Here is a 58,033-nt window from a genome sequence, read left to right as displayed (position 1 = left end):
GGCTACTTCAAGGCTGCGTACGTCAAGATTAATTCCGACGAACTGTTTTGGGATATTTTTTTTAGGCGTACAAGCATGCAATTCCATCAGGGGTTCGCGTCAAGCAGGTGAAAGATGATAATGACTGTGAACCATGCGGCAAGGGTGCCTTTGCTAGGAAGAGAGCCATCAAAATCCATTCGTATTACTTCATGTTGGGATTCACCTTTCCCATGTCGCGTCTTTTCCAGGAGGTGATCTGCTTCATGAAATGCACGCCTGCTCAGTGCTCCCCAAATTCAGTTCATCAGATTGTGGGGTTCTCAAACTTGAGCAAGTTCTTTGAGCTTGGCTTGACCATAAATGAGTTTTGGTACTTCTTTGAGATTGGCCACAAGGAAGGTGTGGGGCAGCTGAGGTCTCGACATAAGCTGTTTCATGCTTCCAGCAAAGGCGATTATAAGTGGGTGAGAGATACCTTAGAAGTGAGCAGAGAGTGGGAGTTTGACTCTTCGCCTGAGCTGTATGTTCCAACTACCTTTATCTGTTGTAAGTGAACTACTTTATTCTTGTCCTGCTTGAATTTTTTGTTGAGCTATTTCATGACTTCAATTTATTGATCGTCTTTCTTGCTTTTGCATAGATTCGGAGTTTGGCTCAACCCCCAGGACTTCGGCAGATATGAAGAAAGCACACGTTACCTTGGGCATTCCTGCAGAGTACCGTGAGTGGCGCTGGCTGCTCAACCCTCTTCGTCAGGAAAAACGTGGTTTGCCTCCGAAGGAAGAGATAAAACGGATAAAGAACGAGGTGTTGGCTCGCCCGATCGCTGCTGTAGAGCCTGCTGCCAATGGTGATGGAAAAAAAAGGTCTCATTCACCTGTTTGTGAGCCTTCGGTTGAGAATAAGCCAAAAACTTCTTCTGTTGCTCGTAGGAGCTCGTCCGCTGCCGAGAAGCTTGTCATTGATCTAACTTCCCCGAAGGGGGCGAAGATGACAGTTGAGCCTGAGCCTATGAAACCTGCTGATTAGAAGATGACCGCATCCATTGATGAGAGACTTATTCAGCGGAAGAGTTCGGTGGTGCCTCCGGTGTCTGGGTTTGTATGGAAGCGTCAGTCGGGAACTAAGTTTGGCTCTGCTTCTGAGAGGCTCGTCGCTATGAAGAGGATTCTGCTGCTAAGGTGGCATCAGGGCCTGCTCCTCCTTCTGCCGTGACTAACTCGTCTGCTGAGAAGGGGAAATCTACTCGCATAGGCAGTTGTGAGAGATCCACCAAGTCTAAGGATGGAGAGTTTGGCGAAGTTTATGTGCTGCTGAAGGCTGACCTACTTGAGGACATCGATGCAAGCACCAAGTTTGTTGACAGTGTTGGGAAAATTGCCATTCGCTTAGATTTCTTTACAAAACATCATGCCTACTCGATGAGGTCCTCCCTAATTGCTACAATGCATAAGACTTTAATCCTGGCAGTTGAGTCTATGCACGTTGATTAGGATATTGTCAAGTGTGCTAAGGAAGCCAAAGTGGCATTGGTGGCTTAACTTCGCTCGGCTGTTAAAAAGATCGAGAAGCTCGAATCTGAACTCACCATTTTGAAGGGGTCTAATATCTCTACCTCCACTTCTTTGCAGCTAAAGATGACTAATCAAGAGATCGCCCATTTGAATTCTAGGCTTCGTGTTACTCAAGCAATGTTGGAAGCTGGAAAAAAGGAAATCAGTCATGTTTCTTTGGTGGTTGAGGACCTTGAGCATATCAATTTGGAGCTACGATCTGCTTATTTTTCCAAGAACGATGAGCTTATCTTCATGCATGTTGAAGTGTCTCGTCTCAAGGAAGTTGCCAGTAAGCTTGAGTCCAATGAGATGGATCTATAAAGTGCGACATATGCTAGCGAGAACCTAAAAAAAGAACTAGATGGGCTGCAGGGTGCTCACACTGGGCTTGGTTAAAAGAATGTGCAGCTGAAGAATGAGAAAACAGGTCACAAAATGGTGTTTGTTTATTGTCAGGTCGATTTCTACAAGCTTAGCTATGTATACCATCTTCAGGGTAGGTCGTCGGAGAAGAACTTCAAGACTTTTTCTAGTTGTCTAGTTGATCTGCTTGATTTCTCGTTTAAGGCTGCAATTGGTGGAGCAGTTGAGGGTTAGGCAGTCCAAGCAGGGGCGGCTGAGGATGAGCTGATGAAAGCTTTGGCTGTTGGGAATGGCATGACTACTGAAGGCGTGGCAGTCGAGGAACTAGTGGTTGCGCAAGCTGCTATGGAGCAGTTTTTTTGCTTAGACTTAGGAGTTTTCTTATTTTCCTTTTTGTTCTGCTTTGCTTGAACGTTGTTGACCTTTGAGCCTGTTTATCAATTTGTTAGAAATTTAATAAACAATTTTCCTTGTTTTTGCTTCATCATTCCATTTTGCCATGTCTTTTGCGAAACTTTATCGTATGACAGGTGGCTGGGTGAGCTGCTTCAACGAAGCAATTGATCCCATGTTGTCACTTAGGTTTTAGTTTTGGCTTTGGGGCTTTGAGAGCCTTGCCTACTTGAGGCGTTTTGCAAAACTTTGTCGTAGGACTGGCAGTTGAATGGGTTACTCCGATGAAGCAGTTAACTCACGTGGTCACTTTAGGCTTCAGTTTTGGCTTTGGGTAGCTTCGTCAGCTTTAGCCCTCTCGGGGCATACTGCGAGATTTTTGACTTATAGAGCCGTCGGTCGGACTCGCACTTCTTGTAGGAAGCAGAGGAGGTCCGCCTAGATGTCATAGTTGTGACACTCGACTTTGTGGCTTCTTGAGCTTTGCGAGATTTTTGACTTATATAGCTGTCGACCAGACTCGTGCTTCTCGAATGAAGCAGAGGAAGTCCGCGTAATTACTATAGTCGTGACACTCGACTTCATGACTTCTTGAGCTTTAGCCCTTCCAGGGCATATTGTGAGATTTTTGACTTATAGAATCATCGACCGAACTCGTGCTTCTCGTAGGAGCAGAGAAGGTCCGCCTAATTGCTATAGTCATGACACTTGACTTTGTGGCTTCCTGAGCTTTGGCCCTTCTGGGGCAAGTTGAGAGATTTTTGACTTATAGAGCCGTCGGTTTGACTCGTGCTTCTTGTAGAAAGCAGAGGAAGTCTGCATAGCTGCTATAGTCGTGACACTTGACTTTGTCCCAGCAAAACTTAAACCATAGACCGTCGGCCGGAAGTTCTGCTTGTAAGTAAGCAGCCAAGTCTGCGTAGTCATAACAGGTGTAAGGCTCGGCTTACAGGCTACGTTAGGCTTGTCACCGTAAGGTCATCGGCCGAGCGTCTTACTTACAAAAGCAGACGACCCGCATGACCACTTCAGGCGTCATCCCTAGCTGTCCAAGGCATTTTTTGGCGTAAGGTATAGGTGAAGTCACTCCTTAGAAACCATATCCTTCCAAGTCACAGCTTTGATCTCGTAGGTCACTTAACTAGTATTGCAACACTTTGAAATTAAGCCACTTCATAAAGATTTGCACGTCGATGAATGATTATCTTGTTCATGTGACATCTTTCATGGGCAGGGGTTCTGAACTTAATTGACTCTTTCGGTTAGATACCTAGGTCCTACGGAATTAAATCATTCAGTTGGCTAAGTATATTCTCGTGGAATGACTATTTTGGCTAATCTGGGAGTTGTCCGGCTCAGGTAGTCGCTGACATTAGGGGAAACTGAGCAGTCGTACTACCCATCCACGTCTGGATATTTTGGATACGCCATGTCTGAACGTGTAACGGGCGTCTTCTGCTTGTCATAAGGGGTGGTTGTGCCATATCTGCCGGGCAGCGAGCATCTTGCACCATGTATGCCTAGCAGTGGGCGTCATAAACCATGTCTGCAGGGCAGCGGGTGTCTTGCACCATGTCTGTCAAACAACGGGTGTCTTATGCTTATTGCAGGGGTTGGTCAGTTTGTTTATACATTTGGCCCAAACTTGTGAATAATTCCTTCAATCTTCATTGAAAATAAAGGCGTTTATGAACTTTGCTCATAGGCAATAATGTCATAACAACTGATAATCTTCGGTGTGCGAGGGTCTCTATTCGTTGAGCTGCTTGAGTCTTTGAACTTTTTTGTCTTGAACAGGATCCAAGAAACGGTGGGAGGTCACATGTAGTACTTCCTCGGGTTGTAGGCACTCCACTGCTTGTTGATTTCTTTGTTGCTCATAGTGGTGAGGATGTAGCTACCATTTCCGCCTACTCGACTAATTTTGTACGGTCCTTCCCAGATGGTAGCCATTTAACGACAAAAATCTTGAACTCAACCTTAAAAAGTTAGGGGTAAAATCGACAAATCATAATTTATTATAGTTAGGCCATTTTTAGTTGGACTACTTTAATATGGGTCTTGTACTAATCATTAAACAAAACTTATAACATGGTTTTTTATTAAAACTAAAACTTTTCAAGCCATTTCATTCATTTTCCTTAAATTAAAGGGTCTATATATAATATTTGATATACCGTTGTACTATTAAAATTCCACAACAACAAAAGTTAACAATGTCTAACTGAATTAAAGGGAAACTCTAAACATGCATTACATTATTAGACCGAAAAGTCATGCATATAATGATGGTGAACCCATTCATAAATATTCGGCTCCAGGAGTTGTTATATTTTTCCTCATAATCCATCATATCACATGATAAGGATGAATACTATTTTTTAGAATATAGAAGATGAGAGACCTTTGCAAAGCCCTAGTGAATGACAATGAGTGTTAGTTGATATTACTTGGATAACTGCTAACTTGATTCTCAAGTTATTTGTGATACAAGTGGTATAGTTAATCTTTACTTCGACTATGGAGTCTTAATTCCATGCAGCTAACTTAAAGAAATCCTGATAAGGATCTTTTTGGAGCTTTCCCGTCGGGAGGTGATGAAGGCTTTTCTAAGGACTAAGTCTTCTGGCTGGAATTGTCAGATTTTTGCCCTTTTATTGTAGCTGGAGAGAAGATGTTGATAGGTCACAATACGGATGATAACCTTCTCGCATTCTTTCTCTGCCAGGTCTAAGTTGGTGGCCATTTCCTTTTTGTTCTGCTCGAGGTTCGACAGTACAACAATGATGCTTGGTACTACGACGTTGGGAGGAATGATTGCCTCAGAACCATATGCCAGGGAGAATGGAGTTTCACCGGTTACTCGCTTTTTAGTGGTGCGATATACACATAGAACACCGAGGAGCTCATCTGGTCACTTTTCCTTCTTGTCTAAAAGGGTCTTCTTGAAGCAGTCGAGGATGGCCTTGTTAGACACCTCGACCTACCCGTTACCCTATGGGTATCGGGGCGTAGACATGTGCTGGTTGATGCTATATTTTTCGAGGAACTTCGCCAAGTCTTTGCCCATGAACTGTGGACCATTGTTGGTGACAATGGAGTGTGGGATACCGAAACGGCAGATGATGTTCTTCTATATGAAGCGTTTTATGTCTGTCTGGGTTGTTGTGGTCATGGGTTCAGCTTCGACCCATTTTGTGAAGTAGTTGGTCTCTACGATCATCATGTCTCTGCCCCCAATAGCAGGCGACATTGGTCCTACCAGGTCAATCACCACTGCATGAATGACCAAGGGCTTGTCTACAAGTGAAGTTCGCTAGCAGGTAGTGCAGGCATAGGCTTGAAGTGTTGGCAGCTATCGCACATTTATACATAATCATTGGCATCTTGATGCATGGTCGGCCAATAATAGTCTGCGTTAAGAGTTTTTTGCTCCAAGAAACGTCCTCCAGAGTAGTTTCCACAGACGCCTTCGTGGATTGAGCTAAGAATCTTCAGGTCGTCGGGAGGTGATAGGCAGCGAAGATTTGGTCCTGAAAAGGATCTTCGAACGAGCATGTTGTTCCACATGTAGTAGCGTACCGCCTTCATTTAAAGCTTTTTGGACTCCAGTCGGTCTACGGGGAATGTTCCATTGACTATGTAGTCAATGATGGGATCTTACCAAGTCGAGATTATGCTGATCTGCGCCACCTTGATTGCTAGCTCTTCATCTATGATTGTCTTTTCTAAGTACACAACTAGAATGGAGTGCCTGAACTAATGGTCTAGCGTAGAGCCTAGGCTTGCTAGTGCATATGCGTGGGTATTTTCTGTTTGTGGAACCCTGGAACATTGCTAGCTGCTTTCGTACCTTCTCGAGGTATCGAGCCCTCCTTGGGTGCTTTGCTACGTACTCTCCTGAGGTTTGGTTGGTGATCAGCTGGGAATCAGAATAGATCATGAGCTTCTTCACTGTTAAGTCTTTTGCCAGTCGAAAACCTGCTAGTAGGGCTTCATACTCTGCTTTATTATTTGATGCTTTGAAGCTTAGAGTGGTCGCCTACTCGAGCATCGAGCCGTCTAGGGTAGTGAGAACTAGACTTGCCTTAGATCCTTGATGGTTGGATGATCCATCGACTTGCAAATGCCAAAAATCTCCATCAGGTGGGGCAGGTACGGCTATAGGGTGCTCGGCTGCCTCCGGTGAACTTTCAAGCCGTGTTGCTGCATCTTTCAAGCTTGGGGTGAATTCTGCTATGAAGTCCGCCAATGCCTAAGCTTTTATCGCCATGCGAGGTTGGTATGTTAGGCCGTATTGACCAAGTTCCAACGCTCACTTCATCACTCATTAAGAAGCGTCTGGACTGTGCAAAATTAATTGCAGTGGGTACTGGGTCATGACGATGACCAGATGCCCTTGAAAGTAGGGTCTGAGCTTCTGAGCTGCAACAACTAGCGCCAAAATTAGTTTTTCAATCTTCAGGTATTTAGTTTCCGCATCGATCAGAGTTTTGGATGTGTAGAATACAGGCAATTGGGCCCCCAACTCTTCGCATATGAGGGCAAAGCTTACTACTACTTCCGATACTGCCAAATAGATGTATAGGTTCTCCACTGGTTCCGTTTTGGATAGTCGTAGAGGTGATGTCAGGTACTGCTTCAGGTCCTGAAATGTTTTCTCACACTCATCGTCCCATTTGTCCTTCTGCATTTTTTTATTAACTCAATGAAAGGCTTGCATTGGTTAGTGGATCGCGAAAAGAAACGATTAAGTGCAGCTGCTCGTCCAGTCAAACTTTGGATCTCCTTCAGAGTTGTGGGCGATTTCATGTCCAGGATTGCTTTAATCTGCCTTGGATGAGCCTCGATTCCTCGTTGGGTTACAAGGTACCCTACGAATTGGCCTGAGGAGACACCGAATGTGCACTTGGCTGGGTTGAGCTTCAAGTTGTATTCTCAGAGAATGGGAAAAGTTTTTGCCAAGTTGCGAATGTGGTCTGACCACTGCTTGCCTTTCACCATGATGTCATCGACGTAGACTTCCATGGTGACTCCGATCTACTTCTTGAACATCGTATTTACAAGTTGTTGGTAGGTTGCTCCTACGTTCTTGAGGCCAAATAGCATAACCTTATAGCAGTTTGTGCCTTGCTCGATCACGAATATGGTATTTTCTTTGTCAAGCTTGTGCATGGCAATCTGATTATAGCTTGAGTACGCATCCAAGAAGCTGAGTAACTAGTTCCCGGATGTTGAATCAACGAGGAAATCGATTCGAGGAACCAAGTAATTATCTTTTAAGGCATGCCTTGTTGAGATCAGTGTAATCCACACACACTCTCCATTTGCCCTTCTCTTTTTTCATCACTAACACGACATTGGCCAGCCATGCTGAGTGTGCCACTTCCTCAATGAACCCAACCTCTAGTAACTTGTTGATTTCTGCCTCAATGATCGATACTCGCTCGGGTATGAAGTGTCGTCTCTTTTGGATCACAGGTTTGACAGCGGATCGACACGCATCTTGTGACTAGCTATCGCTGGGTCAATGTCGGGCATGTCAGAAGGTGGCCATGTAAAGACATTGCAATTTTCCCTAAAGAAAGTCGTGAGTTCTTCTTTCTCCGCTAAGCTCAGACGTAAGCAGATTCTAGCCGTCTTTTCTGGCTGATGGAGGTCAAGAATGATGTTGTTGGCATCCTCTTTGGGTTTCCATCTTGATTCATCATCCAAGGCATTGTCGACCCTGACGCTATCTTTTCGACCTACTTGCTGTAATTCTATTTGGCAGAGGTAGAGTCGTCTTTCTGCACTTCAGCTACTACTGTTGGGGCAAAAGATTTCTTCTTTGACTCCTTAAGAACTTGTACAGTGCATCGCCTAGACATGGCCTGGTCCCTTTGATCTCTTCGACTGCTCATCCCAGGATGCAAAATCAGATTTTCTGATACTCAATCGATGTCATAACTCCAATCTTCACTAGCCAGGAACGACCTAATATCTCACTGTGAGGAGATAGGTCACTAAAGATCATGAAGGTCTGTGATGAGACAATCAGCAGCCTGGTTACGTCGAGTGTGATAATGCCAATGGCAGTTGAGGTAAGTCCGTTGAATCCGGTCAAGATCTCTACTTTGTGTTGGATCGTGTTTTCTAGGCCCATCTTCTAGATGACTGACAGTTGTAGGAAGTTGACTGAACTGCTGTTGTCCACCATGACTTTGTCAACGATGGAGTGGAACAGTTGTACAGAAATCACCAGGGCGTCGTCGTGGGGAAAGTCTACTCCCTCAGCGTCCTGCTCGATGAAGTCGATGATTGGTCCAAGTACAGCATTTATGGCTTGAACCTGGTTGATCGATCTCGCCTGCTGGATCTTCCTCTTCTTAGAGTTATTGGTGGCCTGATAGGAGCATATTTATGCGATTTAGTTAGCTTGTTTTCTTGCATTTACATAGTTAATTTCTATTTATTATAGTGATTTAAGCTATTTTCATGTGTTTGTAGGTTTAAATGGCAAAAGAGGTAAGAAAGTGCATTTTGGAGCAATTTGGAGCAATTTTGGGCTTGGAATGGATAGCATATGCATGGAGCAAGGTGGATGGACAAATTTGAAGTTCAAGAGAGGCTAGGAATGTGCTTAACATCTGGAAGAATTAAATCAAAGACTTGGAAAATAAGGAATTAGCTATAAAGGAGGAAACCTTATCCAAATTGCCATATCTCATCCAAACCTTATCCAACCTTATCTTATCTTATCCTATCCTAATCGTTTCCTACCTTAATTCTAGTTGCAAAGATGACTCATTTTCACATTACATCACCTAAATATCAGGTTCTAGAAGCCCAATTTCATGCCTTCCCTTCACCCTATAAATACATGATGTCGCAGCACTCATTCACACCGATCATTCACAACAATTCACAATACACATCCATCATACACACAAATCCCCATTGTGCCGCAGCAAGGAAGGAAAGAGGAGCCACCTGAAGCTGTGCTTGCCATTCAAGATGTTAGATTGTTAGAGCATTTCTAGGTGTATTCTATTCTTTGTTTTCAATGTTTAAATTTAATTATCTTTGTTTTGCGAACATGAGGAACTAATTTCTTTTTAGTTAGAGGTGAATTCGAAGCCATGAACATATATGTGATATGAATTGATTTCCTCCAGTTATTGTTTCGTAAAACATTAATGCGATATACTTATCTATTTGATTGATAACTTATTCTTGTATGTTGATTAAGGGTGCACACTTAGTTTGCATGCATGAATTTGATGCTAAAATATAAGGGAATTTCACCTAATAGTTATGAACTTATATTTATAAATAGTGGAGGTTGCTAGTCACAATCGTGTTAAGTAAATCCATGGCAGGAGTATCATGTAATACATAGTTACGAATGTCCTGTCAATGCTTATGATTTTCACAAAGCTTAATGATCTTTGACTGTATCTCTATTATGTTGTTCATGTAGGGAATTTGATAAGAATAATTTGGTTGCCGATGCGTATTCCATCCAATTCAATGAATTTAGGAAAATCTTAAAGTTAATTTGTGCTTTTCACGATTAATTTGGGGCATTGTCATTCATGGTTTAAAGGAATAATAACTGGAAATCGATTTATATGCATATGTGTCATGTGTGGAGAAGGACCCTCTAGCTAGCCATTCACCCATTTAAACACCCAATTTCGTTCAAATTGTTTAGAGTCTTTAATTTACTTGTCTTTACTTTAAATTCATCAAAAACTCAATCCCCTTTACTTTGTTGTGTTCTGTTTAAATTGGTTTCTTTTTAGTGTTTTGAGTCAACATAAGTTAGAATTCGTCCAAATTACTCCTTAGGTCCTGTTTTGGGTCAATTTAACTTAGTTTGTGTGTTTTGAGTCTATTTAGCTTGTTTTGAGTTGTTAAAGTTTAGTTTTCTGTTTTTTAGTCTAGTTTAGTGTTTTAGAGTTTAAGTTGTGTAGATTAGCATCCCTTTTAATCCCCGGCCTAGAACGATCCCTACTTACACATACTACAATCATAGGGTTTTAATTTGAGTGTTAGAATATTTCACATCAAATTTTGGCGCCGTTGCTGGGGATTAGCAAAATTGCTAATCTCCCATTTGTTTCTGTTTTGCTTTTCTTAGTTTTTTTTATTTTGCTTTGTTTTCTTTGTTTTAGGTACTAGTGTATAACTCGACGTTCTCAACCTGTTCATGCACATATATTGGAGTTTGACGACGATTTTGAACGAACTTTGAGAAGAAAGAGGAAGCAACCAGAACCAAATCCACCTAGTTCTAGCTCTGAATCCGAATTTGAAGAAGAGGAAGAAGAAGAACAAGACATGGCTGTGGACAATCGAACAATCAAGGAACTTTCAGCCGCGAGGTTGGACAATGCCGTGCCTATTTGCATTCAATACCCTAGGGCAGCTCCGGACAAGACCGATGAGTTTGAATTGAAGTCTAGCTTGCTGCATTATATTCCCAAATACCATGGGTTGTCCATGAAAGATCCAAACAAGCATTTGAAGGAATTTGAAGTAGTATGCCCGAGTATGACACCCATTAATGTGGATGGGAATATTTTGAAGATGAAAGTCTTTCCATTCTCTCTTTTGGAAAAGGCTAAGGATTGGCTCTTTGAATTAGCACCTGGAACCGTCACTTCTTGGGAAAGCATGAAAAGAGCATTCTTAGAGAAATTCTCCCTAACTTCGAGAGTCATTCTTTTGAGGGAGAGGATTAGCGGAATTCAACAAAACCAAGGGGAGTCTTTCCTAGCATATTATGAGCGTTTCAAGACTCTAGTTGCATCATGCCCTCAACATCAAATGAAGGAAGAGCTTTCTTTTAATTCAATATTTCTACGAGGGACTCCTTCCCATTGAGAGACAGATATTAGATGCCTCGGCAAGAGGTGCTTTGGTTGACAAAACACCGGTGGCTGCCAAGATCTTAATTGCAAACCGAGCCTTGAATGCACAACAATACGAAGGTGTTAGACAAAGAGACATCCCACGACAGCAAGTTCATGAGGTAAGTTTAATAGCTGAAATTCAATCTCAATTAGCTAACCTCACTATGCTTGTATCTCAGGTTGCCGAATAATGGAAAGTGCAAAGAATTACACCAAATGTGTGTGGCGTGTGCTCTATGCAAGGGCACCTCAATGATCAATGTCCTTAATTGATAGAGAATAAAGGATGGGAAAACGCCAATGCCATAGGTTATCAAGGCCAAAATCAACAAAGGAATGATCCATACTCAAATATATACAATCTGGGATTGAGAGATCACCCAAATTTCAAATGGAGGGAGCCTCAACAACTTCAACAACAAGGAGGATTTTGACAGCCACCCCCTAGGATATATCAAAGGCCATTCGCACAATCTCAACCTCAACCACAAACTGCTCAACCAAACTCAGGTTCGTTATTTGATAATGATCAAGCTATTCAACTACTAACTTCTGTATCGCAGGGATTACAAAATCAAAATATTAGAATAACGAACCAAGACAAGGAGATGAGTGACATGAAGAAGCAGATAGGGCAGATCTCAGAGTTCCTTGGGCAGTTTCGAGAACAAGGCAAACTTCCTAATTCAACCGTTGTGAATCCAAATGGACCATTTGAAACCGCCAAGGCCATTACATTGAGAAGTGGCAAGGAGCTTGGAAATCACCCTAAACCATCCAAACAAGGTCTTAACGAGGATGAGAAGCTGCTACAAGGAGAAGAACAGGAAGCAAGGGCTATGACAAGGGAAGACCAATCATTGCCGCAGCCCCCTAATGCTCCTAAACCGTCCAATCCAAGTAAGGTAGGTTCAAATTCAATTGTTTCTAACGTTTGTCCACCCAATGTACCTTTCCCTCTCAGATTTATGCAATCTAGGAATGAAGATGATGAAAAAGACATTCTGGAGACGTTTAGGAAGGTGCACGTCAATATCCCACTTCTTAATGCAATAAAGCAAATTCCGAAGTATGCTAAGTTTTTGAAGAAGCTTTGTACAACAAGGAAACGGATTTGGGGGAAATAGGTGGTACATGTTAGTGAGAATGTCTCTGCAATGTTGCAAAGAAAGCTGCCACCTAAATGCAAAGATCCAAGTAGTTTCACTATCCCTTGTGTAATTGGTAATACTAAGTTTGAACATGCTATGCTTGACCTAGGTACATTAATTAATGTCATGCCATATTATGTTTATGCATCTATGAATCTAGGAGAGCTTAAAAATGATGGTGTTATTATCAATTAGCCGATCGATTTAATGCATACCCGAAAGGACTTTTGGAAGATGTTTTGGTGCAGATAGACCACTTGATTTTTCCTGCAGATTTCTATGTGCTTGACATGGAGGATTCAACCCACTCTCCACCATCGCCAATCTTACTTAGACGACCTTTCATGAAAACAGCCCACACCAAGATTGACGTGGCCAAGGGAGCCTTAACTATGGAGTTTGGTGGCGATATGATTACCTTTAAAGTTTTTGAATCTATTGAGAATCCTAATGATGTTCACTCTTGTTTTGCCATTGATGTAATTAAAAATATAGGGTAGGAACGTTTAGCACCAATTAAGAAGGATGCATTTCAGACCACTGACGAAGAGGGAATTGGAATAAAGCACAAGGGACACGCCCTTGCCATCAAGAAACCCAATCTAGCCGAAAGCACCCTTAGTGATTTTGTTGACAATCTTGCTACTTTTGAGCCTTCATCGCAATATATTGATGAGCCACCTATTCTAATTCCAATTCCCATTTCAACTAATAAGTTGTCTTTGGTGCAGGTTCCCAATCAAATCCAAGGTGGTGAGAGAGTTTACATGGACCTTAGGAAGCTCAACGCCACAATTAGGAAGGCCCACTTTCCTCTTCCATTCATTGAGCCTTATTATGAATATTTTGAGAAGCATGTCGTGGAGGATGTACCCCTCCATGCCGTGGGCACTAATGGAGCTTAAAAGGAGGTATCGTCCAGCTGGAAGACGTTAAAGCAAGCGCTTCTTGGGAGGTAACCCATGCATTCAAATAAAGAAGACCTAGGAATCGATGGCTCCTACAACCAGATTTGCTCTCTTTTACCCTTCTCTTTATTGCTTTTACTTTGCCATGATTTTCATGTTTGTTAGTTGTGTTGTTTGATTGTTTGCGTGTGAGTCTTTGTTTGAAACATTGAGGACAATGTTTGGTTTAAGTGTGGGGGGGGTAAACAAAGTGTTTTTCATGAAAATTCATTGGATTTTATCACCTATCACTTCTAAAGTTGTTACTCACTGTTTTAAGTGTTTTTAGTGTGTTTTGAGGTGTTTTAATGTGTCTTAAATAGAAAATCCAAAAATATTGAAAAAAATTGAAAAAAAAAAGTTTTGAAAAACCCAAAAAGAGTTGTTTGTAGAGTCGTTTTTGTTTGTTTGTTTGTGTCTTAGGATACCTTCCAACACAATTATGAGGATTTGGTTTTTAATTGCATGACTGTTAAGGAAAGTTACAAACATGGATGAAAGTTTGATATGCTCTTTGGTTTATGCTTAGTTGTAGTTGACGTTTATGAATTCACATATAATCACAAAAAGAAAAAAAAATCAGTTTTTGTAACATGCTTGAAGGAAGAAACTCAAACTAACGCTACAACCCTGAGAGACTTAAGCCTAAACTTTATTTGGAGAGTTATTAATCTGTGAGCTTTTGTTTTCTAAAGTCGTTGCATGATCTCATTATTTCTTTACTTGGTTGCTACTTAGAATGCATTTTCATCATCATTATTAATCTGTGAGCTTTTGATTTATATGCATATGTGTCATGTGTGGAGAATGACCCTCTAGCTAGCCATTCACCCATTAAACACCCAATTTCGTTCAAATTGTTTAGAGTCTTTAATTTACTTGTCTTTACTTTAAATTCATCAAAAACTCAATCCCCTTTACTTTGTTGTGTCAAATTAGTTAGAATCTGTTTAAATTGGTTTCTTTTTAGTGTTTTGAGTCAACATAAGTTAGAATTCGTCCAAATTACTCCTTACGTTCTGTTTTGAGTCAATTTAACTTAGTTTGTGTGTTTTGAGTCTATTTAGCTTGTTTTGAGTTGTTAGAGTCTAGTTTTCTGTTTTTTGAATCTAGTTTAGTGTTTTAGAGTTTAAATTGTGTAGATTAGCATCCCTTTTAATCCCCGACCTAGAACGATCCCTACTTACACATACTACAATCATAGGGTTTTAATTTGAGTGTTAGAATATTTCACATCATGGCCCCCATATGTTCGGATTCAGCAAAGATTCTGTTGATTCGGATTGTCTTGGTTGAGGGTTCGGCATCGACATCTACTTCTCACCTTGGCCGGGCAGTTGGTTTGTTAACATACTTGTCGCACTTGCCTTCCTTCATGAGCTGCTCAAGGTACCGTTTCCATGTGGTGCAATCATTGGTTATGTGCCCAGGACTTGTGTGGAACGCGCAATACTTGGTCTGGTCCATCTTAGAAGTGTTGCCCCTTAAAGGTGGCAACGGCGTGAACCATGGCCTATCCTTAAGGTTGCGAATGATTTGGCTGATCAGGACTGAGAACTTGGTGTATGCCTTAGGCGATGCGCCTTCTTTTGCTGGGGTCCGGTCCCTGCGTTTATTTCCTGGCTTGCTTTTGTTGTCGAGCGGTTTTTAGCTCACATTCTTTTGAGTCGGCTCCGCATCTTTGCGCAGCTGCTCAAGCGACTTCTGGGAGCTCTTTTCTTCATCCCAGATGGAATGCTTTTCTACCAAAGCATAAGAGTTTTCCAGGGACAGGTTCTCGCCCATAATCAATTCTCCAAAAATAAGTGATCTGCTAGGAGCCCCTTTCGAAAAGATAAGCATGCGATGTTGTCATCGCATCTGACAATCTTTGCCTTCTCCGCCTTGAATCTCTTGACATAAGTGCAGAATGACTCATTCTGGTCCTTCTTCATGCTGAAAAGGTGGTCAGACTTCTTCTTGATCAAGCGGTAGGACGAATATTCCTTAGTGAAAACCAAGGAAAGTTTGTTGAAGTTCTAGATTGAACGTGACAACATGGTGTAGAGCCAGTCTTGCGCCTCGCCTTAGAGCGTCGTGGTAAAGATCTTGCACATTAGAGCGTCATCGTTGGTGTAAAGTGTCATGGCACTTCGGTAGTGCATCAAGTGTCTGTCCAGATCTTCATCTCCCTTGAATAAGGTGAAATGTGGCAGGCTAAACTTCCGCGGTGGCTTCGACTGCTCAATCTCGTCTATAAAAGGTGACTTGTTCAGGTTAGCCACATCTCTACGAAGGTCATCGTCGGTAATGTCAATCTACGCAGCTGCTCTGCTACGAGTCTTTGTACCTCCTCCTAGATTTTCGCCTGGTGAGGCAGTGGAGCCTCCAGCTGCCCCCGGTGTTAACCTGTCTGTCTATGTTGCTCTTCAGCTTGTCCTACTCGTCTGTGCCGCAGTTATGGTGTACGTGGTTCGTCTTGCGCTACCCGCCGTGGCTCTAGGCAAGGGCTACTAGTGGAACTTGAGCTGGACCGCTCACGTGCTTTTCTCTGTGCATCATGCAGCTGCCTACTCCGTTGCCTCATAGGAGGATCTCCTTATGGGCCTAGCTTTGTGTGGACGCTTCTCTTAAAAGGTCTTGAGTGTTCATCGGATTGTGGACCCAACCTCAAATGCACACTAACTCATGAGCTGAGTTAGGAATGAACGCTTCTCTACACATCTAGGAAGGAGAAAACGTTTCCCAGAGGGCCCAAACAAGAGTGCACACTACCCGAACACTCAGTTCATAGCGGGCTGAGCAGCTCTATGTCGGGACATCACTGGAATGAGTCAAGTTATTCCGCTCTTGTCCTGCTTCGGGACACCTCATTTGGGGCGCGCTGTATCTCAATGCGCTTAAAGAGCTGGTTCACCAAGGTGGTCTGATGCGCATTCATCAAATTGGCGACCTACTAGGGCAGGTGGTGCTCACCATTTGGATTGGAAGAGCTTGGGTGATGGGCGTCTTCATGTGTGGTGGAAGTACAGTGGACTGTAGGTATAAAGCTTGAGCCCAGAGCAGGCAGTCCTGCTAAAAAGTAGGGTGTAAGTAACCCTGAATCAATCGTGAGACTTGTGGTTGGAATCTGGATCATTAGAGGTGGCCTTGGAATGGATTGGGTCGCGGGCCTGCTCGCCTTGGATCCACATGGCCGTGGGCCCTTCTAGCCATTGGGCTGCCACATCTTGGCCTGCTGGCTAAGTGGCTTGGGCTTGGGCCCGTTGAGCTGTCTGGCTAGCAACAGCTGCCGAATTCTGGGGCTTGGGTTCGGGCCTGCTGTGTAACAAGGCATACCGCTACATTGGGTTGGGTTTCCTGTCTAGGGCTTGCTGTGGCAACTGCCAAGTTCTGGGCTTCTTGCCCATAGGCTTAGAAGTGGACCTGGGCCTTCTGCCTATGGTTTGGTGTAAGTGGTGTCGTGGCCTAGTGGCCTTGCCCTGGTTGCTAGGTCACGGTGGTGATGGTGGTGGCGCGGCTCCGCGACAATGGGGCTGCTTCTACCGTCACGTTGAGCCTTGAGGATCTCTGTAGTGGGGTTATGTCCTCGTCTCCACTCTCCGGTCCAAATCCTTCCACGTATGGGGTTTCTTCGTCGTAGTTTCTGAATTTCTTACCATTGTATCCTTTCTCCAAAGATTGATCAAGAAACTTTTCTAGGAAAAATTAATTGATACGACGTGTTAGAAATTCAACGTAACAGAAAATTCAAGAAACTAATGTGAGAGGCTTCTTCGAGTATTTTGAATCAGCTCTCAATGAAAGCACTAATTTGTCGATGCAAATTTCCACCGTCTTCTGTCTTAATGAAAATGCACCTACAAAACAATCAGCATCTTTGATCAAAGACCTAAGCCTCACACGCCCACGAGGTTAGGGGGGGAGGGGCGGTTAGGTCAAAGGATCTCTAATGCCTAAGTTAGTTTCTCTGAGAGAGTAAAGTGTTTAAGGCTTTTTAGGGTTGCAAAAGCTCTCCAAAATTGGTAGAATATTGGGTATTTATAGGGATAGGGCCAGCCATATAGTGTTTAATGGAGAGATATTCTCTAAATATTCCCAAGATATTAAATAGGAAATAATATCTTGAGATACTAGTGGAATTATCCCTAATTTATTAAAATTAGGATCACTTACTTGATTGGAGTTATTCTTCAAGTAGGAATGTATTAAAGATAGGATTTGGGTACTTAATCCTTATCTTTAATTCATTGCCAAGGGCAGGTGAGTTGTGGGTAGTTGTGTTCAGCTGCTGAGTCCTTCAGGGATGTGAGCTGCACGTGGGAGCATCTAAGAAGCCTATCGATTGATTGAGGGCAATCTTGTCCTTCTTGAATAAAAGTCCACTTGTCCCCTCTAGAATTTTTGGGATTATTTTAGGCTCCACAAAAAGCAAAAAAAGGAACATGAGCATACGCAGAGAGAAGGGGACAAAATAATACTTTCCCCCAGTAACAAAGCCAAGCATACAATTGGAAGGTAGTGGTGTGTACACCCGAGCTGTTGCTCTAAACACCTTCCTATAAAGCCTCAAAATAAGTGTGGAGATATGGTTGCAGATCTTGAGATTTTTGAGAACAATGGAGGATGGAAGCGTACTTAGAAAATGGATGAATTAGAGTCATGGAGGTGGAAAAACTGGAGAGAGAAGAAGAAAAATGAAGGTTGGAATTGGGACTTTTCGATTGAGCCAATGAATGGTTAGATAGGAGGCAATAAGGGATCGGTTACATAGAAAAACGGGTCGAAAAACATGGAGAAAACCAGGCGTACAAAGGTGGGAAGAGAGGCAAAAAAAGACGAAAAAGGGATGCCACTGACTCTGGCCATTGCTAGGGCCAGCGACTAAGCAAGCCGACGAAATTGGAAGCACTCACACACCAATGAGAAAGCCTCTCACTCATAGAGAAGATCTCTCACGCAAAGAAAAAAAAAAATCTCTGTTTGGAAGGTCTTGGGTTGCAAGAAATCTCTAATGGTTGCTTTATTTTTCTCATGTCTTGCTTCCAAACCATACGACCAATCATGTCTCGTTTCCCTTGCTCAAAACATACAATATTTCAAATTAATAAAGCATCTACTAATTTCTCCATGGCCAAATAGCATAGCCCAGTGGTAGAGAATAAAGTTTGCTAACCTCAAAAATATGGTGGGCTTGGCCCTCGAAGTGTACAAAATTTTATCATTGCCACCTTGGCTAAATTAGGATGAAAACTTAATGTAAAATCGAGCGTAATTACGTCTAGAATTCATACAGCGGACTCTACTTAATGAAATAAAGTTTTATTGTTATTGTAAATAACTACGGGTACAATAAGTTATTAGGAAATATCTTCGTAATAAAAATTTCCTAAAAGTAAATGCTAAGCCTACAGATTCTATGGTCTGGAAAGGTATATCCTAAAATAAAAAGTCGTATGCAAGAGGAAGTCGCAGGAGCGGTAACCGCAGTTCAACATCATTAATGGAATGCACAATTTTCCTGGAGAATTAAGTCTACTGTTGAAGACATCATTCACCTCAAGAATAATTTTTTGCAAGTTTCATTCAATTCAAACATTTTCTGGGAAGACGGCAGATCTAGTGGCTGATCTTGGACATCAGTATATACTCATAACTATATACTACACCAAGAATTGTAGCAGAGCTAATAACTATGAAGGTGATGGATTGATTGCAAAAGGAATATGGGGAAGTGACATAGCTTTTAAGGGTTTTGTTGGGAGTTTTTAGTTGAGTTGAGTGTCATTTTTCACTGATTCTACCGCTCTTTTATAGAATCCTTATCCATGTAGATTACCCCTTCTTGTTCTAGCTTGAGCCCTTTCTCTGTCAAGTGGTTGATGTGACTATATTCAGCAAGGGATGAGTTAACACATGATTCTTCCTTATTTACGAGTTTTTACCATCAAAAAGCACTTTCCTCCTACAAAACCTTCTCTGCAAAATTCTCCCTAGCCTGATCATCGTAGGCTTGCCGCCCAATGGCTGCCACGTCATAATATTTAAAAACATTAGGCCCGCAGCTTTCCAAAATCAAATACCCAATAAGGGTTTAATGGTCTTAGAGATGTCTGGGCCTAATTATCCATTGAATTCGATTCAAATTGGGGACATAAATTTTTTTTTTTTTAATGAGACTATATGCATGCAAAAATCAACGCCAAATAATTATCAGTCCAAATAGGGTTAGTTATAGTTCAATTCAGGGTTTCGGTTGTTTTAAATTAGACTTAAATGTCAAAATGGTCTATGCATTAGCTAATTAAGGACATTTCATGCAGATCTATTATTACACGTATAAGAAATAAAAGTTTCAATCTAAAAAATGATTAAGGTTGTTACATAGAAAAAAGAAGGGGTAATGTTAGGAGGAAGTTAGAGAGTTGGGAGGAGAATCATTTTTGTTTAATTTTTAATTTATTTTATTTTAAATATTTTAAATCAAATAAATTATAATTTTTTTTTTTACATAAATTAGATGAAAATATCCTTAGTTGGATAACAGAGATAAACACATGGACCAAATTGGCGAAATTGTAAAACACATAAACTAAATTAACCCAATGACTAAAAACATTGACCATTTTGACATTTAAGCCTTTTATGAGGGTTTGTATTCTAGTTATGCAAGATTTTGATTACTAAATTTATTTTCCAAACCTGAAAACTTGTTTGGTAACTATTTTTAGTTTCACTTTTTAAAAATATAACTTTTTTGAGTTTATAAAATTTAGCTTCAGCTTTCATATTTTTGTTTTCGCTAGAAATAAAAACTGAAAGTAGTTACCAAATAAGTCTTCCGATGTTTGGACAAAAAATATATTTGAAGAACCTGGTCGACAAACACCCTACAAACACATTGTCAGTGTCACAAAGTGATGACTTCAAAATTTAAGAAAAACTAATCAACTGGGCTTCAAAAAAAGTTATTAAAAGAATATCAGTTCTTATCAAAGAAATCAGGTATAGCTAACAATTAGTCGTGCAAATATCACGCGTTTCACAAAACAAGTTATCACTTGCACTCTGGTCTGAACGGAGGCGGGCAGCTGCAGTCTTTGACGAGGGCAAAAGGAAAGAACTGCTTTAGAATCACGATAGCCTGGTGGCGACAGTATTTGTTGACACATCCGGAATCCACCCTCCCCGAAACCATAACCCTTCACGCTGAAAGCTTGCTGACACATCGCGCATTCAATCATAACAATAGTGAATTAGCTGAAAAGAAAACATATTGTTCAGCCGTAAAGAGACAGCAGCAAAACAATTGGATGGATTCAAAAGAAAAAATGACAGATGTACTATGGCAACTCACATAGGAATTTCGAATAAACCAATCAGCAAAAGCATGCTGTTCCAACTCAAATCCTGTGGACTGCCATTCACCGATGTGATTCTTATATTTCTTCTTCTCTCTTACCCTGCAAATAATATAAAGTATAGGGTAAATTAGTATGAAGGAACCTAAGAGCACTTGCTTTGTTGACGAAGTTCTAATAATGAGCATTAATTCTTGAATCAGTCAAACTTCAAAAAGTGTTTTGAGTACTACTATAGCAACGAGAAGCAGTTCAATCGACAAAGGCCAAACGCTCTGTCATGATCTGCTGTTCAGCAAACACATACAAATGCAAAAACTGATAAGCTGAAGTGATATTTAGAAAAAGAAATCTGTTAACACATCGCTGAAGTAACAAAACTGAGTCGAACAAACTTTCACATGCAGTATCTGTGGAGATTGACAGATATAAATGTAAGTTGACAAATGCAATATATCAATAGTATTTTCCTACAAAAACATCAGCTTCCATAAATAAAAAAGGGGATATAAAAACAATAGAAGAGAAGCATATCTTAAGTGTAATTCAACTACTTTTCAGCTTCTCCTTTTGCAACATCGTAGAGTGAAACAAAGGATGGACTGTAGGCAATTGCATGAAAAAAAATTTGGGTGCGATTAGTAACTATAGCGCCTGAAAGTTTTTGCTTCTAGATTGCAACAACCATCAAGCCGGCTGCCGCTACGGTTGTTTTGCTCTTCCACGTATGCTATTAGGATTTCTCCATTACTCAAAAACATAATTGGCATGTACCCGAAACATCTTGGGGACAAGTTCTCAATGACAAGAATTTGAGTCCAAGACTGTTGGACCCCATATTCCTTCATAACCCAGAACTCTAATTTGGTAGACGGTTTACCATGCACACATAGAAGGAGACAACCTCCTAACTGTCCCAACTGTAAATAATCCGAATACCACTCATGCATTGCTTCCACGAGCCCAGGTGAGAGTGTAGGTGCGGGTAGCGATCGAAATTGTTCGCTTTCAAAATTGAAAGCATATATAGAAAACTCTGACAAGTCATATGGAGCCCAATGTTGAGCTCCGTGCAGAAAAGCGTCAAACGGTAACTGAATTGCTTCGTCTCTGTTTCTCTTAAGTATAGTTTGAGGAACACTTCCAATGCTTCTCCAAACTCATGTGCCACGGGTGTATATCTCAGCCTCACGCTCACCATAGAATTCGTTGTTAGATGAGGTTGTTTGCAAGACCTTGTACTCATTGGTCCCAATGTTATATCCAAGTGCAATAAAACCGCATCGACGCCTACCATTATCATTAGATGGAATTGAGATCCACTCACCCAACACAGGGTTGCACACATACATACCATCAGTTTCCGCTCCATACAAACAAAGTAAACCATCACAAGAGTTTATCAACTCGAACTTGAAATTGGGCAGGCTATTTTTGGCAGTGAAAATCATTTTTTCGACCCCAAAATCAGAACCAGCAGCAGTCTCTACTATCTGGGCCAAATAAAGTTTTTTCACTGACGAATAAGATCGCCAAACCTTCATCAAGATCCCAATGGGTGAACTTGGAAGATGGAGACGAGCAAATTGAGGGTCAGAAATCATAGAAAGCCACTCTTTGCAAACGCACTTGCAGTTCAAGACGGTCTTGAAGCAGAATTACAATTCTAACAACGTCTAAACTGTGAAATTTCGCAAATAGATGTGTTCCATAAACAAACAATGAAAAGAGAAAAGCGTAGTAATTTTATGAATCGAAAAGACGAGCTCACCGGCGATTTCGATATGGTTTTTATAGCTTTCTGGTTTTAGAGAGAGACAGAGACAGAGAGGAAAGAGAAAAGACGTACCGAAACACGCAGGTCCCGTCGTGAGTCGGGGAAACCGGCTCAGGGAAGGGAGGGTCTTGAGTGACTTCTGGAACTCAAATCCTAAATGCAGTTACAATTTTAACGATCGTGCTAGAATTTATTGTATGAACCAACAACTAATAAATTTACAATTATAATCTTTAATATATAACTACAAAAATTGTGAGAAAAGAAAAAAAAAAAAAAAAAAAAAAAAAAGAGGAGAATTCGAGGGAGATGGCACGATGGTTCTTTCAGCCACTAACATGCTTGCTGATGATGATACGTTCTCAATGGGGCATATAATTAATGTCACAGGACATTTTCTCTGTCTAATCCCTAAGCAACGAGAGATTTTTCAGGATGACCGATACATAGGATGGTACACCACGTGTCATTATACAAATAGTGGGATATATGTGCTAAAAAGTTAATAACTTAAAAAATAAAATTTCCCACCACTCCTATTAAAACACGTGGTGTACCATTTGTATTCCCGTCACAACTAAAAATTTCTCCTAAACAAGAGTTCTCCATTTCTCCTTACCAGAAAAGGGGCCAATAAAGTGGCTCATCGATTTGCACGTTTGAGACTTTCAAGTGAGCAATGAAGAGTGTGGTTTGAAGAACTCGTGAGATCATTTGAGATCCCTTTATGGAAAATAGTTTATCTTTGTAACTAAATGTGTAACGCTCTTTTTTTCTTCGATTGGGTTGATATCCCAACAAGATTTTGTCGAGGCTCTTTATTTTGCACTATATCCTTCATGTACTGTACAAATTTCAAATTCCTTTACAAATGAATATCATACTTTGAACTAAAAAAAGAGGAACATTAAAGTAATTTTGAACAAACAATTTTTTACCTTCTTTTTTTTTAAACCTTACAGTCATGTCACGCCATTGCATTCTAAACTCATTCTCTCTCTCTCTCTCTCTCTCCATAACCACCAACACTTTTTTTTATGCTTGCATAACTCCTATTGAAAAAAAATAATTAAAAACTGTTGCAGTCCTATTAAATTAGGAATGTGATTGTGTATCTAGGGATATCTCTTAATATTCCCCTTGGTAGTTAATATCCTATTAAAGTTGTAATCCTATAAGGATAAAGATTTAATTTATCATATTACTATAAATAAAGACACAATTGAGTGATACAACAAACACCTCATAATTACATCTCTCTATTCTCTCTCTTAATGCTGGCCCTCTCCCTCTCTACTCCTAAATACAATTCAGTAAATCCTACAACAAAAACAATAATGTGTGATCTTTGCTAGTAATTAAATAAATAAATATTTTAAAAATTAAAAATAACAAAAAAAAAATTCCCTAATTAGTAGGAAAAAAGCTTATTATCGTATTAATTGTAAGCCTCATGCTAATATCCATCCATAGTGTAAACGCTAATTTGGATTAATAGTCTTGTGGTAATAAAGTAATCAGCAGATAGTCTCTGTAGTAAAAAAAAAACTTAGAAACTAAACCCTATGATGATGTTCATTAGGATTTAAGCTTGTAATTAATATTTTTGTCAACCATTCGTTAACTTATTTAACCATTACCAAAAGGTTGTTGATGAAATGCTTGAGCATGCTCCAAGCATTGGATTTTTTATTATACGGAATTTTTTTGTCAAATGTCATTTCAGCTTTCATTGATTTTTTTTTTTTTTTCCTCCTCAACCGCTGCCAACTTGTAAGTCTAGTCTACAGTAAAGAGGGCTAAAGAATAAAAAGCTAAAACATAGTCTAATTTGGACAAATTTCAACTCCAACCAAAGCCATTCTTTAGCCTGATAGCCGGTCCGTTTGTTGGGGCCAAGCTGTACATCCTAAGGGCTAAGGCTACTTTTGAAAGAATTCAAGGGCAACACAATGCCATTTTTGTATGTGATGAGTGCTTGCTTTCAGCATATGCTCCTTACGAAATAAATTATTCCTGCTAAAGTAATATAAATGTGAAAATTCATGTTTCGGGAATACTTATAAGACCATTATAAAAAATTGGTCTCTAATTATAATCATTAAATTAACAATTAATCTTTTTTTATTATTACTGTTAAATTGTTGAAATGCTTGTGAAAAATATTTTTAAATTGTCTTCTAGTGAAACAAGTTGTTTTCACGTGCACTTAACCAATAAATAAAGAATAAATTTAAAATTAATAAATTATTGAGGGGTTATATTTAGCTTTTTCGGTTGGAGACTGTATATGAATATAGTCTGATACTATTCAATAAAAATAATTTTCTGAAGGGTTATAATTCTTGATGGAGCTATATTTAGCCATTTCGATTGGAAATGGCTTAAGGTCCTGATCCTTTTAGCCAAATATGCAGCTACTCTTCAGCTTTTAGCTATTGTGAAAAATTGTGATAATATCATCTAAATTAGAAAATGAAGCCACTTTGTACAACGGTCTGATGATATTCTTCTTCACTTGTAAGTGAGAGGTTTTAGGTTCGAATATCGTCAATGGTTCGAATATCGTGAATGGAGAATTTGATACCAAATTAGGCTGTCCATTGTGTGGCTTAGCCGAACTTCCTTTATCCTTAATGTAAAATATATCGTTGTACTAAAAAAAATTAGAAAATGAAAAATTGAGAGAGTAAAGAAAAGGTTGCAATGGCTACACAAACTAGCCCTGAGCATGCCCGTACGGGCGATAGTTGCAAGGGGAGGGAGGTTTCTGACCCCGACTAATATGAAGGTCTTAATTACTAAGACAGTCAAACGCTTGCAAGCATTTCTCATTTTAGTTAAGTTACGGTAATCACCCACTAATGTGAAGACAATTAACCGAAAATTAAAAACATAAGACAGAAAAATACCATCCTAATTGGTCTCTCCTCTCGAATAAGCTCCAAATTCCAAATTGATCAATGGTATGTACTCACGTATGACATGCAATTCTATTAAGATTTTGTCGTTTATGGTTTATGGATTTTATATTGGTTTTGTTTTATTAAGTTGTTGGATATTTTAAGTTTTTGGATTTAAACTAGGGGCACTTTGATTCAGGTCCAAAAAATTCAGCTGTTTTTGAATTGGGTCCAATTTTATTTCATTTTCTATTACACCTATTTTGCCCCTGGAATTTTTTTTTTTAATTCTTTAAATTTGAATTTTTAAAATTTGAATCTTCAAATACCTTTATCTACCCGTTTTTTAATTAAAAAGACATTATTACAAATCTTATAAGTTTATCAAAAATTAAACGAAACATTGCTAGAGGTAGATAAAAAATTTGTGATGTAGGTAGAATCTATGATAGAGGTAGCCTATGAACAAAAACCTATTGTATAGATAGATAATACAAAATAATCTATGATACAGATAGACTATGAACAATACCTATTGTATAGGTAGATAACACAGTTAATTTGTGATATATAGGTAGATAACACAATTAATCTTATATAGATTATCAACAAAATATGTAATATATAGGTAGATAAATACAATTCATGATACAGGCACAGTATAATATAAAAAGATAAATAAATAAATAAAGGACAAGTGATATAGGTAGATAAAAACCAAAAAAAAATCGTGAAGAAAAATGATATTGAGGGAGGAAACACTAGAGAAAATGCTAATTCGATAGAACTTCAAAGTTAAAATATATATATATATATATATAAAGGAGAATGAAGCCCAAAATATATATATATATATATATATATATATATATATATATATGAGACGAAGAACCCAAAACACAAGATTGACTAATACAATTTTATTTTTATTTTTTTAAAAAGAAACCAATCAAATGTATATTGATCATCCTTATGAAAGGAGGAGCAAAAGAATAATATTATGGTAGAAGACTACTGGGAAAAATAACAGAGGAAGAGAAAGATATTGTGAGGGAGAAACAAGAAAAGAGAAATGAACGATTTGGGGAAGGAGAAGAAAAAAAAGGAGATTTATATCCCTAATCCTATAATTAAGGATACGATTAACATTAATCACAAACTTAAAAAAAACAGTAATTACTTAATTGGTCAATTTAAGGGTAAATTTGGCAAGAGAATACAAATAAGCTTATGTGGACAATGAATCACTGGACCTAACCTAAAAATTAAATAAAATTGGACTATAACTAATAATGGCTCATAAAATTGGACTCATATTAAGTTTCCCCTTTAAACTAATATAATCGTATAACTAATATACATTTGGTCATCAATTTCTGATGAGAACCTTAAGAGAGCATAATTGCTTACATATCTGCCACTCTCAATTTTATTAACTTTATGTTTTTTTTTCTTAAATCCTTTTGTAATTGGATTGATTTTTACAAGTATGACCTATAAATGGAGGATTTGAAATGATTACTACAACTAGTCAATTTTTTTACACCAGTATGAACTATTTAATATAAGTTTCAATATCATCTTGAAGTGATAATTTCTCTTTTAAACGTATATAACTCATATAATAGTACTTTTTTTTATGAGTGAACGACAAATTATTTATTTTAGGTTAAGTTATGGGCTTGTTTGGAAATGGTTTTAAAATAACTGAAAATGCATTTACAAAAATATTTTTGGGTACTAAAAGCATTTAAAGTTAGTGGCGGAGCCACTTGGGAGCTAGGAAATGATTGGGCTTATCCTGAAGTTTCTTCACCTTGTAGCTTCTATTTGTGTTCTTTGGTGGATATTCTGTATTTTTCGACTTATGTGTTTTTGCTCTCAGTTAGCTTTATTATGTTCTTCGAATTGGCCCAAAAAATATGTTTTACAATTGTATTGTTATGAAATCAAAGTCTTATATCAACTAGTCTTTCTTACTTAGTTCCCCATTTTGCATGACACAATGTTGTTTACAATGAAACCACGCATATATGGAATAAAGAAGAATTTATCTTGAATGAAAATTTTTATAGCTGCAGTTTGAGCCATGATTATTAATTTTTTTGTCGAACTTCAATTTAGAAATTTACAAAGAAGTTCAGTGCTTATGATATAACTATTCAATGTTAATTTTTTTTCGTGACTTAATTACTCTCTTTTGATTAATTTTTTTTTCATTCCAAAACAAAAAACGAACCCGCATTTTTCCCCCATTAGTATATTACTTTTGTTGCTCGTGTTTCTTATTTTTCTCGTTTTTTTACTCTACCACTGCTTGAAGTATATGCTTATTACAGTAAGCATTTCATCTGCTTTTTTTAGGATTTATTTGCATGTTTACTAAGAATTGATTACAAAAATATTTTTACCAAAAACTCTTTCAGACATTATGAAATCACTTCCAAAAGAGTCATGTTACCAAGTGTTTCTAATTTTTTTTTTTTTTTGACCAACGATATTATCTACACTAAGGGGATGAGGGAGTCAACTTAGTCTTACAATGAGCCTGCAATAATGTGGTTCAAATTCTCATTTGGTGAGAATTGAATCTAAGATCTCTCACTTACAAGTGAAGAGGAATATCACTCGACCGTAATACTAAGTGTCAAGTTTTTCTGACATAAAAATTGAGCAAAGATTATGTTACCAAAAGTAACTATTTTTTTTTTCAATAAAAGAAAAGATAAAATAGTTATTTTCTTTTATTTTCCTTTAAATTTTTTACTGAAAGAAAGCACATAAATGTCAAAAAAAAAAAAAAAATACCGGCATAAAAGGAAAATGAAAAAAAAAAAAAAAAAAAATGGAAAACTAATGGAAACATCCTAGAAAACTTTCATTTAACCTTAAGGACAAATAATTTCAAAAATGGCAATGTTGCCCTTGAAAACCTTCTAACAGAAAAAAAAACCAAAAGTATCCAATCTCCAACATCCATCAGAAGTCACATGCTCTTCATCAAAGCAAATATAAGAATTCCAGGAGAAAAAACTGTGCAGCAGGTTCACATGTAAAGCAAAATGAGACAAACAAGTTCACATGCAAACCAAAAGGAGACAAGCAAATTCACATGCATTTATCAAACAAAAGTCAGACATGTTTTCAGCAACACTCCTGATATTTTCAGCAATAGTAGAAGCAAAGTGACAAATATCAAGGAGATGTTCACACCAACCACTTGTAAAATTTTATACCATTATAGCCTCATTCAATATATATAAGTGTAGTTCTATTCATTGTAAATATACCTCAACATCTCAACACCTGAACACCTTATTCTTACCATATACTCACACCATCTTCATACTCTCAAGCATCTGTAGTTTTCATAGCATCCTTGTAAACACTTTCTTGTAAACAATTATCTTTGTAAACATTCTATATATCAATAAAAATGCAAATGTACATATTCAAGCAATCTCCAAGTCTTAAGTAAGTTTTCTTTTCTTTCTTACTTTTCTTTCTTTAGTGTGTTTGCTTAATTAGACTTCTAGTCCAAAACAAGGAAACACTATTGTAGTTATATTATTAACATGCTAAACTGACGATCATACTTTGTTCGAGCACTCTATTATAGCTGAATGCTTACCATACAAATATTGGACATTAACCAGGGTACCTCTGAGTTCTTCGTACCTCTGAGTTCAGCCGTTAAGGCCTTATACTTGTATTGTGAGTGGCCATCATGCTGAAACATGTCGAGTTCCATGTGTAAGGTTTTATGTCTAGTTGTTATAATGGTCATCCGACTATTTAATAGTATAATTATAATAGTAAATACATTGAGGACGGAAGTCATTGATACAACTGATATCATACTTGTTTATTTTGTATGAATAACATATATTATTGTCCTTGTAGACCTTGTCAACTACAACCACTAGGTATTTATTGTCCCAGACACCCCACTATAAATAGCATAAAGAGAAGATTAGCATATATATCCAAAGAATTAGCAGGACTTTGAAGAATCAAAAATTTTATCTTGGTTATCTTGAATATCCTTCATTTATTCATAAATATAATAACACAGAAGTGCAGCATAAAGTTTTAGAAGCAAAAAGAGCAACATATCAAACTTTAGAGACCCTAAGAGAAAAAAGAGAGTTTCTAAGAAGCTAGTTAGCCGTAACTTTAGAAAAAGGTAGACTGTAGTTTATAATATATTACTTTAGTTTAGAAATTAGTGAACCTTGAAAAAGAAAAATAATCTTAGATCAAAATAGTTTAGTTTGTTATTTTCCATTGAGAAACCATAATCATGTTTTGCATAGTAAAGAAAATCCACTAGCCAATAGTATAGTAGATCTTACTCTTAGTCAAGCAGAAATTATAAAATTAGAAAATAATAAGTATAATCATTTGTTAAACCAGTTATTAGAGTATTTTCAGAAAAATTTCATAAAAGCAATTAGACAAAATTTAAACTATATTACATTTCAGTTAGAAAATAATAATAAAAATATTCAAAAGTTTTCTATCAAAAGAGAGAAAAAAGAGCTTGTTGACCTCATAGATAGTAAGTCAAAGCAAGTAGTTGAGTAGTTAAAATTAGAAGTCCAAAAAATTCAATTAGTGCAAAAAGAGTTAAGTGAACAAGTAGATAAGTTGCATAATAAAATAGATAAATTATTAGTTTAATTATTAATTTAATGACCGATTCTAAAACTAGCAGAAAATATATCCAAGCTTTGAAAGAAATTAGTAAGTTAGACAAAGAACCAGTAGGTTTAATAGATTTTTCAATACAAGTAGCCAGTAGTAATATTCCCATTAGGCAAAACAATTTAATTATTCAATTAGTTTTAAGTTTGGCTAAAAAATTAGATCAAGTTAAAGAACAAATAGCAGAAATAAACCAAGTTTTTCATAACGCATCTTCATCACTTCCACCATCTTTGCTAGATAAATTAGAAAATTTAACTTTAAGTGCAAATAATAATATTAGAAGACCTAAGCTAAATCCTTTTGATAATAGAAAATGGAACTCTTTAGTAAAAAAAGGAAAAGAAGTAGTTAAAGCTGAAGATATTTATCCAAATGAAGAAGAAGCACAAGAATTTATTCGAAGAGGTTTTGAGAGAACACAGAAAAATAAATATATTTTGTATCAATTAGGTTTATTTGAAAACAGAAGTAAAATTGGAAGTAGCATCAGTCAACATGAAGTTAGCTGTATCAATAAAGAAGTTGCATTTAATTTAATTAGTAAGGAAGCAGTTATGCATTTGAGAAAATCACATTTCAGTCAGATTCATATAGGAACAATATTAATTGGAATAGTAGGATTAATCAGAGCACAAGTAGGCACAAAAGCATTAGTATACATATATGACGATAGATGAGATAGTCACCAACAAGCAGCAATAGCAACAACTGAAGTAGATTTAAACTCAAACTTAGCAGTCATAGGTTGTATTCCAAATTATGTTATGACAATTAATGAATTTAGTAAATATATTAAAGAAAGCATAAGAACAAAAAATTATAATATGAAAAGAGAAAATAAAAATTTATGTATTAGCTTAATGTATATTGGTAAACTGTCTGATAAATACAATCATAAGTTGAATTTAGAATTTCAAAATTAAGTTCAAACATTTGGTAGTAAACATGTAAATATGATAGAAGCAAAACTCGTAGATAATAGTTTTTTAGAAGGAACTCAGTGGACATTACCTAATTTACAAGTAGCAAGAAATAGACAACCAAATAAAGTACAAATATATGAAACTAGTATAGGTCAAGCAACAATTAGGTTTAGTAATTACAAACAACAAGAAAAAATAAAAGAGAATGAAAGTGAAATCGAAAATGAGAGTATACATATGGCTTTTGATAATTTAGATATTAATTTAGTTGAGAAATTCTTTGATCATATTGTAGATAAGCTTAGAGAAGATATTGATCATTTAAATGAAGAATAATACTTAGAAAAATATAGGACATATGATTTAGAACTACATAGAATTTCAGATGAAGAGATGAAAAAATTAATTTTAGAAATAGGAGTATAACATATTTTAGGATCAAAAAAATATAATAATTTATTAGAATTGAAAGAAGAATGTAATCCAGCAGAAGAAAGTAGTACATTAGCAGTAGAAAACCCAGGATGCGCAAGTAGAACTGATCAACAATTTTTTAGACCAACAAATGAACAATATAATGAAAAAGCAAAAATAGATTACATGGAAGAAAATATGATAAAACCACCTAGAAAAAATAGGATTCTATATTTGAGAGGGTTCGAACAAATTAATATAGCTGGAAATATATTAAATTTAGATAATATAGATCCACAAGATTGGGAAAGAATGGTTGAGAGATGGGAAAAGAGTTGCGTACATGTAGCATTAATGTTAGATTTTAGTAATTCACAAAATATGTTAGATTATTTTGAGCATACTTTAGATGGTTTAGTTTTTTATTATTTCTAGTCATGAAAAGTGACACACCCCGATCGAGATCAGGGCGTGCTGACCGTCACGTGGAAGTGACGTAGCCATGTGCACAATACGGAAGCTAATAAAATAATAATGGAAATAGTAATACGAATAAATAAAAACTGGTTTTACATAAAGTAATAACACGTGCAATGTAAGTGCGACGCCTAGTTCAGAGCATAAGCCTAAAGCAGTCCAAATGAAAATGACGCGACAACAGTACACCCGAAGGTAGCCCTACGCTGGTGATCGTCTGTCAGAAATGCCGGGAAAGTCCTCTCGGGAAAACCACCAAACCTGCTAGTCAACTAGAATCTGGAGGGGCGCAAAACAAAAGCGTGAGTGGGCAAAAACAAAGCTTTTCGAAAACCATTTAATAAATAAGTTCTAACCCCTCGCCGTAAAACCTGTATACTTCCTAGAAAATAGATATACATATATCTACCAATCATGCTCAAGAATATGCCATGCCAAAACCTCAGAATGAAATGCAAGTGCTCAGGTATAAATCATATCAATAACATATAATCTGGCAGCCGGAGTCACCTAACGTGACCTGTACGGCTGCATCTAGAGCTCAAATCTCAATCTCACTAACTGGACCTGCACACGAGTCGGAACCACCTAAGGTGGTATGTACGACAGACCTGAGTATAATATATATATACGCTCAAGTGCTACGATCACGTGAAGGCTTGGCGAATAATCGCGGGTCACCTACGAGTCGGAACCACCTAAAGTGGTCTGTATGACAGGACTGTGCACCTAACTTGGATCCAAGCTGAGCGTGTGGTGCGGGAGGTGAACATCACGTGAATGACTGTGCCCAACTCTGGGCAGGAGCACTAACACCGGGGGTGCAGGTTATGAGCTCTCTAAGTATCTCAAATCACTACTAAATGTAAACATGAATAACACTTACCTGGCACTTACCTGTGCGTCCGCAGCACCAAATATGCATATATATAAACAATTAATAATGCAACTAACGATGCATAAACAACGGTAATATAGTGCATGGCATATAAACGAATAAACGTTTAAATCAATTTCTGGGAAAATATAAGTATATAGGTATATACGAAAAACCAAAAGCCCACTCACTGGTATGTGGAAGGGTCGTAGCCCCCCTGCCTCGAGTGACCACGCTCGTCCTCGGGATAGGTATCACCTATATGCGAAACAACTACAAAAACGTTAATTTTAAAGCACATAACCAACCTTTAGAAATAACTTATCATACAATGCTCAAATAGGGTGTATGAATACACCAACGTGATCTACTCAACCTCAGGAATATCCCCATTTTTTTAAAAATAATTTTTCACCGCCGCACGCGCCCCCACGCTCCGGCCAAGACACGGTCACACGCGCCGGCCATGCGCAGGCACGTGCCTGGCACGCTGACGGCGTCAGTTAACGCCTTTAGGAATATTCCGTTATTCCTAACGGATTCCGTTAACGGCGTCAGGAATATTCCGTCAGACTTGACGGAATATTCCGTCGTCTTTTCCAGCGAGCCTCCGGCATCGTCGCCGGCGCCGGAAAATCGGGAAAATTTCAAACCCTGATATCTTCTTCGTTTTTCAACCAAATTTCACAAAATTGGTACCAAAATGAAGCTTACAACGAGAGGAACACAATCATACTACTTTCAAGGGCTAAAATCCATGAAATCTCACCTGAAAAATCACCCCAACTCCGGCCAACCTCGAAACTCGTGATCCCGACGTCCAAAACCTTCAAACGAACCACCCCGAGCCTCCTAGGGACCTCACCAAGCTTCCTACAAGCTTGAAATTTCCTAAAACGTGAGAAATCACGTGTGCATGAACAGTACCCAAAATCGGGCATCGTGAGTTCGACGTGAAAACGAGGTATTCTTACCTGAAATAGGTATGGTTGGACTCCTACAAGCCTCACGAGTCTGAATATATGCTTGGATTCTTCGATCTGTGAAGGTTTGATGGGTTTTGGGTGTGGTCCGTACAAAGGATATGAAAAATGGGAAAGGGAAAGGCACGGGGGAGGTGCAGGGATAGGGAGAAAGGGTGTGGGGTGTAGGTTAGTGTGTGTGTGGCCCAAACATGCCAACAAAACCCAAACACACACACACAACGTAAAATAACACTAGGGGCAAAACTGTCTTTTCACGCGTACGTTTTTAAAATTCTCGGGACGGGCTGTCAAAACCTACCCACCTTAATAGAATTTCGTCCCGAAATTCAAAACAACCAAATAACAACCCCTAGTGATCAAAGAACAACCGAGGATACAAATCCCTCATCCGATCTTCTGTTTCCCACGTAGCTTCCTCCACTGAATGATTCATCCACAAAACTTTCACTAAACTCACCGTCTTGTTCCTCAGAACCTTTTCCTTCCAATCTAGTATCGTCACTGGCTCCTCATCATAAGTCAAATCTGGATTAATTTCCAAGGGTTGAGGAGGTATCACATGAGACGGATCAGCAACATAATGTCAAAGCATAGACATGTGAAAAACATTATGTACTTTAGCCAACTCTGGAGGCAACTCCAACCTGTAAGCTACCTCACCAACTCGCTCAGTGACCATGTATGGTCCAATGTACCTGGGACTTAATTTACCTTTCTTTCCAAATCGTACCACGCCTCTCCATGGTGAAAGCTTCATAAATACCCAATCTTCAACCTCATACACTCTGTTTGTAGCATGCCGATCTGCTAGACTCTTCTGCCTGTCCTGGGTTGCCTTCAGGTTAGACTTAATTACCTGAACATTTTGAGTAGTCTCTTCAACAATCTCTGGACCCACTAAAACTCTTTTTCCGACCTCTGACCAACACAATGGCGTGCGACAAGATCTACCATACAATGCCTCAAATGGCGCCATGTCGATACTCGAATGAAAGCTATTGTTGTAGGAAAATTCCATTAAATCCAACCGTTTGTGCCAAGCATCACCAAACTGTAGCACCGAAGCTCGCAACATATCCTCCAAAGTCTTAATAGTTCTCTCTGACTGTCCGTCCGTCTGAGGATGATACGTTGTACTATAAAGTAGTCTCGTACCCAAAGCTTCCTGAAATGCTACCCAAAACTTAGATGTAAATCGTGGATCACGATCCGAGACAATACTCACAGGGACACCATGGTATTTCACAATCTTCGAGATAAACAACTCCGCTAATCGGCCCAAATAATACTTCTCCCTCACAGGAATAAAATGTGTTGACTTAGTAAACCGATCAACTATCACTCAAATGCCATCAAAACCATTATGTGTACGCGGAAGCTTGTACACAAAATCCATAGTAATATTTTCCCATTTCCACTCTGGAACGGGAAGCGGCTGCAACATCCCAAACGGCTTCTTCTTTTCTGCCTTAACTTGCTGACAAACAGCACACTTACTTACATACTCAGCTATCTCCCTCTTCATACCCGGCCAATAATAAAATGGTCGAATGGTATGAAACATTTTAGTAGCTCCTGGATGCATGGCGTAAGCCGAAATATGTGCTTCGTCGAGAATTGCTTTCTTTAATTCCAAATTATTCGGCACGAACATCCTACCCTCCTGCATCAACATGCCGTCCGAATCACGATCTTTGAGGTCTCTCCTCCTTCCTCGATCTCGAGCTTGGACCAATTCCTGGGTTTCCCTATTAGCTACCTGAGCTTCAAGCACCCGATCGACCAAAATCGGCCTAACTTGAAAATTAGCAAGTAAAGCCACATCTCGATCTTCTGCTTCCAACCTCACTCCCGTAGAACGTAAGTCTGCCAAAAGAGGAATACGACTCGCATACAACTCATTAATGCGGCCCTGAGACTTCCTGCTAAGTGCATCAGCAACTACATTTGCACGACAAGGATGATAATCAATCGTGCAGTCATAATCACTTAGCAGCTCCAACCACCTCCGCTGACGAAGATTAAGATATTTCTGCGTAAAAAGATATTGAAGACTCTTGTGATCTGTAAAGATCCTACATTTCTCTCCGTAAAGATAGTGTCTCCATAACTTCAACGCAAAAATGATAGCTGCTAACTCCAAATCATGTGTAGGGTAATTCAACTCATGAAGTTTCAACTGTCGTGAAGCATAAGCAATCACCCTACCATGCTGCATCAACATACATCCCAGACCATTCAAGGAAGCATCGCTATAAACCTCGAAATCACTACTATCGTCCGGGAGTGCCAATACAGGTGCATGAGTGAAACAATACTTCAACTGCTGGAAACTCTGCTCACACTTATCATCCCACTCAAATTTAACGTCTTTCCTCGTTAATCTCGTCAGTGGTAAAGAAATCACAGAGAAATCCTTAACAAACCGCCGATAATACCCTGCTAAACCAAGAAAACTCCTCACCTCGGTGACGGTTCGCGGTTGCTCCCAACTCTCTGGTAAAGCAATCACAGAGAAATCCTTAACAAACCGCCGATAATACCCTGCTAAACCAAGAAAACTCCTCACCTCGGTGACGGTTCGCGGTTGCTCCCAACTCTCTACAGCTGCGACCTTCTGTGGATCCACCAAAATACCCTGAGCTGAAATGATGTACCCCAAAAACGCAACTTGGTCTAACCAAAACTGGCACTTGCTAAACTTAGCATACAATTGGTGTTCTCTCAACCTTTTCAACACCAAAGTAAGATGTCAAATATGCTCCGCTTTCGATTTAGAATACACCAGAATGTCGTCGATGAAAACAATAACAAACCTATCCAAATATGGCTGGAACACCCGGTTCATCAAATCCATAAAAGCAGCTGGTGCATTCGTCAACCCAAATGGCATTACCAGAAACTCGTAATGACCATAACGAGTCCTGAATGCCGTCTTAAGAACATCATCCCTACTAATCTTCAGCTGATAATACCCAGACCTCAAGTCAATCTTGGAAAACACACAAGCACCTCGAAGCTGATCGAACAAGTCATCAATACGTGGCAATGGATAACGGTTTTTAATCGTCACCCGATTCAATTGCCTATAGTCAATACATAGCCTCAAAGTTCCGTCTTTCTTCCTCACAAACAATACTGGAGCTCCCCAAGGTGAAGTACTAGGCTGGATGAAACCCTTATCCACTAATTCTTGCAACTGAACTTTCAATTCCCTTAACTCAGCGAGAGCCATACGATAAGGAGTCAAGGAAATAGGATTAGTACCTGGAAACAACTCGATAGTAAACTTCATGTCTCGGTCCGGTGGTAACCCAGGTAAATCCTCGGGGAAAACATCGGGAAAGTGTCTGACTACTCTCACATCCTCAACTCTACTAGGAGCAGCCTCATCCAACACCACATGAGCTAAATACCCCTGGCAACCTTTAGACAACAACCTTTTCGCTCGCAAAGCCGAAATAACGCCATGTTTCACCCCACTCTGCTCGCCCACAAAAGTAACCACAGGTAGTCCAGGACGATGGAACGTAACTATTTTCCCGTAGCAATCAATATTGGCACGATTGAAATGCAACCAATATGTGCCCAAAATCACATCAAAATCAATAATGTCTAACGGGATAAGATCAGCTGGCATAACCACATCCTCAACTATCACCGAACATCCTGGGTACACACGATCTACTATACATCTCTCCCCTATAGGCATAGCGAACTCTAAATCATACCCTAGAGGTGTGGGGCGAGGTTGCGTCACTTGAGCAAATGTATGAGAAATCACAGAATGTGTAGCACCACAATCAATTAATACTCTAGCAAAATAACCAAAGATATTTAACGTACCCATAATCAAATCTGGATTATTCTGAGCATCCTGCAGAGAAATATTATGAATACGCCCATGGGTCTGCTGTCGTCCACCTCGACCTCTGCTCGTCTGACCACCATGACTCTGAGTGCCACGCCTTTGACTGGGTTGACCAGACTGCCTCGAAGACCCCGCACTACTCGTAGCAATCTCCCCCTGCTGGAACTGTCCTCCCTGAAACCACTGAGAACCGCCTGCTGAAGCTGGAGGATACGGCATATAGCCGCCAGAATACGGAGGATAACCCACCTGAGGATATGGGTCCTGGGGATACTGATACTGTCTCGGGGCATAAGGAACAACATCACCCTGATAGTGGTAGGCACCACCTCGACCTGCCTGTCCATAACTACCCAGACCCTGAATCTGCTGAATCGGTGCAGGTGGCGGCAAGAAAGTCTGCTGCTGACTCTGGGGACAATTTGCAGCCCGATGTCCCATCTGCCCACACGTAAAGCAACCACTGCTGCCACGCCTACATTCACCAAAATGCCGGTTATTACACCTGCGGCAAACTGGGGCCCTACCTCTACCACCATCACCCTGCCTCTGGCCTCTAGCACCACCAGCAAACCTACCTCCACGTCCCTGACCAGTGGCACTGAAACCTCCGCTAGAAGAGCTAGAACTAGAGCCACCCCTCTTGAAGTTCTGTGTCCTACGAGGCCCGAGCAACGCCTGACCTTTACCTTTATCATCTTTCTTCTGATTACCATCCTTCTCTTCCTCCTCACTTTCGCTCAGCATGTTTTCTGAATCCTCAATCCTCAACAGAATCTCATAAAACTCCTGGTAGGTATCACAGTGGGTGGTGGTCGTCATCGAACGCCACTTCTTCTTAGTACCTAAACGGAAACGACGAAGCATCTCCGCCGAATTACCCGCAACATCTGGATGGTAGCGAGACAGATCAGTGAACCTCCGATAGTACTCATTCGCCGTCATCTTCCCCTGTTTCAGCTCAGTGAACTCCTGCTTCTTACGATCAATATACTCAAGAGGCACAAACCTTCTCCTGAACAACTCTTGGAAAACATCCCAATCAGTCCTCTCAACTGGAGTCAAACGACGAAGTTCCTGCTCCCACCAGGCTGCAAACTCCTTACCCAGAAACCACGATGTCGTCTCAACCCACTTCTCAACTGGGAGATTCCCCTGACTGTGCAAAACACGAAAAGTCTTCTCAATATGCTCTAACCATCGCTCCGCACCCTCATGACCCTCGTTACCTTTGAACTTATCCAACTTCAAATTATACATAGTCTCCAGAGGAGTCCTCTGGGGAGGGCGGATCGCCGACTGAATAGTTGTAGCAATAGCTTCCCCCAGCTGAGCAATATCGGGGAAATTAGGCTCAGCAGAGCGACGTGGTTCCCGACGAGGCGGCATAATTCTGACAGAAGACACCAAAACCATTAGAATGTGCACATGACTGTGCACATGACTGCCAAACCTAGGCTCTGATACCAAACTGACACACCCCGATCGAGACGAGGGCGTGTTGGCCGTCACGTGGAAGTGACGTAGTCATGTGCACAGTGCGGAAGCTAATAAAATAATAATGGAAATAGTAATACGAATAAATAAAAACTGGTTTTACATAAAGTAATAACATGTGCAATGTAAGTGCGACGCCTAGTTCAGAGCATAAGCCTAAAGCAGTCCAAATGAAAATGACGCGACAACAGTACACCCGAAGGTGGCCCTACGCTGGTGATCGTCTGTCAGAAATGTTGGGAAAGTCCTCTGGGGAAAACCACCAAACCTGCTAGTAAACTAGAACCTGGAGGGGCGCAAAACAAAAGCGTGAGTGGGCAAAAACAAAGCTTTTCGAAAACCATTTAATAAATAAGTTTTAACCCCTCGCTGTAAAACCTGTATACTTCCCAGAAAATAGATATATATATATATATACCAATCATGCTCAAGAATATGCCATGCCAAAACCTCAGAATGAAATGCAAGTGCTCAGGTATAAATCATATCAATAACATATAATCTGGCAGCCGGAGTCACCTAACGTGACCTGTACGGTTGCATCTAGAGCTCAAATCTCAATCTCACTAACTGGACCTGCACACGAGTCGGAACCACCTAAGGTGGTCTGTACGACAGACCTGGGTGTAATATATATATACGCTCAAGTGCTACGATCACGTGAAGGCTGGGCGAATAATCGCGGGTCACCTACGAGTCGGAACCACCTAAAGTGGTATGTCCGACAGGACTGTGCACCTAACTTGGATCCAAGCTGAGCGTGTGGTGTGGGAGGTGAACATCACGTGAAGGACTGTGCCCAACTCTGGGCAGGAGCATTAACACCGGGGGTGCAGGTTATGAGCTCTTTAAGCATCTCAAATCACTACTGAATGTAAACATGAATAACACTTACCTGGCACTTACCTGTGCGTCTGCAGCACCAAATATGCATATATATAAACAATTAATAATGCAACTAACGATGCATAAACAACGGTAATATAGTGCATGGCATATAAACGAATAAACGTTTAAATCAATTTCTGGGAAAATATAAGTATATAGGTATATACGAAAAACCAAAAGCCCACTCAATGGTATGTGGAAGGGTCGTAGCCCCCTGCCTCGAGTGACCACGCTCGTCCTCGGGATAGGTATCACCTATATGCGAAACAACTACAAAAACGTTAATTTTAAAGCACATAACCAACCTTTAGAAATAACTTCTCATACAATGCTTAAATAGGGTGTATGAATACACCAACGTGATCTACTCAACCTCAGGAACATCCCCATATTTTTAAAATAATTTTTCACCGCCGCATGCGCCCCCACGCGCCTGCCAAGGCACGGCCACACGCGTCGGCCACGCGCAGGCACGTGCCTAGCACGCTGACGGCGTCAGTTGACGCCGTTAGGAATATTCCGTTATTCCTAACGGATTCCGTTAACGGCATCAGGAATATTTCGTCAGACTTGACGGAATATTCCGTCGTCTTCTCCGGCGCCGAAAAATCGGGAAAATTTCAAACTTTGATATCTTCTTCGTTTTTCAATCAAATTTCACAAAATTGGTACCAAAATGAAGCTTACAACGAGATGAACACAATCATACTACTTTCAAGGGCTAAAATCCATGAAATCTCACCTGCAAAATCACCCCAACTCCGGCCAACCTCGAAACTCGTGATCCCGACGTCCAAAACCTTCAAACGAACCACCCCGAGCCTCCTAGGGACCTCACCAAACTTCCTACAAACTTGAAATTTCCTAAAACGTGAGAAATCATGTGTGCATGAACAGTACCCAAAATCGGGCATCGTGAGTTCGACATGAAAATGAAGGTATTCTTACCTGAAATGGGTATGGTTGGACTCCTACAAGCCTCATGAGTCTGAATATATGCTTGGATTCTTCGATCTGTGAAGGTTTGATGGGTTTTGGGTGTGGTCCGTACAAAGGATATGAAAAATGGGAAAGGGAAAGGCACGGGGGAGGTGCAGGGATATGGAGAAAGGGTGTGGGGTGTAGGTTAGTGTGTGTGTAGCCCAAACATGCCAACAAAACCCAAACACACACACACAACGTAAAATAACACTAGGGGCAAAACTGTCTTTTCACGCGTACGTTTTTAAAATTCTCGGGATGGCTGTCACAAAAAGTCCAAAATCCGTAATAGCATCAGGCAACTAAAACACATTTTAATATAGATGGTTTTGTTACTTTGATTAAACAAGAATGTTTAGATCATAACAGGTTAGATGACAAAAGTGAACAAGAACAAATAAGGCCAATTAGAAATTTAGAACAATTGCAAATTTGTGATTTACAATATATAACTAAGTATACAACAAATTTCTTTAAATATTTAGAAAGAACAGGTAGAATTAATGATATTAATTTATTAGATACTTATATGACAAAAATAAAAGGACCAATAGGAGAAACGATTTGGAATGAATGGCAAAAGCATCCAAAGAAAATTGATATTGCAATAGGACCTAGAATTCAACATGTATATGATATACTTAGACAAGAATGCAGTCAAATAAAAGCTAAGAGACAAATTAGGAAGCAAGTTTATATGAGCTATAAAAATATACCACAACAGTATGGTTGTCATAAGAAAAATAAGCATAAGAAAATATACAAAAATAAATATAAGTCATACAAATCATACAAACAGAATAAGAATTTCAACATAAGACCTTCAAGAACATATAGGAAGAGAAAATCTATTCCAAAACAATTTAGGAAAAGAAGTGGCAAACCTTGGATTAGAAAATATAAAGCACCAAAAGATAAGAGTAGTTGTAAATGTTATTCATGTGGAGAGATTGGACATATTAGACCTAAGTGTCCAAAATTAGGTAAACATCCGAGAGAAAAAGTACATTTAATGAAGTTGTTTAAGTTAGAAAAGGATGAGGATATACAGTTAATATATTGTTTAGATGATTTAAGTAATAATGAGAATATTTATATTATAGAGAGTATAAATATGATATATTCAGATTCTGAAAATTCAAGTAGCACAAATAGTGATTTAGAAGAGTATATGTGTGCATTCATAGAAGAACAATATGAAGAAGAATATAAATACATTAATTTAGGTTGGTCAGAAAAATGTCATAAGTGTAGTAAATTAGTTGCAAATAAATATTATAATACATATTCAATATTGTGCGAAAAGTGTTATAAAAATAAGTTATTAGAAATTAATTCAGCAGAATCACAAGAAAATACTAAAATATTAGGAAATATTGTTTATAGTATAGAAGGGCCAAAAAAATAGTTTTTTAATTACCATAAATTGTGAAATAGAATTAGCAAAAGAACATAAAATACAAACAACAGCTATGATAGATACAAGAAGTACATAGAGTGTCATAAGAGAATAATTAATACCAGAAAAATATAGACAAAAATTAGCAAAACCAGTAAGAATAACACAATTTGATGAGAGACCAGTTTACTTAACATTTTGCATTAACAATGAGTCTATTAAAGTGGAAAAACAACAATCTAATTTACCATTAACATTTGTTTCACCAGGAGGATCATACCCATTCATTTTAGGTTTAAATTTCTTGAAGAGTTTACAAGGTTTTTTATTTATGAATCCTAACATAACATTTTTCAAAAAATGTATTATAATAACTGATCAAAATAATAATGGAGAAGCATACAAATGCATAATTATAGAAGAATCTAGTTGTCAAGATAGTTATTATTTGGAAAAGTCAAAAGAAAATGATGAGCATAATAACATAAAAGAGTTTGATGAAGAAATATTTGAACATGAATATCTGATTTTAGAAGAAGGAACCCGTATAGAAATATTATAGTTAAATAGACCAAAGAGTTTAGAAGAATTGTTACAATTAGCAGAACAACTAGGATTATAGGAGAAGACCCACAATTATATTGGAATAAAAATAAAATATTAGCAAAATTATATATAATTAACCCAGATTTAACTATAAAAACAGCTGATATGCCTTGTAGTTTATTAGATAAACAAGAGTTTGAGCACCAGATAAAAGAGTTGTTAAATTTAAAAGTAATTAGACCCTCTAAGTCTAGACATAGATTAGTAGCATTTATAGTGAGCAAACATACATAGCTTAAAAGAGGTAAGACTATAATAGTTTATAATTAAAAGAGATTAAATGATAATACATATGAATCTAGTTATAAGTTACCAAATAAGGATGAACTTATAAATAAAATTCAAGAGAATAAATATTTTAGCAAATTTGATTGTAAATCGGGATTTTGGCAAATACGATTAGCAGAAGAATTAATTGAGTGAACAACTTTTACTTGTCCAGAAGGACATTTTGAGTGGCTTGTTATGTCATTTGGACTTAAAAATGCTCCATCAATCTTTCAAAGAAAGATGGACCAAATTTTCAAGAAATATGATAAATTTTGTAGTGTTTATGTAGATGATATTTTAGTACATAGTAAAAATAGAAATAAACATAGGAAGCACTTGGAGATAGTTTTACAAGAATTCATCAAAAATGGAATTGTAATTAGTAAAAATAAAATAGCATTAGAAAAGCAAGATATAGAATTTTTAGGAATGTATATCAAGTCAGGTACAATACAATTACAAGATCATATAGCTAAAAAGGTCTTAGAATTCTAAATAAGTTAGAAGACAAAAAAATAGTTACAAGCATTTTTGGGATTGTTAAATTATGCAAGAAATTTTTATCCCTGATTTAAGAAGAAAAATAGCAGTATTATACAGTAAAACTAGAAAAACTGGACAAAAGTATTTTAACAATGAAGATATTAAATTAGTTAAAAATATAAAAGAAGAAATTACTAAACTTAAGCCATTAACATTAACATTACCATTAGATGATAGTTACAAAATAGTTGCAACATATGCTTCATCATTAGGATTGGCATGTATATTATACCAGAAAAAGCATAAGCAGTCTCCAAAATCTTACGAACAAGTTTGTAGATATTCATCAGGAAAATTTAGTAATGTACAGTCAAAATTACTGTCAACGGATTTAGAAATATTAGGAATAATTAATTTACTTGAAACATTTTCTTTATTTTTACATAATGAAGTATTTACGATTAGAATAGATTTTCAAAATATAGTTTCTCATTATAATAAGATACATGCTAATAAACAGGCAACCCGAAGATGAGTTAATTTTGTTGATTCAATCACAGAAAATGGTTTTAAACCAATTTTTGAACATATAAAAGGTAATGACAATACATTAGTTGATATCTTACCAAGATTAATTTGTTGAACAGGTATGGAATATCGTGGACCATCGTCCTCAAATAACACAAGACCACAAGGTAGAATAGCACCTTTAAGTAGCATAATGATGCATCATGAACCTCCACAATTCAATGGATTTCAAAATAGCTAACCAGCATCACCACCAGTACCTACTTTCAACTTTAATGGCAATATTGCTGAAGGAATCAGAAATCCAACCCTGAGATATAGGCCAAGAGTACCAAGACTTTCTGATAGGCAGCAGGTTCTCTTAGATAATATTTGGAATATCCAAATCAAACAGCCAAGCATGAGGTTAGGTCATAAAAAACTAATTAGAGCCTTAGAACAAGAGTTTGATAATTTTAATTTTAATTTCCATCAAAGCCCACAATATATTCATTCTCTTGAGCACAACCTTCAAGTCATCTCTAAGGATCATGAGTCGTTACTTAGTAAGTTTATCAAAATGAACCAAGAACTCCAATTTCTTAGAATGCAGCAGAAGGCAAGTAACACCCTGAAAAGAGAATTGAAAATAGGTCTGAAAACTGATCAGCATAAGAATAAAGGAAAATAGGTTATTGAACCCATAGAACAAAAGACTAATGAGCCAATAGAAGAAATTAAGATTGAACTCTTAGAAGAAGACATTGAAATGGAGTAACATCAAAATAATAAGCAGCATCAGCTTCTGAGTGATAAAGAAAAGCAAGAAAAATATGAAAATTTTCTTAGGAATATATCTTTAGACTTAATAATAGATGATATTTTATTAGAAAATTTTCAAAAGCAAAATTAAGAATAATGCCACCAGATATTCAAAATGAGATCCTGAGCAGAGCATCATAATTCATGAAAGAGTTACAATTACAATTACAATGTGCTTTGTATCAGTCTATTTTTTATTCAAAACCAGGTATGGATATTATTACAAAGATATGTCCACCATGCCTTTGTGATAATACATAGAATTGTATTTGTAAACCAAAGGTTAACATAGCTGTAGCCAGGATTAACATGAGAGATTATAGACCATGTCATTTTAGTTATCAGTATCAAGAAAAACATAATGTGGTAGAAGTTACCCCAGCCTTACTATTAGAGTTTGGCTATTTTGATAAAATATTTATCAACCATGTCTCCCAACTAGAATTGTTTCCTGAAAAGCTTTTGAAAGTAGCAGAAGATTATCTGGAAAGATAGAAATTTGCATAAGTTTTATTAGTAGTCATCCAGATTGGTATATACATATGCATAAGGAGAAAGTTAGACGTATAGTCATGATTAATGAAGAGTCCTTTAGACTATTCTCTATCTCTCCACATAGGTAAACTCCTTCATACAAAAATATTTTAAAATTTCGAGCTATCCAAATGCTAGCCTTAGATGATTTTGAAGATTTTAGGTATAATATGGTATTAGTAGCAGAAGAGGAAGAAATATATATTTACAGCAAGACAATGATCAATCATCAGCCTTATAGGAAGTCTCAAAATTTCAAAGAAGAAATAGCATAAATGTACTACAATATGAAAGAAGATAAAGAAGGAGATGCAAAGCTGGTAGAAGATGATGAACAGTACTGAAACAATTTGACAGAAGAAGAGCTGCATAACATCGACAACATGATGGAAGCATGAGGAGCTGGTAGTAAATTAGCATAAGTTGAATAGCATAATGTAAAATAATGTATTTCCGACGAAATGTCAACATTATTGTGGACCTCGGTATAATAATAAAAATGACATAAGAGTAAATAAATAAAAGAGTTTGATCTATTATGAACTTTTCATACACAAAATATCATTTTGATTAAGAATGAATAATGCCCAATCATTTTCGTTAAAACTCTAAAAAAAAAAAAAAAATACACATGGCTTTTACATTTTCTTCCTTCTATTTGGCGAAAAAAATAAATATTCTCTGCAAAAGAACTCAACCCAAAGTAAATTGTGTAAAGTAATTATATTTTTATTTTTATTTTTATTTTTCATTTGTTGTTATATACATTTCAAGACAAAACAGAGAGAGAGAGAGTGAGAGAGAGAAAGGCAGTGGAGAAATGAAGAAAGCAGGAGGGGCAGAGAAGAAAAGGGTGCGAAGGTCATCAAACGCCATTCAAAACGGCGGCAGAGATTCCAACTCTGATACCCCTCCTAGGGTTTGTTCTTTCTCTCTCATCCCTGATCTAGGGTTTCACATATATGAAATTGGGCATTTTAATTTTGAATTTTGTTTATATCTGGGCAATGAAATTTCGAAAATTGCCAATTGATTTGTATTCTCCGCAGTTATGTATTGTGAAAAGCACTGCCTTTTTTTTAAAATAAAATTTATTTATTTATTAAATTTTATTGCTTACTCAATTGGGTAGGAGAGGGAAGGAACTAGTTAAAGTTTTGAATACAATGTGTCTCATTATTTAGGAATTTTAACTAAGGATTATAAGGGCATAAAATTGGGATAATGATTACCCATTTGAAGAAAATCTTCACTGGTGCTGGGTTTTTGCTTTAATAATATTGAATTTACTTCAGGGTGCAAGGGTATCTATGGAAAGTTGGATCATTTTGTTGTTCATGGTAGGGCTTTTGAGATTGGAGCGATTTGGTATGTCCTTATTTCTGTTATTGGGCATCTTTAACCTAGTAGAGAGGCAGGGATATTGGTATTAGCAATCTGGTTTAGCCTAAAAAAGGAAAGACATTCTTCAGAGCAAAAGAAAACAGAAAGCGATAAAGTGTAAGGGGGCACTGCAAGTGGATCAGAAAATGTTCGATGGTCACATTTTTTTCCTTGCATGACCAAATTGGAATTTTTTTACCTATGTTGTGTGAGCAATGAAAAGAAATCATAGATGGGGTGCTAATTCTAGGACTGTCCTTGAAGAGAAACTCTTACTAAGTGCTTTCTTTATCACTACATCTTCACTATAAGTTAAGGGCCTGTTTGGTGACCATTTGGTTTTTGGTATTTAGTTTTCACTTTTTGTGCTTGAGATATGGGAAAAGTATAAAGGAGGGATTAAGAAGAATGGTGGGAGGGAGGGTAAAAAACAAAGAAGAATGAATAAAAACAAAACCTTTGAACTAAAAGCTACTTGAAATATTTTTGAAATAGTCTTTGGGTTTTAGTTTTCTTTTGTGTACCCTTCCTTATGGATTCCTTCTACATCTCTCCATCAGTCATTTCTCCACTCTTTTTCGTCTTTCCTTTCCACCATATACTTACTCCATATCCCAAGCACAAAAAGTGAAAACCAAAAACCAAATGGTTATCAAGCAAGCCCTAAGCAATTTACAGTAGACCTCCATTTGTAGTCAATATCTCCTGAGTGTAGTATCCTTGTTTTTTCTATCCAAAATGAAATTTTTTGAATGCAGACTATGTGTCTTATCATTGGATTGCATTGTAAGTGGAGGATAACAAATTTATGGACTTAGGGATTCCTTATATTTTCTTCGATACTGTAAATACTGGAGACTGTGAATCTGTGATAGTACTGAATAACTTCAACCAGATGATAAGTTTGTGTTTCTGTTATGTTCTGTTGTGAATTTAAGTTTTCTTGCATGATTTTAGTTTTCTCTATAGCATGCAAACTTCAATTCCGGAGTCGGCAGCCTCAGACCAATTCCAAACAAATCCATACATAGCTCAGATATTGAGATTTTGGAATATTCTGCATTGTAGAATTAGATGGTGTTGCCTACATGGTGATACTTAAAATGAATTTAATTTGTTAGTGTGCACGACTGCTTATAATGTACTTCTCTTTATCACTTGAGTATCTCAACCTTAGGTAATTAGTAATCAGTGACGAGAAAGTTATTGTTTCTTTTGGATATAGCTCCCCGGCTTGATTATTATCTTTGTCCAATTTTGTTTTGGAAATTGTTTCTTAGGAAAGATAGGTTTTGGCCAACTGGTTTCCGTTGCTATAGCCTGCCTATATTTTCACTGTGTGCTGATTGCCATGTGATTTTCATTCAGAAACAAGCTACCCAGAAAGATGTGTTCCAGTTGTTTGCTGAGAAGGTGAGAGACAATAAGGATTTGGTGTCTAGGTGGGCTGTTCTACAGGAGACACGTGTGGAATATTTCAGGGGAAAGGATTTTGTAAGCTTTTTAAGAAATCATCCTGATGTTAAAGATACTCTAGAATCAGATAGAAATCTAGAAGCTGAAGATATTGCCGATGCTTTACTGAGAAAGAATCTTCTGGTGCGCTGTGATCGTGTGGTGAAAACTCTTCGTCCTGGGAAGAGAAAGTTGTCTACATGGCCTGCACATTTGGAGATCTTTCCGGTAAGCTAACCTCTTAATAGTTCTTGTACAAGTAGCTTGCTGCCCTTGCAGATGCAAGCTCTGCCTTTTAGTTTTTTTGTTTCATCTTGGGAACCACTTAAGGTGACTAAATCCGGCTTTTCTGTTTCAGTATATCTGCATTGCCTATGTACTCCTACTCTTTATGATCATGCTACGCTTCTAATGTTTACTTTGTACTTGTACTGTTTACATGTGGTGATATTATCATACCCTTTTGTACTTTTTACTTTAGATTGCAATGTCTTGATTTTATATTTATAAAACATTGAAAACTATGGAGGAAATGGGTGAACTTACTCGAAAGTGTTTTGAAATGTCCCTTTAGTAGGTTTACTTATGCTTAAATCTTGTCTTTCTGTGTGCTTTCTTCTCTTCATGTATTTTCTAACCACCACACACGACATCTGGTAAATGGTTTATTGTTATTTGCAGGACCAAGTATTTTCTGAGAATGATGCCTTCTTTGCATGGACTTTTGTAAAACGAAGGCCTCTCTGGCAGACACTTCTTTCATTTTTCTGGCCGGTGGTTACATTGGCAATATGCTTGTTTCCTGTATATCCGCATCGGTGCAAGCTACTAATACTCTACTCATGTCTCGGGGTCCTGCTACTTTTTTTTTCTCTACTAGTTTGTAAGTTCTGAACTTCTGGCCATTTGTTTTTAGTTTAAAATATCATTAGGAACTTTTCATGTTCTTAAGTCTTATTGGTTTACATTGATGTGGATATTAGAGTATGAATTATGTTCATACCACCCCTATTCAAAATGGTCACTATTTTATTACACTTACTGCTGTGCTGGATATAGCGACAATTTTGCTCGTTAGTGATGTGGTGGACAGCAATATGCCTTGCAATTGACACACACACACACACAGATATATATATATATATATGTATATTTATATCAGGCTGTAGATTCTAGGTTTGTATCTCATTCTTTGTAAACATATGCATGCAAACACAGCCACCCTTACATTTGTTTTTACTATAAGGATTTGGTATCATCTTGGCGTAAAGATCTTATAAATTTCTGTCTTACACTTTCATTTCTTTGAATAGGGGGTATCATCTTTCTGGAATACCTTATATGGGCATCTAGAATCCTCACCAATTTTTATCTAGATTTTTTAGCTGACTTCAAGCTTCATCTTTTCTGTTTATGCAGTGTTTTAGTTCCTTGATTTGGGTTGGAGGGTTAATAATGCAAATGATCGTTGCTTTTAGTGATCTGTTCTCTTTCATGTCGAACATAAACATTTAATTTTGTTTTGTGATTTTTTAATTTCCAGTGAGGGGAACAATATTTGGAGTTCTATATATTGTTCTGGGAAAGCGAGTTTGGTTTTTCCCGAACATTCTCGCCGAGGAAGCTACTTTGAGAGAACTATTCCGTTTCTGGCCCAAGAAGGATGAGGAGGAGCGACCAAAGTGGACAACAAGGGTTTTCTATGCGGCAGTTGCAGTGCTGGTCATATTGCTGCTGAGGCACCATGCTCCTGATGAAGCTGCCAGAGCCAGGTGAGTTCTAAACCGACCAAATAAACCGTAATCGAGGGGAGGGGGCACTGGCGGATTCCGCCGAAGGAGTAAAATTTAGAAACATTCAGATCCACAATAATTTGAAGACCTTTCTTCTTTATATTTAATCTTTTGTTGGGACGCTAAATACACAATCATAGATGCTCTGCCTGCCTGCTAACATGCTGATTCTATTTTCTGCTTCTTGGTGTTGCGAATCATACTAATGGTTGACTCTACGTTGTTCCAGGTACCAGAAACGTGTATCTAACATTATCGATGATGTTATTGAGTGGTCTCCAAGATTGGCGCTTTCTGGGATGATGGAGAAGCAGCAAACTGTGGTCAACGCGACAGAGCCTAGCGATGCAACAGAGGAAGAGGTGACACCACCTGATGGCATCGATGCAGAAACTTTCACAGTGCAGTACGATGCAGAAGTAAGTGAAAATCTAGAGAACAATGACGAAAACCTAGACAGTAGTGAAGAAAACCTAGACAACAAAGATGAACAAAAACACGACGACATATAAACCATGCAATACCCGAAAGAACACACTGCCTTCTCTTTGCCCTTTCCCTTTAAATTCGAGTGTAAAACCGTGTATCAGACAATAAAGCAATTAGTTACGGAATTGTTCTTGGATTAAGAATCTGTGAAAAATTTTGTAAGGTTTAGTAGTGTGCTCCTACATGACTACTTGGATTGTAATTATCGGGTTATTACTCTGGGTAATACACAATATTACTAGGCTTTTCAGAATATTATTTGTTACTAAGCAGATGACCGTTTTGTATTTTCGTTTTTAGTTTTCACTTTTTCGTGTGTGCTTTGTTGGGACTACAACATAATGCAGCGTAAAGGATGGAACTGGTATTAAGCGAGATTATATGAATGAAAAACAAAAAATTGAAAGTGAAAGCAAGCTTAAAATTGCATTAGATTTTTAATTTTTAGTTTTCCCAACATACTTTTCTAGAATTGTAGCACAAAAATGAAACATTCAACGCTAAAAACGAAATAGTTACCAAACGGGTTCATAACGATACCAGGATTTGACCTGCATATCGCTCTTTAAAACTTGAAAAAGTTCCAAAACACCTGCCAAGGAAAGTTCAGTTTCTAAAAGATGAGACGTCTATGCAGTTTGGAAAATCTGCAAATCACATCCTATGAAACGGATAGAAGGATCCGAATAGGTTTATCATGCAAGGGAATAATACTCAAAATCACCGGCAGCCATAAGTATACAGAACAAGCAGTTATCGACAACAACCGAAAAACAACTGAAATTCCAATCTCTTTCCAATCGCACATCTCAAAATGAAGGTGACAAACACAATACACAAGATGGTTGATGCATTAAACAAGAGTCCGACTCGTTTAAATTTCCATCTTTCCGTCTTTCCGTCTTTCGTATGTACTTAGAATTACTGAAAACTACTCTGTACATTAGGCAGAAGTAGGAAGGGACGTAATGAAAGAGTCAAAAGGACTTCACCGACGCCAAATGACCCTTCAATATCTCTCCTTCCCTACATTTATGCCTCGAGCGCAAGAACACAGCCAAGAATGAATTGCCGCCTGGCAAACACATTGCCAAAGAGATCCAAGGGGGACTCGCCCCGTTTCTGGTAGAGTCCACAGCATCTGCCTCCAGTGGTTCACTGGATGGCAAGACGCCTCTGTGAGGCCTGGTTCGAAGATATGCTTCCCCGTTGCTGGCCTGTACAATCTCCTTCTTCCCCTCTCTTGCCCGAGTATGAAGGATATATTGAAGCCTGCAAGCCACCATGGGGCTGGTAGCAGCCACTACCATTTGCATAATTGTGAGCTACATACGCATCGTGCACTTGGGAACCTCTTGCTTCCCGTTGACTATTGGGGGAATTCCATGTTTCAGCAGAATCTGACGGAAAGGGTTCTGAACCCGATGAACTGCCAGATTGTGATGAGTGGGCTGGACCAGAACTTGTACCCTTTTCTTGTCCAGTGCTGTTTGAAGTATCACCATTAGGTTTCTTTGCAAAACGTCCTCCAGTACCTCTCACCCTTCTCATAGCATGTTGATGTCGTGATTCATGAAGATACGGCTGTAGAAAATGAAATTAAAGAACAATTTACCAAAAGTTTATATGCTTACAAGCTATTCATATTACATAGAAACACAAACACTAACAATTTGAGTTGCTTTTACCAAACTGATACCAAATATGGGTAACACAGCAATTGAAAGCTCCATAGTAACGACATGTACTTCACATGGCAAACCATAAATGTATATCCTAAGCAAGCACATACTTCCATTGGCAGAGTGCAGGTGACAATGCATCCCTCTACGCATACTTCACGGACATTGCATAGCCATATTCAGGTAGGCATATTTATCTAATTTACCTTATTAAAAACTCAATTACAACGACACCAATGCATAAACTTTAAGGAGCATGCAAATCTTATGATGGAAAGAAACAGAGTAGACAGCCAAATAAGTTCATTGACGCAATAGAGACTGGACAGTGCACAAGTCATATGAGTTGTTCCTGTTATGGAGGTATACCAAAGACCACACATTATACAACTATGTAAGCTTTAGTGTTATACACAAAAGTGAGCACTCAGACAATTCTCAAAGCTCTTTTCAAACAATCACAAAGCTTCAATTGAATTGTGATCATGTAAAAGTCAATATTTTCTATAACCAAAGAGAACAGGCCCAATAAATGTCTTACCAAAAGTGAGAGATACGGTTCACAGGCACATGAAGCATATATACAGTACATCTATATGAAATATAACATATTTATAGTACAAATACTTGTGTATGGGTTCTACCTTCCTGACTTTTATTAGCTTCCTTTCAAGTTCTGCTTTTGCACGTGCCTGTCTTCGCCTGAGAATACCTTGGTATTGTTTTGCATTTACATACACAGGTTCCTGTGCCATCTCAAGAGGCAATGGCATTCTAGCATGCGGCATTCCAAGAAAAGGAGGATAACCCTGACCAGTTGAAACAGCATTTAACAGTCTCACACATTTACATATCATAAGATTTACTACTACATAAACTTCCAAATGCACCAAGATTAAATTGATATCATACCCAAGAAACGTAATTTGAACGGGTTCAATGTTATAACTAATCTGTTTTTCACCGCTACCACCATGATGCAAGACAACACAAAGTGGGCTTCTAACCAAGATTGTGGTAGGCTTTAGATGGCGAAAGATTTAGACATAAAAGAAAATCAAGAAAAAACAAAAGATTTAGGACTGCTGTAAATTTTGGCTAAGTTTGGGAGAGAGACTTCCAAATTCCAAGGGTTTGAGGTCAAGTTAGTAAGGAATAGACCACAAAATGTTGATAGGAGGCAATAGAAATGCACTCCATGATCATTACAAAGGTATGTAGGAGGGATTTACAAATGACTACTTGGAAGGAGTCATTTGCAAATCCCTCCTGCATACCTTTTCAATGATCATGGAGTCCATTTCTAATCCTTCATTCCTAATGTTTTGTAGTGTGTTTCTTCCTCACTTAGCCTAAATCCCTTGGGGCATGGAAGTCCCTCACCCAAACTCAGACTTAGAGAAATTAGAGTTATATAGAATAACACAGATGCGACGACACAAGATAAAATGCACGAGGACATATCAAGGCACCAAGCCCTTCAACAACACTTTTGTTAATCCAAAACTAATTTGCATTACAGAAGACAACTTTCTTTATTGTCTTCACAGAATCGTAGACATACTTGGTCTAATTACGAGGAAGGAGACTCGCAAGAAAACTAAGACATTCAATACTTCTAAAAAACCAAAAGAAAACCATACAATATCTGATTTTCTCTGATTTACTTTACAGAAGATAGCTTTCTTGGTAGTCTTCAAACCGAATTCCCAGACTTCTAGAAACACAGTCTGCCTCAATGGAAAAAAACCTCTGAGAATACAAAAATATTCAATACTCCCAAGATCCAAAATAAATTGATTGTTAACAACAGTCAACATGAACTCTTAGATTGACTTTTTTAAAACTTGTATATTTTACAATTTTATGGATTCTAGCATTATCATAGGTAGTTTTCTTTAAATAAAAAAGTTCTATTGTAGGATTTGTGATTAGTCTTGGGATTTTCTCTCCATAGACTCGATAGATAAGATTATTTCATTATCTCCATTGTCCCCATCCAATTTGTTGAAATTCTATAATCTTATAACATTCCACCAATTCCTAGCTAACCCATTATAGGATGTACACAAAAGTGGACAACTCAAACTACTCTGAGGATGCACATAAGCCACCGAATAGTATGGAGAAAAACATTAAGAAGAATACGACTGCAAAACAATAAAGAAAAAACAGAAAAATCCTATAGTTTTAGTACACCAGTCAGATCAGGAAAAGATAAATAAATAAATCATGTCATAGAATTGAAAAATAACTGAAGAAAATGAACTGTCAGTAAATGCTTAAATACATTTAGAAATACAGACTGTTGGAGTCAGTAAGGTAAGTATAACATCTGCATAAACTGAAGTTACTGAACCATTAGGTCATTGCACGGAAAATAAAAACACACAAATCCAACATGACATGTAAGATGGTATTGCACACAAGGATATTACTGTTTAACGTACCAAAGGTGGATGTCCATAAGCTGCCATCATTCCACCATAATAAGGATCCTGATAAGGATTTGAAGCACAAGCCTACAAAAAATGCATAAAAGCTAGGACTCTTACATTCCAAAAACATGCAAGTACGAGTACCTGAACTTCAACATTACAGAATCCAATTTTTGATGACTATCAGCAGAGTCGGACTAGTTCTGAGGCAAAAAATCATTAAGAAAGTAATATGAACTTACAATAGAGTGACCAACAAGTTCAAGCTGTGGTGGTTGCGCAAGGCAATCATCACGCACTGTGGGTACACTGGATCCAGCATGCTTTACATTGTGGTGGTCTTGCCTATAATTTCCAGCTGAAGTTGAAACAAAATATTAAAAACTGAATCCAACTAAGAGTGGGGAAAAGCATCATACCAAATTCCCAGATATAATAGGAAGTGCTACCTGATCTTGGAGATGTAATATGTGAATCTTTGGCAGTATCATCATCATCTTTATTTGCCTCATCATTGGACAAAGATTGATCATCATTAGACTCTGACCGACCATTTGGGCATTCTAACGAAGATGAGTTGGATGCATTCCTCCCAGTTCCAGTTGGTGAGATGGGATTATATCCAACACTCTGCCACCATGGTTCCGAATAAACACTGCTTGGTGGGATGGTACGAGGATGTAGTCGATTTTCAGCTTCAGATTTTGGCTGCATGCCTCAAATTTCCTATATGGAGACCAAATCTTAGTTCTACATATAACGAAGTACAAAAAGAGAATCAAAACATGCAGCCACAAACAAAACCACAAGGGGTGGTGAAGAAAAATAAGGTACCAACAAATTGACCACCACTTTCTTGAGAATTCAGTTAATATGTGATCTTCAAGGCCAACATGTGCACGCCTCTTGGCTTAAAAGATAAGAAAAAAATGCAACCCTTCAAATTAGCAAGCTAGAAAAACTCCCAAAAACTCAGTAAACAAAGATTCAACCGTCAACGAGAAAAGTAAACAAAAGTAGAATGTAGCAAACCCGTGTTTAAACTTATTTTCACTTCAAGTGGTCAAAAACATAACCAACTGAAGTCAGAAATGGTAAAGCTGAACAAAGCAAGAGACGTTTCCTCACCACTTTACACACTTCAACAAAAGAAAAGATTAAAATCCACTTTCTCCTCTCACTCCATAAATATCTAGCAATTCAAAAACAAAATTAAAAAAACACTGAAAGTTCTATGCTTAACATTGGTTGTTTCCCATAAATTAAGCAGAACAATTGCATTACGCTCAACCAAATTATTCCTTTTAATTACATGATCTCCAAAATATTAACTCATAATTAACTTCTAAATAATCACCATTTACTCAAGTTATTATAGAAATTCAATACTGAACACACCCCGTTTAAAAAAATGATACTCCAGTTACAGTATCAATCATGAAACTCAATTGGGTGAAGTATTCTGGACATACAATTAACAAAGACTTAACAGTTGCAAACCAAAAATTTCCTCTTTTTTTCTCAGGAACCAAACAGACCACAATCAAAATTCTCCGACCCCAGAAGCAATCTCGAATTCCAGAAACCCTAAACATACCGAAATCACAATTGCATGCAATAAAACATAACTCAATCAAAACCCCCAAATTTCACAAACCCTAGAAATCAACCACACAAATAAATTCCAATTTAATAATCGAAAGGTCAAAAATTCGAAATGCCAATTTTAAAATTATTGAAAAATCTTAGAAGACTTACTTGCTGAGAGAAAAGCCAATCCCAAACAAAACCCTAGATTTTGGGCCTCGGAATCTCACAATTTCTCTGCAATTCCATGTAATCTCACTGTGTATATAACTGTACTGGAAGAGCACTCCTATTTTAATTCCACTTCGAGGCTATGATTTCGTCACCCACCGCGCGACCCACCTCATTGCTCGAAGAGTTTAATTAATCAACACGTGGATTATCCCAACCTGGAACTCTCTAGACCGGTTTCGGGTTGGGAGGGCTCTTATCTGGGAGAACCGGAGGATCGAGAGAATGGAACCAGTTTGATCCGGTTGTAGGTTGTAAAGTGACGGCAGCGGGAGGGGAGGGGTCCACCCGCGTGACGTTATCGCAGGAAATTTTAGAGCGAAAACATAAAAACTAATGAAATTACAATAAGGCCAGTGGAACGCTAGCAGCGTCTGCCACGTGTCTCCGTAAATTTGACATTTCCACGGCAAGAGTATGGTGGCAACCTGGAAGGTGCGTTGCATTGCATTACCTGTTGGTGAGAATGGTGTGGCCCACAGCTAATAAACAATTAAGATCTAGTATGAGTCATCACTCTAACACGAGAAAACAGGTAAATGTAATAAAAAGGCCCGGGTTAGGCCCATCTACGGACCCAGTTCCATTTCTGGCCCAATCCCGTCAATATGATCCGGCAACCGCTTTTTCTAAGGCGCGGATGGAACTTTGCGGACCTTACGTGCGGATGAAAGGTGTATTTGAAACTAAAGAGTATCTAAATTTAAAATTTAAGATGAAGGACTTGAATGAAGTATATACTATCTTGGAAATTAAAGTAAAGAAGCATATTAGGGGTTACGCTTTGTGTCAGTCACATTATATACAAAAATTGATTCTTAAGTTTAAGCATCTACAAATAAAAGAAGCAAATACCTCTTATGACCCTAGTGTGACACACCCCGATCGAGATCAGGGCATGCTGGCCGTCACATGGAGGTGACGTAGCCATGTGCACAGTGCGGAAGCTAATAAAATAGTAATGGAAATAGTGATACGAATAAATAAAAACTGATTTTACAATAAGTAATAATAAGTGCGACTCCTAGTCCAGAGCATAAGCCTAAAGCAGTCCAAATAAAAATGATACGACAACAGTGCACCCGAAGGTGGCCCTACGCTGGTGATCGTCTGTCAGAAATGCCGGGAATGCCCTCTAAGAAACCACCGAACCTGCTAGTCAACTAGAACCTGGAGGGGCGCAAAACAAAAGCGTGAGTGGGCAAAAACAAAGCTTTTCGAAAACCATTTAATAAATAAGTTCTAACCCCTCGCCGTAAAACATGTATACTTCCCAGAAAATAGATATACGCATCATATAAATACCAATCATGCTCAAGAATATGCCATGCCAAAACCTCATAATGAAATGCAAGTGCTCAGGTGTAAATCATATCAATAACGTATAATCTGGCAGCCGGAGTCACCTAAAGTGACCT

The 58,033-nt window shown here is 38.2% G+C and overlaps 3 protein-coding genes, 1 long non-coding RNA gene and 1 pseudogene across 9 annotated transcripts; 1 reads left to right on the top strand and 4 right to left on the bottom strand.

Moving 5' to 3' along the window:
- Positions 1-20,118: 20,118 nt before the first annotated feature.
- LOC148697919 (uncharacterized) lies at positions 20,119-22,680 on the bottom strand. Its single transcript, XR_015960309.1, has 3 exons — positions 22,482-22,680; positions 20,629-20,734; positions 20,119-20,531 (listed from the first exon to the last, which is right to left on the bottom strand). It is a non-coding gene; the product is annotated as an uncharacterized LOC148697919 (long non-coding RNA).
- On the bottom strand, positions 20,762-22,290 carry LOC137714421 (F-box/kelch-repeat protein At3g23880-like; annotated as a pseudogene).
- A 14,648-nt stretch (positions 22,681-37,328) lies between the features above and the next one.
- LOC148697918 (uncharacterized) lies at positions 37,329-38,959 on the bottom strand. The gene is made up of 3 exons (XM_088690333.1): positions 37,910-38,959; positions 37,752-37,849; positions 37,329-37,332 (listed from the first exon to the last, which is right to left on the bottom strand). Exons 1-3 carry the CDS (start codon positions 38,957-38,959, stop codon positions 37,329-37,331), a joined length of 1,152 nt encoding a protein of 383 aa, XP_088546459.1.
- A 7,354-nt stretch (positions 38,960-46,313) lies between these two features.
- LOC137714905 (uncharacterized) lies at positions 46,314-50,930 on the top strand. The gene is made up of 5 exons (XM_068454061.2): positions 46,314-46,476; positions 48,309-48,623; positions 49,077-49,278; positions 49,939-50,167; positions 50,418-50,930. Exons 1-5 carry the CDS (start codon positions 46,378-46,380, stop codon positions 50,698-50,700), a joined length of 1,128 nt encoding a protein of 375 aa, XP_068310162.2. The 5' UTR covers positions 46,314-46,377; the 3' UTR covers positions 50,701-50,930.
- A 516-nt stretch (positions 50,931-51,446) lies between these two features.
- On the bottom strand, positions 51,447-56,775 carry LOC137714906 (nuclear transcription factor Y subunit A-1). Of its 6 annotated transcripts, none has more exons than XM_068454062.2 (8): positions 56,556-56,696; positions 55,830-55,936; positions 55,632-55,707; positions 55,247-55,547; positions 55,040-55,155; positions 54,810-54,881; positions 53,004-53,168; positions 51,447-52,261 (listed from the first exon to the last, which is right to left on the bottom strand). In XM_068454062.2, exons 4-8 carry the CDS (start codon positions 55,509-55,511, stop codon positions 51,833-51,835), a joined length of 1,047 nt encoding a protein of 348 aa, XP_068310163.2. In that variant the 5' UTR covers positions 55,512-55,547; positions 55,632-55,707; positions 55,830-55,936; positions 56,556-56,696; the 3' UTR covers positions 51,447-51,832. The 6 variants fall into 6 exon arrangements, with proteins under 6 accessions (XP_068310163.2, XP_068310167.2, XP_068310165.2 ...); XM_068454066.2 differs by having other exon boundaries at positions 55,247-55,523; XM_068454064.2 differs by lacking the exon at positions 55,830-55,936 and having other exon boundaries at positions 56,556-56,735.
- Between the last annotated feature and the right edge of the window lie 1,258 nt (positions 56,776-58,033).

The sequence above is a fragment of the Pyrus communis genome, chromosome 3 (assembly GCF_041283825.1).
Source record: "Pyrus communis isolate YQ-2024b chromosome 3, ASM4128382v1, whole genome shotgun sequence".
NCBI lineage: Eukaryota > Viridiplantae > Streptophyta > Magnoliopsida > Rosales > Rosaceae > Pyrus > Pyrus communis.
Note: the sequence above shows the minus strand (reverse complement) of the source record. Positions and strands in the feature narration are given on the sequence as shown.

Coding starts and splice junctions, on each gene's coding strand:
- LOC148697918 (XM_088690333.1), bottom strand. CDS start 38,959: ATGCCGCCTCGTCGGGAACCACGTCGCTCTGCTGAGCCTAATTTCCCC. Junction 37,850..37,909: donor GTCTGGGTAGTTATGGACAG/GCAGGTCGAGGT, acceptor GCCCCGAGACAG/TATCAGTATCCCCAGGACCC.
- LOC137714905 (XM_068454061.2), top strand. CDS start 46,378: ATGAAGAAAGCAGGAGGGGCAGAGAAGAAAAGGGTGCGAAGGTCATCA. Junction 46,477..48,308: donor ACTCTGATACCCCTCCTAGG/GTTTGTTCTTTC, acceptor ATTTTCATTCAG/AAACAAGCTACCCAGAAAGA. Junction 48,624..49,076: donor CACATTTGGAGATCTTTCCG/GTAAGCTAACCT, acceptor TGTTATTTGCAG/GACCAAGTATTTTCTGAGAA.
- LOC137714906 (XM_068454068.2), bottom strand. CDS start 55,511: ATGCAGCCAAAATCTGAAGCTGAAAATCGACTACATCCTCGTACCATC. Junction 53,169..54,809: donor CTTATGGACATCCACCTTTG/GTACGTTAAACA, acceptor TCAACTGGTCAG/GGTTATCCTCCTTTTCTTGG. Junction 52,262..53,003: donor AGCTAATAAAAGTCAGGAAG/GTAGAACCCATA, acceptor CATTTTCTACAG/CCGTATCTTCATGAATCACG.